The sequence below is a fragment of the Trichosurus vulpecula genome, chromosome 3, assembly GCF_011100635.1.
Source record: "Trichosurus vulpecula isolate mTriVul1 chromosome 3, mTriVul1.pri, whole genome shotgun sequence".
NCBI classification, from domain to species: Eukaryota; Metazoa; Chordata; class Mammalia; order Diprotodontia; family Phalangeridae; genus Trichosurus; species Trichosurus vulpecula.
The window spans coordinates 74038261-74110349 of record NC_050575.1 but is presented as its reverse complement, the minus strand read 5'-3'; the positions used below and the strand labels follow the sequence as shown (position 1 = coordinate 74110349).

The 72089-nt window shown below is 36.8% G+C and overlaps 1 protein-coding gene and 1 pseudogene across 1 annotated transcript; one reads left to right on the top strand and one right to left on the bottom strand.

The window, feature by feature from the left end:
- Window positions 1–22173: 22173 nt before the first annotated feature.
- LOC118844813 (AP-1 complex subunit sigma-3-like) lies at window positions 22174–22638 on the top strand. The gene has a single exon (XM_036752802.1). It carries the CDS (start codon window positions 22174–22176, stop codon window positions 22636–22638), a length of 465 nt encoding a protein of 154 aa, XP_036608697.1.
- Window positions 22639–41554: 18916 nt separating this feature from the next.
- Window positions 41555–42880, bottom strand: LOC118842103 (annotated as a pseudogene).
- Between the last annotated feature and the right edge of the window lie 29209 nt (window positions 42881–72089).

Below are 72089 nucleotides of genomic sequence, written 5' to 3'. Positions count from 1 at the left end.
AGTCCTTATAAGACTTTTCCCAGGATAAATTTTCTTACATCTAACAAGCTCTGAACTCTATTTGTATTCCTTTCTAAATCCATTGCAGGCCTATGATTTGTATCTCCTGTGAATTCACTGATGAGAAATAAGAGATGACTTTACCCTGAATGATTTTCTATGTATATTGTATTAATGAGGTATATCCTTTAGTATGGATTCTCTAATGTTTAGTAATGGAAAAGCGTGCATTAAAAACTTTACCACATTCTATTCACCAAAATACTTTCTCTCCAGTGTGGCTTATCAGATGTACAGAAAGACAGAAACTGGATTTGACAGCCTTTCCACATTGATTACATTCATAAGATTTCACTCCAGTGCGACTTCTGATGTCGAGCAAGATCAGAGGTACATCTAAAAGCCTTTCCACACTGATTACATTCATAGAGTTCCTCTCCGTTATAGATTTTCTGATGTTTATTAAAATTGGATGTCTGTGTGAAAGCCTTTCCACACTGATCACATTCATAAGGCTTCTCTCCAGTGTGTTGTTCTTTTTTAATCAGATTAACCAAAGGTTTGTTTTATTGATTTTCTAATAAAACTAGCTCTTAGTTTTATTTATAAGTCAATTAATTTTCTTAATTTCAATTCAAATGGTCTCTCTTTGATATTCAGAATTTCTAATTTGATGTTTAATTGGTAATCTTTAATTTGTTCCTTTTCAAGCTATTTTAGTTGCATGCCCAATTCATTTATTGCCTCTTTCTCTATTTTATTTATGTAAGCATTTAGAGATATAAATTTCACCCGAGAATTGCTTTGGCTGCATCCCATAAGTTTTGATATTTTATCTCATTATTATCATTTTCTTGGATGAAGGTATTGATTGTTTTTATGATTTGTTGTTTGACCCACTCATTCCTTAGAATTAAATTATTTAGTTTCCAATTAATTTTAGTCTGTCTTTTCATGGCCCTTTATCACATAATTTTTATTGCATCATGATTTGAAAAGGATGCATTTGATATTTTTTGCTTTTTTGCACTGTTTTGTGAGGATTTTATGCCCTAATAGATGGTCAGTTTTTGTGTAGGTGCCATGTACCACTATCCCCATTCAGTTTTCTCCAGAGGTCTACCATATCTAACTTTTCTTAAATTCTATTAATCTCCTTAACATTTTTTCTTGTTTATTTTTGATTAGATGTCTCTATTTCTGAGAGAGGGAATGGAAATGCCATCCTACCTTGTAGATACATATTTAGCATTGATATTATTTCATTGTTTATGGTAACTTTCCTCCCTTATCTCTTTTAATTAGGTCTATTTTGCTTTTGCTCTGTCTGAGATCAGGATTGCTCCTTCTGATTTTTTTTTTTACTTCAGCTCTAGTATAATATATTCTGCTCTAGCCTTTTACCTTTGCTCTGTTTGTATCTCTATTCTTTAAGTGTGTTTCTTTTGATCAATATATTGCAGGATTATGGCTTTTAATCCCTCTACTATCCACTTCTGTTTTAGGGGAGAATTCATCCCATTCCGATTCACAGTTATGATTACTGAGCCTTTCTCTCCATCCTCTTCCTCCTGCCATTTATATTTTTTTCTCTCCTTTCACCCTTTCTCTCCTCACCAATGTTTTGTTTCTGACCACCACCTCCCTCAATATGCCTTCCCTTCTATCAGCCCCCTTCCTGTCTCTTTCCCTTTTCCCCTACAACTTCCACCCTCCCTTCTGTCCACCCTGCCCTTTTTCCCCCTTTCTCCTCCAACTTCCCTATAGAGTAAGATAAATTTATAGATTGAAATGAGTGTGTATATGTAAGGCAATAATAACAATATAGATGATAATTGTCAAAATGCCTATGTGGTTCTGTATTGCAAAGTATACAAGACTGTCCACATAGAAGGTGGAAGTAAACCATTTATTCAGACACCAGAGAATCATATCCATGAGTCATCTATCAAGTCCATCAGAGCAGTAAAACATTCAATACATAGTATCACAAAATGGAGCTTTGCTATCCCAAAACCTCTCAGACTCCCTGCTAGGGTCTTCCCAAAAACAGACTCACAGTGCAGGTGTCACAGACTGTTCAACTATCAGAGGCCAACTTGTGTAACCTCAGCTCTAATTAACAGCCACAACAGCTTTCTCTCTCACTCAGCATTTCCTGTGACACAACTTCCTTTTCCTCTCAGGAAGCTCCTCCCACCACATGTGACTTAGGCTACCTGTGATGTAAGCAGTTCACATGGTCTATTAATGTGTGGAAAAGATCTTCAAATCTAAATTGCCATTACATTCTGCCCCAAGATCTCTCCTATCCATTACATAGGGCAATGGGAATTTTGGGATAACTGGTGTTGACAGAACTTTACACAACAATATAACAAGCATAACACAAGACAAGCATACAAAACAATATCATCATTTCCACCTCAAATGATTGGGGCTCAAAATCTTGGGGAATGGGGCAAAGGTCTCATCCTTCAAAGCTTCTTCCTGCTAAAATTGGTTGTAGAGCTGTCCCTGCCCCAAGAGCTAAAGAGTCTTATTTGAGAGGTCAGTTCTTGAGCAAGCTGGCAACTGGAACTTGATTGATGACACATCCAGGGATGACACATCACAGTCAAGGACAGGTCCAGAGATGACACATCACAGTCAGGGACAGGTCCAGAGGTGATATCCGAACACTGATATCAGAGGGTGACATCTGGCTTAAGTGATCAGGCATCTGCAGGTGGATGGTACTAAGCCTTCAGGAAACAAATCTCACAAATGAATTTAACAGTCAAAAAAAAGAATTATTTTCTCTTGGGTAAACCACTGTTACAGTATTGTCTTTCCCATGTACTATAATTTTTGCAGCCTTTGGAACATCATCAGGATTTCGTTTTATCCATATTTAGCTCCCAATTTTATTCTATCAGTAGAACCAAATCCATCCTTTCCTCTGATAGTTATTTTGGAAAGAGGATCAGTTTTCACAAGAGGTATTGTTTCACAAGGAATAATAATTAATAGAACTATTCTGTCATTTATACACAACTGTATAGGTTCTTCACCTAAATTCTGGAGTGTTGAAATAATTTCTCCTTGATAACTAGCATCTATCACTCCAGCCAATACACGTATTCCCTGAGCTGCTAATCCTGGTTTAGGTAATATTCACCCCAAAAGATTCTTAGGGATTCTTATAATGTCCCAGTAGAGATTTTGCTTATCTCTTTTTTATCCAACCTAAACTTGCTTATTCTATGTAAATCATATCCTGTCAAAACAGGTATTCCTGGATATGGTGGTGGGACATCTTGCCTCACAGTCCAATTCTCAATATTTTGGATCTTATGTGTTTGCTGTTTTTTAATTTGCAGATTCGGGGTCATCATTCTGGCTAGAGGTGTACTTCCTCCTAATGGTCTATTATTCAAATCACATAAAGAGATGAACAAAGTATCCTCCTAATGTTGATACAAATTATTAGAACTTAACTTTCTTTACTGTTCTTTCAACAATCCATTCATTCTTTCTATCAATCCCAATGCTTGTGGATAATATGGAATATGATATATCCACTCTATATTGTTCAATACACAATATCTTTTTATCTCATTACCTTTGAAATGTGGCCCATTGCCACTTTGAATCTGCATCATTGGGGTTCCATAATATAGACTTACAATATCTAAAGTTTTACAGGTATTTTTCTGGGGTTGCATTCTTATGAGGACAAGCCAATAGTACATCTGAATAAGTCTCAACACAAGTATGTATAAATTTGCATCCTTTATGTTGGGGTAGTGGTCCAATATAACCTGTCTGCCAAACCTGGACTGGAACTTTTCCCCTTGCTATTTCTCCAGTTACTATCCTGTGAATAGTTTGTTCTTTTTCCAATTGACATATATGACATTCCTCTGCTACTTGCTTTAACAATGAATAAGAGATACTAATACCTCAATCTTGTGCCCACCAGTGTGTGGCCTGGACCCCTAAATGGCTGGCCATTTGGTGGACCCATTTTGTTAGTACTGGATTATCAGTTGGGGTCAGAGTAGGTACAATGCATTCAGTAGCAATATTTGCTAGCCAATCGGCATGTGCATTGTACTCATGTTCTGGCACAGTGGGGGCCAAGTGAGGGTCTACATGAAAAATTGACAAATTCATAACCAAAGACACGTCCCACATATCTTCCCATAGTTCTTTGCCTCAAACTTATTTACCATGATTTTCCCAATTTTGATTTTTCCACATTGGCATCCATATAGCTAACCCATTAGCTACTGCCCACAAATCAATGACTATATGACACTGCGCTCCTTTCTCTGTTTTAATATCTTGATGTACTGCCATAAGTTCAGCATATTGACTACTTCCACCTATCTCAGTACTTTCCAAAGTTCTCTTAATACATAGGCTATAAGCTACTGCTTTCCAATATCTTTTATGGCCCAAATATTTTGCTGTCCCATCAGTAAACCATGCATGGTTCTTCTATTCTTCAGTCAATCCATCATATCCATCATTCCATTTTACCAAGGATTGTACCAACTGTTGCTTTGGTTCACAGGTTTTGTTGTTTCCATCAATGTCTATATTTGCCACAGATTCATGCAGAGCAGAAACTCCACTCTTGCCTGTTTTCAATCTATTCTAAATATACCTTTTCCATTTATTTATGCTAGCCCTTTGTGCATGTCCAATTCTGTGAGATTCTGGGGTACTCACTAGCCAAGTCATAATTGGAATTCCAGGCCTTAGTATCACTTCATGGCCCAGAGTCAGTTGTTCAGTCTCTACCAAAGCCCAATATGTAGCTAACAACTGCTTTTCCAAAGGTTTATATTGTAATCCAGATGAAGATTGTATCCTTGACCAAAATCTTAAGGGTACATTTCAGCTTTGTTGTTTCTGCCATAAACTCCAATTCACATAATCCTCCTGTACAGTCACTTGTAATTCCACTGGTCCACTTTGCATAGGCCATAAATCCAGAGCCAATTTAATAGCAGCTTTGGCTTCTTCAAAAGCTTTACTTTGTTCATGTACCCAATCAAATTTGTGTTTTTTCCTGGTAACTTTATATAAGGGTTTCACAATCTGTCCAAGATGTGGAATGTGGTGTCTTCAATATCCAAACAGTCCTATGAACTTTTGTGCCTCCTTCTTATTGGTGGGAATAGGAAAATCTTGAATCTTCTGTCAAGCTTGCAGAAGAATTTCTCATAGTCCTTTATTCCATTGTATACCCCAAACCTTTACAATTTGGGCTGGTCCTTGAATATTTGCAGGGTTCATTTCCCATCCTTTGCTTCAAATATGCTCAATTAAAAATATCAAAATATTCTCCACTTCTTTTATATTTTCTTACTGTATCATACTATCATCTATGTAGTGGGTAAGCTGTACACCAGGTAACTTTAATTCATCTAAACATTCAGCCACAATCCTATGACAAATAGCTGGGCTATGGCGATATCCTGTAAAAGTATATTGTCAGCCCTGCCACATGAAAGCAAACTAGTCCCATTGTTGGGAGTCTCTTGGGATCATAATGAAAGCATTGGCCAAATCAGTAACTGTGGTGCAAGTCTCATCATATTTCTGGATCCTTTGTATTAAGGTAACAATATCTGGAATAGCTGCATACAAGGGAAGAGTCACTTTATTCATTCGTCTATAATACACTGTCATTATCCACATTCCATCTTACTTTTGTACTGGCCGTACAGGATTATTCCATTGAGTGGTTGACTTGTGTTAGCTCAGCTTTAACGGTTACAACAGCAGTTATCAGCCATAACAGCTTTCTCTCTCTCTCAGCATTTCCTGTGGCACAACTTCCTTTTCCTCTCAGAAAGCTCCTTCAACTACATGTGTCTTAGGCTTCCTGTGATGTAAGCTGGTCACATGGCCTATTAATGGGTGAGAAAGATCTTCAAAACTAAATTGCTATTACAGTATGTTATTCTCTCTTTGAGCCACATCCAATAAGAGTAAGGTTCAAACAACACTCATTCCCCTCACCTTTTTCCCTTTAATATAACAGGTCTTTTTTCACCTCTTCATGTGACATAATTTACCCTAAATGCCTCCTCTTTTTTCTTCTCCTAGTACAATCCTTTTGTTTACCTCTTTTTTTCTTTTATATCACTTCAAAATTAACTAATACCTGTACTGTCTATCTACGTACACTCATTCTAGCTGCAAGTATCATCTTCCCACATGGGGAAGTAAACAGTGTAACTTTATTGAATTACATCTTTTATTTTGTTTTGTTTTCTTTCCTTTTTAATTTTTTATGCTTCTCTTGTGTCATATTTGAAGATTGAATTTTCTCTTCTGCTTTGTTCTTTTCACCAAGAATGATTTTGCTGATTATTTGTTTCTTGATTGTAATCCAAGTTCCTTTGCCTTTTAGAATTTAATATTCTAAGCCTTGCCACCCTTTAATGTAGAGACGGCTAAATCCTGTGTAATCCTGACTGTGGTTCCTTGATATTTGAATTGTTTCTTTTTGACTGTTTGAAGTATTTTCTCCTTTACCTGATAGTTATGAAATTTGGTTACAATATTCCTTGGAGTTTTCATTTTGGGATGTCTTTCAGTAGTTGATTGTTGGATTCTTTCAATGACTATTTTACCTTTTGGTTCTAGGATAACAGAACAGATTTCCTTGACAATTTCTTGAAAGATACTGTCCAGGATCCTGTTTTGATCATGGTTTTCAGGTAGTACAATACTTTTTAAATTATCTTTCTTGGGTCTGTTTTCCAGGTCAGTTGTTTTTTTCTGACGCAGTATTTTACATTGTCTTCTATTTTTCCATTCTTTTGATTTTGTTTGACTGATACTTGATGTCTCACAGAGTCTTTGGCTTCCATTGCCCAATTCTAATTTTCAAGAAATTATTTTCTCCAGTTACTTTTTGTACCTCCTTTTCCACTCAACCAATTCTACTTTTTAAGGAGTTATCTCCTTCAGTGGATTTTTCCCCCATTTGCTTATTTATATTTTTAAAGGAATTGTTTTCTACAGTCAATTTTTGCCCTTCCTCTTCCAAGGTGTTGACTGTGTCTTGCATATCTCTCATTTCTTTTCCAAAATTTTTATACCTCTATTATCTGACTTTTGAAATCCTTTTGGAGCTGTTCCAAGAAAGCTTTTTGGGCTTGGGACCAATTCATTTTCTTCTTTGAAGTTTTACTTGTGGGCATTATAACATTGTTGTCCTCTTCTTAGTTCGTGGTTTTGTATCTTCCTGTCACCATAGAAGGTCTCTATGGCCAAGGTTGTTTTTTTTTCACTTTTGTTCTTATTTTTTGCATTTTCTGTGGCTTTTAAATTAAACACCACTCCTGGGGCACAGGGAACACCATCCCAAGTTTCTTGTGCTGGGAACCAGGGACATGGTCACTGGCTTTGTGTGCCAGGACTTAAGCACTAGGGGCTTTCTCACTGCCCTTGGTTGGCCTAGTTATGGCTGTTGTGGCCTGGTTTCTGGGTCAGGAAATTTGCCTGCTGTTCTGGGGCTGGAGGCCTCACATCTAGCCCTCTGTGTCATTTGTCTGCTGAGCCAAGACTGAGAATTGTCAGTTGTTGATCTCTGCTATGGCTAAGAGTCTCCTACTGGCTTTCCCAGACACCATCTGTGCTGACCTATGCTCCCCTTTTGCCCAAATGAGAGAAACCTTTACTGAAGTCTTTATAAGATATCTTAATTATTGTACTCTTTCTTTACATAGGTTCTATCACTCAAGAATCCATTTAGAGGCTTGATTTAATGTTGTTTCTGAGGGAAACTGGGGAGAACTCAGGCAACTTCCTGGTTTCCTTACACCATCTTGGCTCTGCCCCATTATGACTCTCTTTTTTCAAAAAAAAAATTGTTGCTTGGAAAACAAAAAAAAGATGGATATAAATTATTTTTATACCAGCACCTTTTACCATATACTACATTGTGTAAAAAATTATACCTGAATATCAAAACTCCCTCTATTGAGAGGAAGGGGAGGGAGGGAGGGAGGGAGAGAGAGAGAGAGACAGAGACAGAGACAGAGACAGAGAGAGATTGAATACTTTTCAGAAATATGACTGGAGGAAAATTCTTAATCAAAAAAGTTATGGGAGAAGTCATAAAATGTAAAACAGACAATATTTTACTACATGCATAAAAAAATCACTGAAGATGGAATAAGAAGAGAATTGATAGAGGGGGAAATGTTTTCATCAAATACCATCAAGAAAAGTATGATATACAATATAAACAAAATTGACAAACTTGAGCCAGTTTCCAGTAGATAAATGGACAAAGACTCTAAACACTGCATTCAAAGGAAGAATTTCATATCAAATATAGTCACATGAAAACATTCTCCAAATACCTAATAATAAGAGAAATGCAAACTAACTTTAAGAATTCAACAAAAAGAGGAGAGTTGGCCAATTTTCCTTTGAGAAATTGAATAAATCTTATGCTTATGACTATAAACTCTTTGAAACAAAGGACAAACTTTTTAATGCTAATAATCTTCATAATACTTTAAGCTTGGAAGACTTAGAAAGCTACAGTTGCTGAAAAAATATGTATGATCACTAAAATTGCGATGGACAAGAGTATGTTGGATATTGACAAACCACAGCATATTTTAAACAACGAATTATGTAGAAGTTACATAAGAGAGTGGGCTGAGCCAAGATAGTAGAGTAAAAGCAGGGACTTTCTTGAGATCTCCCCCAAATGCCTCCATATTAATGTAAAAAAATAACTCTTAAAAAATTCTAGAGCCACAGACCCTACAAAACAACACAATGAAAAAAAAAATCTACAGCCCAGGACAACCTGAAAGGTTGATGGGAATTTCTATAGCATGGTGCTGGGAGTGGAGGTCAGCTCAATACGGGTGTCAGAGAAACAGACTGGGCCAGAATAGATGGGGTGGAGCAAGCCTCAGGGTACTTAATAACTGTCAGCTGTGGCAGTTTCCAGACTTCTCAACCCACAAATACCAAAGACAAATTAAAATGTCAGTGGGAAAACTCTTTTAGAAATGAGTAATAGAAGAGCATGTTCCGGCCCCTGCCATGGGGTGGTGGAAGTGGCTGCAGCAATGATGGCAGCAGCAGCAGTTGCTTCCAAAATTCCAGGCCCACAGACAGTGCGGAGTGGGGGGACAAGTGGCTTATCAGAGCAGTGGTGCAGGAATTTCTTTGCTGTTGTTGAGTCAAAATTCTCTTCCTTTTCCCTGCTTGGATCCAGGTTAAAGCCCTCAGTGGTAGTCTTGGGTGGAGGAGGAGCGCTGGTGTGGAAGAGCTCGTGATGGCTGTGGAGAGGGAGTCCTCCTCACAGTTCCAAGGCAGAAAAGAGTGCTTGAGGTCTCTCATAGATGACAGCACAGGCCAGGAGAGGAGTAAACACCTCTCCTTGGATCATATCACATTATGAGAACTGAAAATTTATAGATACCTAAAAGTAGCTCTGAAAACAGCTGCTCTAAACCCCTGAAACTTGGGGCAGAGCACTCTCCACTCTGGAAGGAGAGTCCTACTTTGACAAAGAGCTCAAAAGTCAAGTAATTGGCTGGTATGATTAAAAAAATTATCTTGAAACATTGGCAATTGAGAAAGAATAGTTCAATGAATGATAAAGATTTATTTAATACTTACTATATGTCATACACTGCCTATGTGCTAAGCTCTGGCTATACAAATATAATCACATAAGACAGTACTAGCTCTCAAGGAGTTTGTATTCTAATAAAAGAAGACAACATGTAAAGGTAGCCAGGAAGTGAAAGTGGGGTGGTGGGGTATTTCTTGCACCATGCTTTGGAAATGAAATGGAATCCTGATTCTGGCAAGATAAGGAGAAAGCTTACCTATTGCTAATTCGTGGTCCCAGTGGCAAAGACTAAGCTTCTAAAGTGATAGATCAGAAAAAAAAAAAAACACAGGGCAAGTAGCCGGAGGTGGATTGCATGGTTTGGAAATGGCTGGGAAGTGATATGGAAAAAATCTTCTCTAATGAGCACCAGATGGTGAATAATAGGACTCTTGACCTGGCTCTGACACTACATTCCTCTGGAACCTTTATTTAATCATTTAGTACGTCATACCTCCAAAATTCAGGGGTTTGATTTGCTGATAAAGTCTCTCTATCTCTGTGGTTCAATAATAACTGGAAGCACTGAAAGTTCATACTTTTCTAGTTCATAGAACCAGCCTGAATCATTTTTGGGACATTTAGCCCATGCTGTTCCAATGTGTTCTAACAGTCTTGGGACTTGAAGCTTTCACATTAAAAAAAAAATTAGGATGACCAGGACATATCTGAGGCACTTCATGAACCTCTCCACATGAGGGCAGTGAGAAGCTGTCACCAAACTAGGTGAACAACAAAGCCATTCAATACAAATAGACCAATTCTGTAACTAGGGCACAGATTGGAACTCAGTGTGATGATAATGTGATTGAAGATCTTTCCCATCCATTCAACAGGCCTCAGTTGGGGCCAGTTAAGACAAGCAGGCCCATACCTTTGTGATGCTAATCTGTGATTAAAAATCTTTCCCACACTCTTTTGCCAATTGGGTATGAAGCCTTTGGGACCTATAAAGAACATATATATATCCAGAAGGTAGCCATTGAGAACTGAGAATTCAGAAATCAGAAGAGAAGCCAGACTTCAGAGTTCAGCCCAAGGAGAAGGAGTAAGAACTCTGAGTCCACAGAGCTGCAGAAGAGAGTGCTGAGGGGAGAGTGGAGACCAGAGAGTTGCACACCAGAGGACTGAGGGGGTAGAGGGCACAGGCATGCAAACAGTTAGAATTCATGAGTGATTGTTTACAGGAAGGCCCGACCAGAGGTGGGGGGGAAGGTTACAGGATGACTTGGCTCTTTGCTGTAATACTGTATTTTAATCTCCTTGTTGCTACATTGAGGTGGGCTTACTGGTTCTGGGATACAATTAACGCTATATCGAATTGGAATTACTGTTCTGGGATTTGATTCTTTGGTACCTAAAAATGTGATTCTTCCTCTACCTTTTACCTAGAGAGTTTTTCATACTTTGCAATTCTGAACCATACAGGCATGTTCATGGTCATCCTCGAGGTCCTGAATCTTGCCTTACTGATACATTTGGCAACTAGGATGGGATCACAGGGTATAAAATCTCTATTTAGAAGCAGAAAGGCTTAAGAGGACGAGATGAATATCCCAGGGTCTGAGGAATTATGTTATTCCTCCCTAGCAAAGGAATGGGATAAAGAAGCTGGACTTTGTGAAAGCCAGGAACCAAGAGGGGAGATCCTAGGGATTTGGAAAAAATGTTTGCAAGAGATTGAAATTCAGCCAGGGGAAGAATTGTCAACAGCACAATCTAGGTGAAGCTGAATAGTGTTGTCAGCCCACCAGCTGATATATGAAAGATTGAAACTAAGAGAAAGAAATGGTGACACTTTTATGCCACAACAAGAAGGGGAATCTCAGGTAGCAGGAGAACAAGTTATTACTTAGGAATTTACTGACTCAAATGAGAATTTTGCCATTAATGTGTCTAGGAAAAACAGGAAGCTAAAGAGGTCAAAAGAGCACCTCAACTCAGCCCAGGTGGAGTCTGACTGCCAGCCTTGTTCTTGTCTTGGCAGCAGGGGAAGAGAATGGGGAGAAAATAAAACAATTTCAGAAGCTGAGGCATGAAATGCTACTGTGATGCACGATGTTTCTCACACAGAGAATGAGAGATTGTTACATACTTAGACAGAAGTGAGTCCCACACTGCAAAGGAAGAAGGAAATCCAAGATGATAATTCAGTTATGAGGGAAGTTTTGGAAGATTTTTCACAGCAAAAAAATCATAGACATTTTGAGTATATTCACCCAAAGAATGGGACAATTGTTAATATCTTTGATAGTGAGAATCAGTGATCAAGGGGCAACGGGAATATCTGTTTATAATGTGGATTGTATGAGGTTCATAGGTATCATCCAGAATCCTTTTTTTCAGCAAGCTTTTAGGGATTATCATCTGTAAGGAGATGGCAACGATACTTCTAGTCTGTTAGTTTTAGTAGCGGAGGGATGTGATAAAAAAATACCCTGATTCTATGTAGTTCACCGGGAATAAACCTTGGTATTCAGTTAGAGACCGTATCAGCAAGTTCAGGGAGGAAGTAACAAAGATTACTATTATGACAGGAAATCACAGAAACATGCTATGATTCTCCTTTGGGAGTCTCTCATAGAAATTTAATAGTTAAGACAGCTCCTCCTACTTATAAACATGTGATGTTGACTCTTCTACTTGGGGAAGTGGGGAAGCCTTTTTCAGAGGTGATAGATTTGATTTCACCTTAAATGACTTTGGAGACTGGGGAAGAGATGGATCTCCTCGAGGCAGGAGAGTGAATAGCCAGCAGATTCGGTGTCAAAATAAAGTGATGAGAAAAGAAATTTTCACTGTTCTATTGAGAGCAGGGGTAGATTTTGAAATGATAGATGGTATTCCAATGAACTGTACAGAATGTACTGAGATAATGGGCTTGATAACAGATGGAATAGAGAAGTAAGAATTGCCCCTATAAATGCTATAGATCCTGAATCCTCATACCCAAGTGAGTCCACATCTTTGGGAAGACTAGGAAATTGACTGAGCCCCAGTCTGAATTAAAGAAATATGCAGGCTGGGTTACAGACCCCACATTGATCTGACCATATATTGGAAAAATGGTTCAAGTATGGTAACTAGGGCTTTAATAGACACTGGGGAAGAGGTCACCCTTATCTATGGATATCCTGACAATTTCAGGCATAGAACTCCTATTACCATCACAGGATTAGGAGGGGCTGAAATATCAGCCAGATAAGTTAAAGTGATGATGAAAATTGGATGATTGCCCAAGAAAGAATATACTGTGGTTATTTTGCCCATTCCTGAACACATCATTGGAATAGAAATATTGAAGGGTATGACCTTGAATATATCTGAAGGGAAATACCAATTTACTGTGAGAAAAATAGGAGTTAATGCAATTTTAGTGGGAAAAATAAAGATGGATCCAATTACTTTGCCTGAACCTTCTGAAGTAGTTACTTTGAGGTAGTATCATGTGCCAGTTGGGCAAGATGAAATTTCTAATACTATAAAAGAATATGTTGAAGTAGGAGTGTTAGTCCTTACAACTACTCGAAGAAACACCCTGTCTGGCTAGTTTGAAAGTCAGATGGTATGTGGTGGACGAAGGTGGACTATAGACAGTTGAACAAAGTAACTCCTCCCCTGTACGCTGCTGTTCCAATCCAGAAACATGAGGGTACTTGGTATGAAGTTATTGATTTGGCCAATGCATTCTTTAGGATTCCAATAGACTCCAAGCAATGGCACCAGTTTGCTTTCACTTGGCAGAGCTGACAGTGTATGTTTACATGCCTGGCACAAGGATATCTTCATAGCCCAACTATTTGCCACAGGGTTGTAGCTGAACATTTAGGTGAATTAAGGTTACCTGATATATGGCTTACCCACTACATATATGACATCATGATATAGGAGAAAATGTAAAAGAGGTGTAGAAGAGTTTGACACTATTAATTCACCATATGAAAAGCAAAGGATGGGAAATTAATCCTGCAAAGCTTCAAGGGCCAGCTCAAACTGTAAAATTTTGGGGGATACAGTGGAGTAAAAGACTGAGAGAAATTCTCTCACAAGCTCAACAAAAAATCCAGGATTTTCTCACTCCTACTAATAAGAGAGAGGTCCAAAAGTTCATAAGGCTATTTGGTTATTGCAGATACTGCATCCCCACTTGGGACAGATTTTGAAAACTTTGTATGAAGTTACCAGGAAGAAATATGAATTTGACTGGGGACTTGAACAAAGTAGAGCTTTTGAAGAAACAAAGGCTGTTATACAATTAGCCCTAGATTTATGGCCTATGCAAAATGGACCAGTGGAATTACAAGTGATGGTACAAGATGACTATGTAAATTGGAGTTTATGGCAAAAACAACAAAGCCAAAATGTACCTTTAATATTTTGGTCTAAGAAACTAACTTCATCTGAGATGCAGTATAGACCTTTTGAGAAGCAGTTGTTAGTTGCATATTGGGCTTTGGTAGAAACTGAGCAACTGATTCTGGGCCATGGCATGGAATTCTGATTGTGACTTGGATAATGAGTCCCCCAGCATCTCACAGAATTGGACATGCACAAGAGGTGAGCATAATCAAATGGAAGTGGCATATTCAGAATAGATCCAGAGGAGGTAAAAGTGGATTTTCTGCTCTGCATGAATCTGCAGCAAACATTGACACTGAGGGGAATGAAAAACCCCTTGAACCAAAGCAACAGTTGGCACAATCCTTGGTGAAATGGAATGATGGATATGATGGACTAACTGAGGAACAGAAGAAACATGCTTGGCTTACTGATGGGACAGCAAAATATTTGGGACACAAGAGACATTAGAAAGCAGTAGCCTATAACCCATGTACTAGATGAACTTTGGAAAGTACTGGGTTAGGTGGAAGCAGTCAATGTGCTGGACTGATGGCAGTACATCAAGCCATCAAAACAGAGAAAGGAGGACAGTGTCACATATTTACTGATTCATGGGCAGTAGCTAATGGGTTAGCTACATGGATACGTATGTGGAAAAATCAGAACTGGGAGATTCATGGCAAACATGTTTTGGGTAAAAAATTATGGGAAGATATATGGACCATGTTTCTGGTTATGAATTTGTGAGTTTTTTGTGTTGATGCTCACATGACTCTCACCACACCAGAACGTGAGTAGAATGTACATGCAAATCAGTTAGCGAAGACTGCTAATGAATGTATCGTCCCTACTCTGACCCCAACTAATGATCCAGTATTAACAAAATGGGTCCGCCAAACAGCCGGCCATTTAGAGGTCCAGGCCACACATTGGAGAGCAAAGGATCAAGGTATTAGTATCTCTCACTCATTGTTGAAGCAAATAACAGAGGAGTGTTGTATATGCCAATTGAAAAAAAAAAAAAAAACTATTCCCAGGACAGTAACTGGAGAAACAGCAAGGGAAGTTCCAGTCCAATTCTGGCAGATAGATTATATCAGACCACTACCCCAAGACAAAGGATGTGAATATATATATATATATATATATATATGTATATACGTATATTTGTATATATGTATGTATACACACATGTATATATATGTGTATATGTGTGTGTGTGTGTGTGTGTGTGTATACACACATGTGGTGACACTTATTCAGATGTGCTAGTGGCTTGTCCTTATAAGAATGAAATTCAGAAGAACACCTGTAAAACCCTAGATGTTGTAAGTCTATATTATGAAACCCCAATGCACATTCAAAGTGACAATGGTGACATTTCAAGGGTAATTAAATAAAGAGATATTGTGTATTGAATAATATAGAGTGGTTATATCATTTTCCATGTTACCCACAAGCATCTAGGTTAATTGAAAGAATGAGTGGATTGTTGAAAGAGGAGTTGAGAAAGTTAAGCTCTTATAATTCATACCAACATTGGAAGGATAATTTGTTTACTTCCCCACATAACTTGAATAATAGCCCCTTAGGAGGAAATGTACCTCTAGCCAGAGTGATGACTGCAAATCTGCAGATTAGAAAACAGCAAACAAAGATGGCAGCTGCAAAGCAGGGACTAGCATGAGCTCCCTGCCGAGTCCCTCCAAAAACCTATAAAAATGGCTCTGAACCAATTCCGGAACTGCAAAACCCACAAAACAGCAGAGGGAAGCAGGGTACCAGCCCAGGACAGCCTGGATGGTCTCTGCAGAGCAGAGCCCAGCGTGAGCAGCATGGACCAACCAGAACAGGAGCTGGGCGGAGCATGCCCTAGTGCCCTGAATCAGTGAGCTGCGGCAGTTACCAGACTTCCCAATCCACAAATACCAAAGACAGTGGAGAAGGTTAGTGGGAAAAGCTGCAGGAGTGGAAGGAGTTCGAGGTTCAGCCACCGCCCCTGGGGTAGTGGAGGTGGAGCAGCTACAGAAGTTCAGCTGCAGTTGCTTCTGGCCTCAGGCCCACCTGGTGGGAGGAATTAAGTGGCGGATCAGAGCAGGAGTGAAGAGACTGCTGAAGATCTAAGTCCAGTCTGGGTTGGGGGTTCTTGGGGAAGGAGGAGTGCTGGCATGGCAGAGCTGGTGCATCCCCCCAGGTGAGGAACATAGTTCTCTAAACTCTACAAGCAGTCATACCCCACTGAAAAACTCAAGGGTCAAGTTAGTTGGCTTGGAATATGGCCAGGCAGCAAAAACGCACCCAGATTCATTCTCAGACTTTGGATTCTTTCTTTGGTGACAAAGAAGATCAAAACATACAAACAGAAGAAGACAGCAAAGTCAAAGATCCTACATCAAAAGCCTCCAAGAAAAACATGAACTGGACCCACAGGAAAGAAGAGGGAAGAAGATAAAGAAAAGGGGAGGGATGATGGAGGGGAGGGTAGATGGGGGTGGAGGTAATCAAAAACAAACACTTTCAAAAGAGGACAGGGTCAAGGGGGATAATTCAATAAAGGGGGATGAGTTAGGAAGGAGCAAAATATAGTTAGTCTTTCACAACATGAGTACTGTGGAAGGGTGTAATATATAACGATACACATGTGGCCTATGTTGAATCGCTTGACTTCTTAGGGAGGGTGGGTGGGAAGGGAAGAGGGGAGAGAATTTGGAACTCAAAGTTTTAAAAATAGATGTTCAAAAACAAAAAAAAATTTTTGCATGCAACTAGAAAATAAGATACACAGACAATGGGGCATAGAAATTTATCTTGCCCTACAAGAATGGAAGGGAATAGGGGATGGGAGGGGAGTGGGGTGACAGAAGCGAGGGCTGACTGGGGAACAGGTCAACCAGAATATATGCCATCTTGGAGTGGGGGGGAGGGTAGAAATGGGGAGAAAATTTGTAATTCAAACTCTTGTGAAAATCAATGCTGAAAACTAAATATATCAAATAAATTTTAAAAAAAGACAGATAGCTCAAGGATGGAGAGGTCAAGAAGAGAATGGAAGAGGTCATGCATGGAAAGAGTACCTGGTACATAGTGACTTCTTAACAAATGTGTAATGCTTGACTGTAATGGAGCCTAAGTCTGGAGGGCAATATGTATGTTGGTCTGAAAGTATAAAAATGCTTTCTCTTTCTTGCTAACTGTAAATGTGCTCTTGCTATACATATATTCATATACACATATACATATATTCACACATATGCATATATACATTATAATTATAAGTATCTTCTCTATACATACAGGTGTATGTAGCACCTTATGGATGTTGTATGCAATATATATGATGTGAAATGTTATATTTTAATTGTATTATATTATAAATATAAATATAAATATTTATATTATAAATATAACATAATATGTATAATTGTAAATATTCTTTGTATATATGGAGCATATTACCATGATATATTCTATATAACATATATAATGTTATAATATACACATGTATGCATATACCCATATACATGTGACATGTATTTATAAATATAATGTATGTGCACACCTGTATATATAATGTGTGAAACTGAGTCCAAAATAAAGAAGTATTTGTATATTTTCAAAAAAAAAAACAAAAAAAAACTAGCAAACATTTGAGAACTAATATACTGAATTTTGGATTGTGAGGGAAGATGTCCTACCACCATGTCCAGGAACACCTGGTTCGACAGGATATGATATACATTGTATAAAGAACTTTAGGTTGAATAGAGAAGAGATTAGAAAAAAAAACACTACTGAGATATGTATGAGAATACCTAAAAAATCACTTTGGGTGGATATTACCTAAACCAGGATCAGCAGCTCAAGGAATACACTTATTGGTTGGAGTGATAGATTCCAATTATCAAAGAGAAATTGTTGTGACACTCCAGAATTTGGATGAAGAACCTGTGCCATTTTGTAGAAATGATAGAATAGTTGAAGTGATCATTATTCCTCATAAAAAATACCTGTTGTGAAAACTGACCCTCCTTCCAAAATAACTAGTAGAGGAACGGAAAGGTTTGGTTCTATTCATAGAGTAAAATTGTGAACTAAGGTATGGGTAAAACAGAAGCTAGATAATGTTCCAAAGGCTGCAGAAAGCATAGCGCATGGGAAGGACAATACTGTAACAGTTGTTTATTCAGGAGAAGATAATTACCAAATTGTGCCCTTGACTCACATAGTTTACCAGGAATAGGACTATGATAGTGGGCTCATGGACTCCAGAAGCATGGTTAATGCCAATAAATGCCACAAGTCACTCAGAGAGGTTGCTATGTTATGTTATTAACAAGTGGAAGTTTATATCTAGAGGAAAAAAGTAGTCTGAACAATCCTAGTCTCTATCTAGGATGAGATCCTCCTGGCTTTGTTTTCCCATTATGTTCCCTTGTACATCTGGGGAAGGTCTGTTTGGACAATCTTAGTCTCTATCTAGGATGGGATCCTCCTGGATTAGTTTCCTCATTGTTATCCTTTGGAAAAGAAACATTTCCCATCTGAGTTTGAATATGGGGTTGAATTAACATTGCATAGTTGGAGTCTCACTAAAAATGGAGATGACCTTTTCTGAAGGATAATAGCCCACATTTGCTCACTCTTTCTGGCCTTTGTTTTGTTTAATCTTTTTGCTAGTTCTGTCTCCTCCTGGATTAAATACCCTCTGCCTGCAGAACACTTATTGCTTAAGCAGGACATCACCCACTGCCCAGGACTGGGCTGGAATCAATCTAGTTTGGGGTGCTAGCTTGCTAAAGAACTGAACTTTTGAATAAGACTCTTAACCTCTTGGGACAGGGACAGCTCTACAACCAATTTCAGCAGGACAGAGCTGTGGAAGATGAGACTTTCACCACTTACCCAATGATTTTGAGCCCCATTCAGTTGAAGAGGGAATGATGATATTGTTCTGTATACTTAATTTTGTATTATCCTTGTTGTATTATCATACTGTTATGGTATTTTATCACCAGTTTCCCATTGACCTATGTAATGGATACAGAGTTCTAGGGACCAACAGTGAGCCCTGTGGCACCTCTGGTAATGCGATTGTTATGTTGAGTGTTTTGTAAATGGGATATGTTTATTTTGAGGGGATTTTGTTGTACTTAAGAAATGTTAATGCCCATTCAAATACAAATAGTCTATGTAATGGATGTGAAAGATCTTGGGGCCAAAGTAATAATAACGTGATTGAAGATCTTTCCCACCCATTCAATAGGCCTCAGGTGGGGCCAGTTAATACAGGCAGGCCCATACCTTTGTGATGCTAATCAGTGATTAAAGATCTTTCCCACACTCTTTTGCCAATTGGGTATGAAGCTTTTGGGCCCTATAAAAAACATATATATCCAGAAGGTAGCCACTGAGAACTGAGAATTTAGAAATCAGAAGAGAAGCCAGCCTTCAGAGTTCAGCCCAAGGAGAAGAAGTTAGAAGTATGAGTCCACAGAACTTCAGGAGAGAGTGCTGAGGGGAGAGGGTAGACAAGAGGAGTGAGGGGGTAGAGGGCACAGGCAAGCAAACAGTTAGGATTCATGAATGATTGTTTACAGGAAGGCCTTAGCAGAGGAGGGAAGGTTACAGGATGACTTGGTTCTGTGCTGTAATGCTGTATTTTAATCTCCTTGTTGCTACATTGAGGTGGGCTTACTGGTTCTGGAATACAATTACTGCTAAATCGAATTGGAATTACTCATTCTGGGATTTGATCCTTTGGTGCTTAAAAAAGTGTTATACTTCCTCTGCCTTCTACCCAGAGAGTTTTTCATACTTTGGAATTCTGAACCGTGCAGGCATGTTCATGGTCATCCTCGAGGTCCTGAATCTTGCCTTACTGCTACACTGAGATGCAGTGATATTCAGACAATGGAATGAGGAGAGAGTTCTTGGAGATGTTCAGGAAGAAGTGCTGTCTCTGGTCACTTTATTTCACTTTTCTTCATTCATTCTATGTACCCCTACACTAGGTCAGTTCAATGAAAAATTTTAGGTGGAAGTTGAATTAAAATGATCTCGCTCCCCAGAATGGGTCCCCAGTTCTGATATCACAGGCAATAAAATGGATGAGAAAATCAGGTATATCATGGGGCATGGATGATTTCATGGGAGGTGGAGTGATATAATGTGTAAAGAGCCAGTGCTTCAGTCAAGAAGATTTGGCTTTAAGGCCTAACTTTATTCCAATACTGGTCATGAGTATGGGCAAATCAGTTTATATTCCAATGCCCCCAGGCAACTCTCTTAAAATCTTTGTTGCAGAACTGTTGTTGATTTTCTTTGGTGGGAGGAATTCCCTCATAGGAGTTTTCACAACACTACCAATATTTTTGATTTTTTAATTTCTTTCCTGTCTCCAGGCTTGATCCACTGTACCACTTAATTATTTTTAGTCCCTTTCTTCAATTCTTCTTTCCTTTCTTCCTTCCTTTGTTCCTTCCTTCCTTCTTTCCTTCCTTCTTTCCTTCCTTCCTTCCTTCTTTCCTTCCTTCTTTCCTTCCTTTCTTCCTTCCTTCCTTCCTCCCTGCCTTCTTTCTGTCTGTTTTCTTTCTTTATTACTGAATTGAATTGAATTACCCAAATATTCATATGGATTATTTGTTCCTGACCTGTGGTAGTGCCTTCCAAGCTCATATTGGTTTGATCAGCCACAACTGGATACACTGTAACTTGACTGTAACATAGTGATGTCATTTTGGTCCTTTTTGAGAACAAAGGACAACAACCACAACATCCAAAGCCTTACAGAAAGAAAATCACAGAAAGAAAGGCATTTTCACATTCAACATTAAATAAAGATGAATCTTCCTATAGAAATAAGAAAATAATTTAATTTCCCATGATCAACAGAAATCATCGTTCTTTTGTTATTTGTGATTTCATGAAGCTCAAATAACTTCACAGTGTGACCTTTCAATAATTGATGACACCCTTATACTAGTAGATTACTGTCTAAGTCAATATAAATTTATTTTATTTTTTTGTTTTTTGTTTTTTTATTTAATATATTTAGTTTTCAGCATTGATTTTCATAAGAGTTTGAATTACAAGTTTTCTCCCCATTTCTACCCTCCCCCCCACTCCAAGATGGTGTATATGCTGGTTAGCCTTGTTCCCCAGTCAGCCCTCCCTTCTGTCACCCCACTCCCCTCCCATCCCCTTTTCCCTTTCTTTCTTGAAGGGCAAGATAAATTTCTATGCCCCATTGCCTGTGTATCTTATTTTCTAGTTGCATGCAAAAACCTTTTATTTGTTTGTTTTTTAAACATCTGTTTTTAAAACTTTGAGTTCCAAATTCTCTCCCCTCTTCCCTTCCCACCCACCCTCCCTAAGAAGTCAAGCAATTCAACATAGGCCAAATGCGTATCATTGTGTATAACCCTTCCACAATACTCATGTTTTGAAAAACTAACTATATTTTGCTCGTTCCCAACCCATCTCCCTTTATTGAATTTTCTCCCTTGACCCTGTCCCCTTTTGAAAGTGCTTGTTTTTGATTACCTCCACCCCCATCTGCCCTCCCCTCCATCATCCCTCCCCTTTTTTTATCTTCTTCCCTCTTCTTTCCTGTGGGGTAAGATACCAAATTGGGTATGTATGGTATTCCCTCCTTAGGCCAAATCTGATGAGAGCAAGATTCACTCATTCCCCCCTCACCCGCCCTCTGCCCTCCTCCCACAGAATTGCTTCCTCTTGCAACCTTTATGTGAGATAATCCACCCCATTCTATCTCTCCCTATCTCCCTCTCTCAATATGTTCCTCTCTCATCCCTTAAGTTAATTTTATTTCTTTTAGATATCTTCCTTTCATCTTCAACTCACCCTGTGTCCACTCTCTCTCTCTCTCTGTCTAAATATATATATATATATATATATATATATATTTAGACAGAGAGAGAGAGAGAGTATATATATATACACATAGATATATACATACATACACATTCACTTATATATATATATATATATATATGTATGTATGAATAAACATATATACATATATGCATATTCCCTTCAGCTACCCTAATACTGAGATCTCATGAATCATACACCCAGACCCGCTTCTGGCCCTTTCTGTCTGGCAATTCGGCCGGCCGACCCCGGCAGGGAGGTGGGCGGCGGCCTTGGTCCCTGCCAACATGATCCATTTCATATTGCTGTTCAGTCGACAAGGGAAATTAAGGCTGCAGAAATGGTATACCACACTCCCTGATAAAGAGAGAAAAAAGATCACCCGAGAAATCGTACAGATGATTCTATCTTGTGGTCAAAGGAAAAGCAGTTTTGTTGACTGGAAGGATCTAAAACTTGTTTATAAAAGATATGCCAGCTTATATTTTTGTTGTGCGGTAGAAAATCAGGACAATGAATTGTTGATGCTGGAGATTGTACATCATTACGTGGAATTACTAGACAAGTATTTTGGAAATGTCTGTGAGCTGGATATTATATTTAATTTTGAAAAGGCTTATTTTATCCTTGATGAGTTTATAATTGGTGGAGAAATCCAGGAAACCTCAAAGAAAACGGCTGTCAAGGCTATAGAAGACTCCGATATGTTACAGGAGACAATGGAAGAATACATGAGCAAGCCTGCATTTTAACTTAAAAATCTTCTTGACAACCCAATGATGCTGCATGTCAAAACTCCAGCTGGATGGGGTTCTTTTCTGATGTGCCAGAACCTTATGCCAAAAATAACGTAAATGGATTGTGTGTGAAACTTCTTGGATACTGTGGGATACTGTGTTCAACTAGCAAGACTTAAAACTTTAGCATATTTGTAATAGGTGCATATCTGTATTATTCTCTGTACGTGGATTCTCTTGACTGGAACTTAAAATAACCATCATTCAAAAGATTGCACATTTTGTTTATACAATGATTTTACCAGCAAAGTAATAATTTTAAAATATTTTTGAGAAACAATCTATGCTATATTTTCTATAGTATTCTCAAAGTACAAGTTGGTAACTATTTTGTAAAAGTTTTTATGAATGTACTACCTATCTTGGACTAAAATAATACTTTTGTCTAACTACATAGTTCTTTTTTTATTACAATTTCATGTATGTCAAAGTAATATAAAAGGTCAGTTATTAGAGAACTGTAGGCATATTATATATATATATATATATATATATATATATATATATATATATAATGTGTATCTGTGGGTATATACATATACATGTATCCCCCATATATATATAAAAATATATATGTGTGCATGTGTGTATACACACACACACACACACATATATATATGTATATATATATATATATATATATATATATATATATATATATATGCATAAGGCTTCAACAAATCTTGAGCCCCTCATAGCAGGCTTGACTGTCTTATCTTGAATTTCTTGTTCAGGCTTGACTTTGAGGAAATAACAGCATTGACAAAAACACAACTACCTATCATTTAAAACAAAAATGAAATCTTCAGGAGCAGCTGTCTAGGATGAAATTGTTCCAGTAAAATTTTGGCAGTCAGAATTATAAAATACATGAAGCATCCCAATTTGTATATAACTTTTTTTTTACAACTCAAATGATTTGAGTGACAGTGTCTATGACTTCCTTTGAGAGATGTGATAAAATGATTGAATTGGCTTCCCTAATGCATGCAGTATAATACCTTGGGATTCCAGTCAATTCTTGCTGTTGACTGTGGTCTCAACACTTCTCTCTTTGGATGCACAGAGAATTCATGTTCATCGAAATGAGACATCTTTATACTCAAGGGTATGAAAGCCTCCAGTTAGTAAATATTTTGTAAATTTCAGTCATCATTTTCTAACATCTTAGGATTTTTCTGCATTTTAGTTTGCACCAAGTGTTTTCCTTAATACCTGGACAGTGTTAGTCTGGAGGTCTAAGTTCACTCATATTGCAGTGATTAGAGGGACAATCATGGTCAGTTTTCCTGGGAGATGAATCTGCCTACTATGTGGGTGTCTTTAGGAAATTTTTGGATGGGATGACTTCTAAAGGAATTTATTAACACTAAAAAGTACTTTTCTACTGTCTTAGTAGACATGTGCACACATTTATTACACAAATTCCTGGTTGATAGGACAAATACATAGTAGGTAAGGCGAATTAATACATTTCAAGTCCCCCCCCCATTGACGCCATTTATAAACATTATACACAGCATCAGAAATTCTTGCTGATTTTCATATTTCCTTGAGTAATCACTTACCCTCAATCAACAAATCAAGCTGAGATTTTGCTTGATCTGTTTTTCATCACGTGGTGTACTTGGAGCATTCACAGTCCAGTTTTATAATTAAAAATCATCATCCAGGACTTCATTACCTAAAGAAAATAAAGATGAAATTTTGCAAAATAAAATAAAATAAAATAAAATACAACACCCATTCCTATTAAAAACACTAAAAAGAATGAGAATAAATGGAGACTTCCTTAAAATTACAATAGCATCCACCTAAAACCATCAGCCAGCATTACATGTAATACGGATAAGCTAGATGCATTTGTCATAAGACCAGGGGTGAAACAAAGATGTCCACTATCACCCCTATTTTCAACTGGGCACTAGAAATGTTAGCTGTAGCAATAAGAGAAGAAAAAAAGAACCGATTAAAATAAGCAAATAAGAAACTAACTTATCATTCTTTGCAGAAGATATGATGATTTACTTAGAGAATCCTACAGAGTCAAGTAAAAAACTACTTCAAATAAAAAGTAACATTAATAAAGTTGCAGGATATAAAATAAACCCACACAAATCCTTGCCATTCCTATATATTACTAACAAAGTCCAAAAGCAAGAGATGGAAGGAGAAATTCCATTTAACTGTAGACAGTATAAAATATTTGGGAGTCTACCTACCAAGACAAACCCGACAAGTATATAAACACAATTACAAAGCACTTTTCACAAAAATAAAGTAAGATCTAAATAAATGGAAAAATATTAGTTGTTCATGGTCAGGCCAATCTAATATAATAAAAATGACAACTTTACCTAAATTAATTTACTTATTCAGTGCCATACCAATCAAATTACAAAAAATATTTTACAGAGCTGGATGAAACAATAACAAAATTAATCTGGAAGAAGAAGAGGTACAGAATATGTAGGGAATTAATGAAAAGAAATGCTAGGGAAGGTGGCCTAGTCATACTAGATATTAAACTATATTATAAAGCAGCAGTCATCAAAATTACTTGGCACTGGCTAAGAAACAGAGTGGTGGATCAATTGAATAAGTTAGGTACTCAAGATGCAGTAGTCAATGACTATAGCAATCTACTCTTTGATAAAGCCAAAGAATCCAGCTTCTGGGTTAAGAATTCACTATTTCACAAAAACTGCTGGGGAAATTGGAAAACATTATGGCAGATGTTGGGCATAGACCAATATCTTACACTGTTTACCAAAATAAAGTCAAAATGGTTCATGATTTAGAAATAAAGGAAGATACTACAGACAATTTGGGAAAGCACGGTATTGTTTACCTTTCAGATTTATGGAGAAGGGAAGAATTCATGACCCAACAAGAGATAGAGAGCATTACAAAATGCAAAATGGATAATTTTGATTATGTTAAATTGAAATGTTTTTGTACAAACAAACCCAATGCAACAAAGATGAGGAGGGAAGCAGAAAATTGGGAAAGAGTCTTTATAACCAGTGTCTCTGATATAGGCCTCATATCTGAAATATCCAAAATATTAAGCCAAATTTATAGGAATACAAGTAATTCCCCAAATGATAAACGGTCAAAGGATATGAACAGGCACTTTTCAGAGAAAGAAATTAAAGCTCTCTATAGTCCTATGAAGAAATGCTCTAAATCCCTATTGATTAGAGAAATGCAAATCAAAACATCTCTTAGGTACCACATCTCTCCTGTAAAATTGACTAACATCACAAAACAGGAAAATGACAAATGCTAAAGAGGATGTGGAAAAATTGGAACATCGTTGCATTGTTGGTGGAGTTGTGAACTGATCCAGCCATTCATTCTGGAGAGCAATTTGGAACCACACTCAAAGGCCTATAAAAATGTGCATACATTTGACCCAGCAATACCACTTCTAGGGCTGTATCCCAAAGAGATCACACAAGTGGGAAATGGACCAGTGTGTACAAAAATATTTATAGCACCTTTTTTGGTGGCAAAGAATCAGAAATCAAGTGGATGCCCACCAACTGGGGAATGGCTAAACAAGTTGTAGTATATTAATGTTTTGTTATGGAATACCATTGAGCTATAAGAAATGAGGAGAAGACAGACTTCATTACAACCTGGGAAGACTAATGTGAACTGATGTTGAGTGAGGGGAGATCATTATAAATGATTAAAGACATGGTATCTGTAAGGACCAACTTTGATAGACTTGGCTCCTCTCATCAATGCAAGGTTCAAAGCCAGCTCAAAAAGACTCATGATGGAAAAATCTATGCACATCCTGAGAAAGAATTATGGAATCTGAATGCAAATTGAGACAAACTATTTGCTCTGTTTCTTTTCCCTTCCATTTTGGTTTCATTTCTTCTTTGTTATGATTCATTCCATTGGTTACAATTCTTCTTTAAACCTAGACCATTATGCAAATAAGTTCAGTGTGAAGGTATATGTAGAACCTACATTGGATTACATGCCATCTTGGGGGAGAGGGGGAAGGAGACAGAGGGAGAGAAAATTTGGAACCCAAAAACTTGTGTAACTGAGTATTGTAAACTAAAAATAAAAAATAAATTTATTAAAAAATAGAAATGATTAGCAGGACATTTTCAGAAAAACAAGCAAAGACTTGACTAAACTAATGCAAAGTGAGGTGAACAGAAACAGAAGAACATTGTACACAGCAACAGAAATATTGGATGATGATCAACTGTGAATTTCTAAGTTCTTCTCATCGATAAAATGATCCAACACAATTGCAAAGGACTCATGATGAAAAATGATATCCACCTCCAGAGAAAGAACTGATGACATCCAAATATAGATTGAAGCATACTTTTTTAAATTAAAACAATCTGGTTTTTTTTTCCTTTTTTGTCTGTGTTTTCTTTTGCATCATGGCTAATATGGAAATATCTTTTTGCATGGGTTTGCATATATATTTTATATTAAATTGCTTGCTTTCCCAGGAAGATGTGAGGAGAGAAAGGGAGGAAGAGAATTTGGAGCTTAAAATTGCCTAAGTTGTTTTTTTTAACATGTAATTGAAAAACATTTAATGAGATAAACAAAATTGGGGGGGGGGGAGAAAAACTTTCGTGACTCTCTGTCACCACATCTACGTCCCTTGCTTAAAAAGCATTTGGATACTATCTATTCCTAAAAACAATTATTAGAATATTCCTTGACATCAGGCTTTTTTTCATTTTAAAATTTTATTTACTGAAATAATATTCAAACACATTTTCTAACTTGTCGCTGGGGAGTACCTCTGGAAGAGAAGTTAATATGACAGACCAAGGTGCTGCAAGGGGATAGTGTGCATTTGGATCTCTGTCTGTGACCTAGTATTCTCAAGGCTTGAGCACTCAGTAAACACTTGAATTTTATTTCCTGTTAACCAGTGGTTGATCATGTGACTTTCAACAACGACTCTTTAGTGTTTCCTCCTCTGGAAAAGGGAGATCATTTCTCTTATTTTACCTTCTTACAGGACTGGGGTGTGAGGATAGATATATTGTTAATTTAATCATTACAAAATAGTTTGGAAATTTCTTTAGGCATTAAGGAAGTAGTGGGTGACTATACTTCAGTGAGGAGATAGCTAAAAATAAGATAGCCTACAGGATCTATTTTCATATGTACCCTGCTGTGCTCCTGTGGTTCTTTCATTATGTTTGCCTTGGTGTTTCTTACCATAAAAAGGAAAAAGGAATTGAAAGAAATAGTACATTAATGGAGGATTCAGCTTGCGGCCTCATGTATGCCTGATTTTGAGGGCTTAGTACACATAAGACCTCATCTACTTAGCAACATTAGAGCTTTCACATTTCCCCTCCTTACTATAGATATGACAACTCATTCTATATTATATGAAATGAAACCAAAACTTGTTAACTTGAAATTTCTTTCTTGAATCTACAACCTTAATTTTCTGGACCCTAAGTGAGAGAGAAAAGATATGGGAGAAGATCCAAGAGCTATGAGAGTTAAGAAGTACAAATGAGCCTTCAGATTCTCCAATACTTAAATCTTATATAGACATTTAAGGTTTGTAAATCACTTTACAAAAATTCCATTTTATCCTCAAAATAAGCTTTGGAAGTAGGTATTGTTATTGTCTCTCTTTTTGTAGCTGAGAAAACTGAGGCTGACAGAGGTTAAGCGGGTAGCTAGGGTGTCTGAGGCCATATTTGAACTTGTCTTCCAGATTCCAAGTTCAACACTTTATCCTTTGCCACTTAACAGCTACATAATAGGATATCAATTCATAGCATAATAAATTTGAAACAATAAGAAGATTTAGAAAGTCTCTAAACACCATAATTTCAAACGAACAATCAAAAAAAAAAACAAACAACTGAGACTCAAAGAGGTTATTAGAAATTCAGAACGTCATACAGGTAATCAGAGCCAGAAGGAAGATTTGGACCTAATTTAAATACTCTAACTCCATAAGAACAGTGTCCTTTCCACTATGCCATGATGCCTCAATCCTTTTAATTTACCACAAGGAAGGAAACAGGAAGAAAGATTATTGGCAGAACTATTTCTATCTATATCCTTAGTCATTGGCAGATGCAAGAAAACTCAGGTCTTCAGTCTCATAGTGCAATGTAGTATCATGTTTGTTTCTTTGTTCTTTGACCCTTCTTTTTCAAGAAGTCTGTTGTAAATATTCATATTTATCTAGTGTCTACTCTGTGACTATGCTGATTACTGAAACATCTTTATATCGAATCAGTCCCAGCCACCCAATCACGCTTCACTGCCATCTTCCTCCCATGCCTCCATTAATAGACCTCCTCCCCACCCTTCCACCTTTTGCTAAGAACAAAAAAAAACAACACTACCATTATTTTTTCAAAAAGTATGTCAAGGATTGCCCATAATTCTTATGTCACCCTGATTAGAATGAAAGTTCCTTGAGTTCAAGACTGTTATTTGTATCCCTAGAATTGAGACCATATTTGGCACACAATATGATGTTTCAATCATGGTCATTAGTTGATCAAATTGCAGATTGCTATGACCTACATGGTATAGCTGAGTTTTTGGTACTGGGATATGCCAGGCTACTTTGTAACTTAAAAGCACCATTGTTGTATCAATAGTCAATGGGAAATACTTTGCAAATCTCTAGATCACCCTCAGTTGTATGCTGGTAAATATTTAACAAAAAGCTCTCAAAAATGTGCATATAACATACTTTAAAATTTAATCTGAATAATTAACATTTTCTCTATCATTTTCTTATGTCTACAAATAAATGATACAATAAATCAAGAATGCATTTATAATATTTTCCAGTTACCAATGTATCAGTGATCACACTGAAAATTTAACATTGGGCTTTTAAAATAAAATTAAAAATTTTTTTAATCAAGCAAAATCTTCCTTCTCACCCTATTTGAGTACACAAGAAAAACCAAAGGCAAACCTCTATAATCAATCAAAAAAAAACATTTACACATTGCTCAAGTATAAAAGAAATTTGTCTCATTCTTCATTCTGAGTCCTTCACCGCTCTATGTAGAAGTAGCTACCATATTTTATTATTAGTCCTCTGGAATCTTGGTTGGTCATTATATAGATAAGAGGTTAGCATCATAGTTTTCTATCACATTTCTATAACACAACTCTTTCTTCTGTTGCCAAATTTATGGGCATTTCTTCAAATTCCCATTCGTTGTCAATTAAAAAGTGGTAAAATGTTTTAGAATTTATTTTCTTTGGGGACTAATATTTCATTTAATTTACTCTCTCTTTTATCCACCCATTCCATTTTCTTTCCTACATATTTCTCTGTTGAACAAAATGTACTTCTCTACCCAGTTGTGGGGTGTGTGTGTGTGTGTGTGTGTGTGTGTGTGTGTGCATGTGTACACAAGTGCATGCTTTTTCTTCCTTTTTTGCCTAGGTCACATTAAAGTAAGGTTCAAGTGAAAGTTGTGTCCCTCTACAATCTCCTCCTTGTTTGTATAGAAATCTACTTGTATACCTTAATTATGTAAAATAATTTCTCTAACTTTTCTTTTCCTTCCCCCAAAATATGTTCATCTTTCCCTCACTTTCCATTCTTTTTTTAAGATCATCAAGATTAGGGTGGAGCCAAAATGGCGGCTGGAAAGCAGGGACCAGCGTGAGCTCCTGGCCGAGTCCCTCCAAAAACCTATAAAAAATGGCTCTGAACCAATTCTAGAACTGCAGAACCCATAAAACAGCAGAAGGAAGCAGGGCTCCAGCCCAGGACATTCTGGATGGTCTCTGGGTGAGGTCTATCCCACATGGAGCTGGGAGCTGGGAGCTGGGAGCTGGGAGAGGAGCTGAGCAGAGCCCAGTGAGCAGTGCGGGCCATGCAGACCAGGAGCCAGGTGGAATGTGCCCTACCACCCTGAATCAGTGAGCTGCAACACTCACCAGACTTCTCAACCCACAAACACCAAAGACAGCAAAGAAGGCTAGTGGGAAAAGCTGCGGGAGTGGAAGGAGTTCATAGTTCGGCTTCCAGCCCTGGGGGCAGCGGAGGTGGGGCAGCTACAGCTGCTGTTGCTTCTGGCCCAGGCCCACCTGGTGGGAGGAATTAAGTGGCAGATCAGAGCAGGAGTGCACAGCCTGCTGAAGATCTAAGCCCAGTCCAGGTTGGGGGGTCTTGGGGAAGGAGTAGTGCTGGTGTGACAGAGCTGGCACATCCCCCACAAACGTGGAACATAGAACTCTTTAGTCTACAAGCAGTCATACCCCACTGAAAAACTCAAGGGTTAAGTTACTTTGTTGGGAATATGGCCAGGGAGCAAAAATGCACCCAGATTCAGTCTCAGACTTTGGATTCTTTCTTTGGTAACAAAGAAGATCAACAGACAGAAGAACTCAAAGAGCCTACAACAGAAACCTCCAAGAAAAACACGAGCTGGTCCCAGGCCATGGAAGAGCTCCAAAAGGATTTGGAAAAGCAAGTTAGAAAAGGAGAGGAAAAATTGGGAAGAGAAATGAGAAGGATGTGAAAGAACCATGAAAAACAAGTCAATGACTTGCTAAAGGAGACTCCCCAAAATACAGAAAAATACACTGAAGAAAACAACACCTTAAAAAATAGACTAACTGAAATGGCAAAAGAGCTCCAAAAAGCCAATGAGGAGAAGAATGCCTTGAAAGGCAGAATTAGCCAAATGGAAAAGGAGGTCCAAAAGACCACTGAAGAAAATACTACTTTAAAAATTAGATTGGAGCAAGTGGAACTGAGTGACCTCATGAGAAATCAAGATATTATAAAACAGAACCAAAGGAATGAAAAAATGAAAGACAATGTGAAATATTTCAATGGAAAAACCACTGACCTGGAAAATAGATCCAGGAGAGATCATTTAAAAATTATTGGACTACCTGAAAGCCATGATCAAAAAAAGAGCCTAGATATCATCTTTCAAGAAATTATCAAGGAGAACTGCCCTGATATTCTAGAGCCACAGGGCAAAATAGAAATTGAAAGAATCCATCGATTGCCTCCTCAAATAGATCCCAAAAAGAAATCTCCTAGGAATATTGTCCCCAAATTCCAGAGCTCCCAGATCAAGGAGAAAATACTGCAAGCAGCCAGAAAGAAACAATTTGAGTATTGTGGAAACCCAATCAGAATAACCCAAGATCTGGCAGCTTCTACATTAAGAGATCGAAGGGCTTGGAATACGATATTCCGGAGGTCAATGGAGCTAGGATTAAAACCTAGAATCACCTACCCAGCAAAACTGAGTATCATGCTCCAAGGCAAAATATGGATTTTCAATAAAATAGAGGACTTTCAAGCTTTCTCAGTGAAAAGACCAGAACTGAATAGAAAATTTGACTTTCAAACACAAGAATCAAGAGAAGCATGAAAAGGTAATCAAGAAACAGAAATTGCAAGGGACTTACTAAAGGTGAACTGTTTTGTTTACATTCCTACATGGAAAGATGACATGTATGATTCATGAGATCTCAGTATTAGGGTAGCTGAAGGGAATATGCATATATATATATACATATATATATACATATACACACATGTTTATGTATATATATAAGTAAATGTATATGTATGTATATATCTATGTATATATATATATATATATATATATATATATATATGTATATCAAAGTGAGAGAGAGAGCAGACACAGGGTGAGTTGAAGATGAAGGGAAGATATCTAAAAGAAATAAAATCAAATTAAGGGATGAGAGAGGAACATACTAAGAGAGGGAGATAGGGAGAGATAGAATGGGGTGGATTATCTTGCATAAAGGTGGCAAGAGGAAGCAGTTCTGTAGGAGGAGGGGAGAGGGCAGGTGAGGGGGGAATGAATGAATCTTGCTCTCATCAGATTTGGCCTGAGGAGAAAATACCATACATACCCAATTGGGTATCTTACCCCACAGGAAAGAACAGGGAGGAAGATAAAAAAATAAAAGGGGGGATGATGGAGGGGAGGGCAGATGAGGGTGGAGGTAATCAAAAACAAACACTTTCAAAAAGGGACAGGGTCAAGGGAGAAATTACAATAAAGCGGGATGGGTTGGGAAGGAGCAAAATACAGTTAGTCTTTCACAACATGAATATTGTGGAAGGGTTATACATAATGATACACATGTGGCCTATGTTGAATTGCTTGACTTCTTAGGGAGGGTGGGTGGAAAGGGAAGAGGGGAGATAATTTGGAACTCAAAGTTTTAAAAACAGATGTTCAAAAACAAAAGAAATAGTTTTTGCATGCAACTAGAAAATAAGATACACAGGCAATGGGGCGTAGAAATTTATCTTGCCCTTCAAGAAAGGAAGGCAAAAGGGGATGCGAGGGGAGTGGGGTGATAGAGGGGAGGGCTGACTGGGAAACAGGGCAACCAGAATATATGCCATCTTGGAGTGGGGGGGAGGGTAGAAATGGGGAGAACCCATGCTGTAGTGCAGCCAGAGGTGGAGAGGAGACTTCCAGCAGCCAGACCACCTCTCCCCAATACCTCACAATACCAGAGGCCACTACAGACAAAGCCAGTGAACACTCCCACAGTCCCCAGTACAATAAGTTTGGGACATAGCCCCTGAGCCCCAGAAGCAGAGATACACTTTAGAAGCCAGAGGACAAAAAAACACCAGGAAAAAAACAAACCAGAAAACAAAAGACTATTGATTCCTGTAATGGAGACAGGGAAGACCAAAATACCAATTCCAAAGAGGATGGCACTGACACTATATCCACATCGGAAACCTCAAAAGGGAGTGTGAACTGGTCCCCAGGCCAAAAAGCATTCTTGTAAGAACTCAAGGAGGTAAAAGAAAAAGAAAAGAAAAAAAAATTGGAAAAAAATTCCCTGATGAGAACAAATCTTTAAAAAGTAAAGTTGGTTAAATGGTTAAGGAGGCTCAGAAAATATAAATGGAGAGAATGTCTCATTGAAAAATAAAATTAACCAAATGGAAAAGAAGATACAGAATCTAAATGAAGAAAACAATACTTCAAAAATTAGAATTGGGCAAGTAGAAGCTAATAACTCTACGGGGCATCAAGAATCCATCAAACAAAATCTAAAGAATGAAAAAAATAGAAGAAAATGTGAAATATCTGATTGTTAAAACAACTGACCTGGAAAATAGATCCAGGAAAGGTTGTCTAAAAATTATTGGTCTACCTGAAAGCCATGATGAAAAAAGGAGCCTGGACAGTATCTTCCAAGAAATTTTCAAGGAAAAATTCCCCAAGGTCTTAGAACCAGAGGGTGAAACAGTCGTCAAAAGAATCCACCAATCACACCCTGGAAGAGATTCCAAATTGAAAACTCCAAGGAATATTGTAGCCAGATTCCAGAATGGTCAGGTCAAGGAGGAAATACTACAAGCAGCCAAAAAGTATTCAAATATCATGGAATTATATTCAGGATCATGCAGGATCTTGCAGCTTCTACAATAAAAGAAATGAGGAATTGGAATATGATATCCAAAAATGTAAAGAAGCTTGGATTACAACCAAGAATCAACTACCCAGCAAAACTGAGCATAACTTTTCAGGCAAGGATATGGATTTTCAATGAAATAAGGGAATTCTGCCCTTCCTGATGAAAAGGCCGGAGCTCAATGGAAAATTTGATCTCCAAATAAAAAACTCAAGAGAGACATAAGGAGGTAAACAGGGGGGAAGAACTATGTCATTCAATAAAGAAAATTGTTCACAACCTTATATGGGATTACATTGTTTTATATATGTTATATATATATATATATATATATATATATATATATATATATATATATATATATATATATGTGTGTGTGTGTGTGTGTGTGTGTGTGTGTGTGTGTGTGTATATATATATATATATATATGTCATGAGAATGGTACAGTTATTATGACAACTGAAAGGGATATATATATATATCATATATATATATATATATATAGACTGAGGTTTTTAGCATAAAGTAATTGATGTGATGATAAGAACATAATGAAGGGGTACAAAAGGATTGTTTTGGGAGAAGAGGTAAGGAGGAGGTAGAAAAGGTAAATTATGCCACATGAAGAGGCACAAAATCATAGAGGGAAAGAAGGGAGGGAGAAAGGCAGTGTCTGAGCTTTACTCTCATTGGATTTGGTTCAAGCAGGGAATAACAGTCTGAAAAGTAGAGAAATCAGATTTGTCCTATAGGCAGTGGGGGGGGGGGGCAGGAAAAAGAATATGGGTGGGGGTAGATAGAAGGGAGGGAAGAAGTAGCAAGTGGAAAAGGGTAAGACAAGGGAGGGGTGTCATTAGGGAGGGAAAATTGAGGAAGATGATGGTCAAAAGCAAAACTCCTTTGAGGAGGGGAAAACAGAAGAGATAAATGAAAGCATAAATGAGGAGGGGATAGGATGTAGAAAAAGACACAGACTGTAATCATAACTGTGAAAGTGATTGGGATGAACTCTCCCATGAAACAGAGGCAGATAGGAGAATGGATTAAAAACCATAATCCTACAATATGTTGCTTTCAAGAAACACATTTGAAACAGGGAGGTACACACAGGGTAAAGGTAAAAGGCTGGAGTAGACTATATTATACTTTAGCTAAAGTAAGAAAAAGCAGTGGTAGGAATCCTAATTTCAGGCAAAGCAAAAGCAAAGATAGATCTAATTAAAACAGATAAGGAAGGAAACTATATCCTGCTAAAAGGCACCATAGACAATGAAGCAATGTCAGTACTTAACACATGTGCAACAAGAAGTACACCATATAAATTATTAGAGGAGAAATTAAGGGAGTTATAGTAAGAAATAGACAGCAAAACTATACTAGTGGGGGACCTTAACCTCCCTGTCTTTGAACTTGATAAATCTAACAACAAAATAAACAAGAAAGAAGTTAAGGAGGTGAATAGAATTTCAGAAAAGTTGGATATGATAGACATCTGGAAAAAACTGTATGGGGATAAAAAGGAATATGCCTCTTTCTCAGTGGTACATGGCATATAAACAAAAATTGACCATGTACTAGGGCATAAAAACCTCACAATCCAGTGCAGAAAGGCAGACAGAGTCAATGCATCCTTTTCAGATGATTTTGCAATTAAAGTTATTTGTAATAAAGAACCATGGAAAGATAAAAAAATAAATTATAAACTAAATAATCCAATCCTAAAGAAAGAGTGGATCAAAGAACAAATCATAGAAACAATTAATAACTTCATTCAAGAGAACAACAATAATGAGACAACATACCAAAACTTATGGGATGCAGCAAAAGCAGTTCTTAGGAGAATTTTTATATCTCTAAATGCTTACATCTTACACCATTTACCAAAATAAAGTCAAAATGGGTTCATGATTTAGGAATAAAGGCTGATACTATAAACAATTTGAGAGAGCAAGGAACAGTTTACCTGTCATATTTATGGAGAAGGGAAGAATCTATGAATAAACAAGAGATAGAGAGCATTATAAAATGCAAAATGAATAATTTTGATTATGTTAAATTGAAAAGATTTTGTGCAAACAAAACCAATGCAACAAAGATGAGGAGGAAACAGAAAATTGGGAAAGACTTTTTTGTGGCCAATATCTCTGATAAAGGTCTCATCTCTAAAATATATGGGGAACTGAGTTAAATTCATAAGAATACAAGTCATTCCCCAATTTATAAAAGGTCTAAAGATATGAACAAGAAGTTTCAAGAGGAAGAAATTAAAGATATCTATAGTCATATTTTAAAATGCTCTGAATCACTACTATTGATTAGAGAAATGCAAATCAAAACACCTCATAGGTACCACGTCTCCTGTTAGATTGGCTAACATGACAAACAGGAAAATCACAAATGCTGGAGAGGATATGGGAAAATTGAAATACTGTTTCATTTTTGGTGGAGTTGTGAACTGATCCAGCCATTCTGGAGCACAATTAGTAACTTTGCCCAAAGGGCTATAAAAGTGTGCATATCCTTTGACCCAGCAATACCACTTATAGGGCTGTATCCCAATGTGGGAAAGGGACCTGTATGTATAAAAAATATTTATAGTGGCTTTTTTGTGGTGGCAAAGAATTGGAAATCATGGAGTACACATCAATTGGGGAATGAATAACAAATTGTGGTATATGAATGCAATGGGATGTTATTGTGCTATAAGAAATGAGGAGCCGGCAGACTTCAAAATAACCTAGAAAGACTTATATGAACTGATGATGAGGGGAGCAGAACTAGGAGAGCATTTGCACAATTACAGACACACGGTGTCTTTAATGACTAGGTTTGATACTTGTCTTTTCTCTTCTCACCAATGCAAGGTTCAAAGACAGCTCCAAAAGACTCATAATGGAAAAATCTGTGCACATCCAAAGCAAGAATTGTGCAGTATGAACACAGATTGAATCAAACTATTTGTTCTTTCTTTTTCCTTCTTTTTTTGTTTCCTTTCTTCTTTCTCATGATTCATTCCATTGGTTATAATTCTTCTTTACAACTTGACTATTATTAAATAAGTTTAAAATAAAAAATTATTCAACTATTATTAAGTAAGTTAATTTATTATTAAAATAAGTTTAATGAAAAGGGATATGTAGAATCTATATTGGATTATGTGCTGTTTTGGGGGGAGGAAGGAGGAGAGGGAGAGGGAGAAAATTTGAACTCAAAAACTTGTGTAACTGAGTGTCATAAATTAAAAATAATAAAAAATAAATTAAAAATTAAAACCCACAAAAAATTGTACTTACTAAAATAATACAGTTGAAGAAACTGATATTCTGTCAAGCAAAGATTCTTGCCCTGTTTTGCATTTGTAGTGAGAGGTACAATTTGAACCCATGTCTAGTGAGTCAAAATTCAACATTTTTCCTACTATACCATCTTCCCTTTATTTGGGTTTGGAAAGTCCTGCTAGCAAGAAAAATGCTCTTTTTCAATCATGTAATTTACCCCATGAAAATTGGTCAGGTGCTTTCAGGAGAAACGTATGCATTTTGGGATCACTACAATTTTATAAACAAGCAATTCATAGTTTCATTGTCATGAAGAAAATGCCATTTTCAAACAAAATAAATAGTTTCTCAGAGTAGTTTAGGGTGAAGAAAATATATTTCATTTTAAGTGTTGTAGCAGCAACCACACTGGCATAGCCTGGATGCCTGCTAGCACAGGTTCTTAGATCAGTTTTACTAGGAAAGACTGCTCAAAAAGGTTTCAGTAATTTTCTTTTAATTACATTCACTAGTTCAGGGAAAGGGTCAGCACACTGAATTCAGAGAAAATATGGAGAAGAGAAATTAGCTTGAAAACCAACAGACAGGACTTTTAACTGCCTGAACCAAATCAGTATTGCTATACACTTTACATACACCACTTGATCTAGAGTGCCTTTCCCTCTGAGCAGTTGGGGGTCTGAACATATTGTTACTCAAAGTCTCGACCAGGGAATCACAACACCCTTCTCAGAAGTGAACCCCCAAAGCAAAACCTCTCATCTCAGAATATATACTCTTTCCGCTAATAGGCTCAGAGCCAGAAGGCATCACAACCCTTGTGACTCAGTGTCTAATCAGAAATTTGCAAAAGGTGTGAGCCTTCCTACAAGTAAGCCTCCCCTAAGCAACTCTTCCCATAATGAAATTCATGTGAGGCCTATTAACAAGCAGGGAAGATCTTATACACCATTAACATTACAATTGTCAAAAACATAATCTCCAAATATTTTTGTTTTTTAAATAATGACAAACCTGTTCTATTTAAACTGAAAACGATTCCATCCCATTAATATTGGTGAAACTTAAACAATTAATTTTAATAAAATACTTTGACAGCTTTCAAGGGAAGCTGTGATTTGGAAAGTATAATTGTTTTCCTTAATGTAATAACTTTTTATGGGGGAAAGCATTTTAATTAATTCATAATTTTAGTAGTTGTTTTGAATATATTTTTATATCATTCTTTGATGCAAATATCTGGAGAGTTGAATGAATAAATAATTGTATCCTCAAACATGAAAAAATGCATAGTAAATTATTTTTTTCAAGGTTAGACAAAATTGGAGACAAATATTTAGAGTCCAATTCTAAAATGACAGGTCACAATATGAGAACATACATAAAATCTAAATTTGACATACTCCCATCCATATTGTCTAAACCTATTTCACAGATTCTTTTCCCAAGATGACTAAAATGTCATCTCTTTAACAGAGTATTATTAGGGCATGTCACAAAACCACTACTGATATGATAATACAAAATTTGTGCTTTTACTTTATTTTAGTACTCAATTACAATACATTATTAGATTTGGTAACATTTATTCTGGGTTTTCATCCTTCATTCTTCAGTTTTTTCTTCTCCCATTGCCTTCTTTCCTTCCTTCCTTGTTTACTTCCATCTTTCCTTCCTTCCTTTTTTCCTTCTCTTCCCCTCACCTCCTTCTCCCTCTTTCTTTCTGTCTTTCTCTCAGATTATCATTCTATAGGGAAAAGCACCTTCTATTAAATTGAAAAAAAATAACTTTTGGTCACAGTATTCTAAAGACATTAGTACATGTATGCTAGTTGGAATTTTAAACAGCTAGAGATGTTTTGACTAGATATTTGTAACAAAGGTAGGAATTTAAAAGAAAAATAAATGAATCTTCCATCTTCACCTAGCTCTTTTGTTCATGTTTTTAAATATTTTCTACATTCCAATCAGAGATCAATATAGAAACCAAGGAGAAGCTCTTTAAACTAACAAGCACACAATGCCTATTAGTTTTGTTTTGGTTGTACATTCTAAAAATTTAGGGTTTGACAGAGTTTAAAAGAAATGTTCTGATCTCAAGATAGATAGATAATTTGTATATAGGACTTTGAATTAGCATCAGAGAAAGGGGTCAGGAATTAACAATATAAAATGGTTTTCAGCCTTTGGCTGCCTGGATAAATATGATTACTCTTATCAGTCTGAAATGAACTAAAGTTGTTTTAGTTCTTCTTTGCTGGGGAGAGATTTACTAGCTGATAAAGCACAACAGATGACAGAGAGTGACAAATGGTCCGTAAGTGATTGAAGATTATAAAGTTGTAGCAGAGAACAGCTCAGTGACTACAAGATCATCAGGGATGTGAAACACAGAATTGCTATGTCAAACCCAGTAGAGAGGATATAAAACATTAGATAGTATCATGATATCACTGCTAATGACATCATCAGAGGTAGTTCTGCGTCATAAAACATTCAAGTTTTTACTGCCATATAGATGCCTTTGCTGAATATCTCTATGCATATGGTCTTCATGCTCTAGTCACATGTGTTCTCTATGTGTGACATGTCTCCTGGTCATGTGATAAACTGTGGAATAGTATACCCTGTGTCTGTGTGGACTTAAGGATCTTTTCCTATGCCTTAACTTTGTTTGATTTGATGTATTTTGCTTTGTATTAACACATCCTTTAAACACATCAATGTACAAACATTGGCAGCAGTTGATAAGTTGTGTTTTGAATAGGTACTAATACAGAAAATGCTTCAGTTTGAGGGTAGCCTTTCAGAAGATCCATGTAAAAGCAGAGATAATCAGTATAAAGCTATTTCTTTTTAAAATAATATGAATATTGTTGTTTCACTTACTTTTTTCAGTATTAATATTTATTGAGTTGTGCAGGATTGTATGTGCTATCTATGAACTTATGTGACCAGAATGGCATTTGTTTTTTTGGGTGGCTCAGTTTATCTCATTGGGCCTTGCTGGGTGCTGGGCCTGCTGCTCCTCTTCCGGGACAGGAAGCCCAGAGACCCATGCCTGGGAGCAGAGAACTTCCTGTGTGACCTCTTCCAGGGCAGGAAGCCCAGAGACCATGCCTTGGAGAAGAGAACGTCCTGTGTGATGAGTCATGGGGCTGGCTGAGGGGGAGGTGTTAACTCCAGAGCCATGCCCTATTGGGTGTTAACCTAGTCTAAGGATGTGAACCTCCCAGGGTACTAGGGGGAGGGGCCAACTCAAGAACCAATTAGCCCTGGTCATTCAGGTTGCGACTGATGATGTCAAAAACTGTATAAGAGGGGAGAAGACGGCTTGAAGATTCTCTTTCCTTTTCCGGTTGGCGAGGGAGCAGGGGCGAGCATGACTCTGGGCCAGCCTTGCTCTCGGGCTGAGCCCAGATGTTGGTAACTATGAATTGTATTGGGTCTGTCTGTTGATATTTGTAATTTGTTTGTATTTTGTTCTGAAGTTCGGTGTGCTGGTTTTGTTTTCCCCTGAACTAAATGAATGTTCTGAACTTTGGGGTGCTGGCTTTTTCCCCTGAAGTAAGTGAATGAATCTGTATTTGGTCTGTCTGTTGATGCTTGTCTGTATGCTCCCCTGAACTAACTGAATGCTGGATTAAAGTAAGCTGGTCAAACCCTTCACCATGCTTTCCTTGTTTAAGCAGGTAAAAAGAACCTGTGCTTTCCCGGCATACCGGCAGCCTCATGGGTGCTGGCTGTGGGGGGATCTTACGCCCCCACAGAAGCTGCTAGCTGGATTGTTAAAACAACTTATGAAAGAATGTACAAAGTTTTATCAAAAAGACATGTTCTGTCTTCAAATAACTTTTAAGTTAAGACAACTATGGGAACACATAAAAAAAAAAAAAGAACATCAAATACAGAGATGCTTTTCCAAATCTTAGAATGATATTGTAGAAAAGGTAATGGACTGGGATTCTGAAGAACTGGGTTCTGATCTTCATTCTGTCACCTTATGACCTGGGCAGGTTACTCCACACCCCTCTAATTTTCAATATCCCCATGTATAATACAAGGACATTGAAGGCAATGATTGTTAAAAAGTCTCTTTCAGCTCCAAGATTATGTGATTCTCAAAAATCAGCAGATCTCTCAAATGTTATTTCATAGCAGTCCCTATTTGCATCTTTTTCTCAGGCACAAATGGTATGGATCCAGGTTTGCTATGTTTGATATGACTCATTTCCTTCCCCTGATGAGCTTCTTTCATGATGCGCTGCTCCTTAATTTGGCTATAGATGTTCTTAGGTGAATGATGATGTCGAGATATTTGACTTATATGAGGATGGTGTTTAAACTTCTTCTTCAACTTCTGGTTATAATTTCAGGCTGCCTTCTCTCGTGAGGTAAGTACACCCAGTTTTTCAGAAGTATTGGGTTTCCGGAGTCAAATGTTCATTTCATCAGACCCACACAAAATGTATTTGTTATCAGATGTCCATTTCACAGAGATAACACGCTGCATTCTATGGGTGTGATATACTTCTCTGCTGTAAATTCTGTCTATGGGGAAGATTCGAGTGGATTTGTCAAAACTAGCCCACACAAATTCTTTCACAGTAGGCGAGTAATCCACATCAAGGACTGCAGATACATGATCCACATGTACCTTCACAGGTTCATCAAGAGAACACATATCAAATGTATATAAGTTATAATCTTCATTTGCTGCAGTGAAAATAAAAGCTTCCATTGGGTTCCAACAAATTGTATTTGTCCTCATATCCAAGATGACCTTCTTCAAAGAAGTGACTTGCCTAACATCATATAACACTATATTTCTGTCAGAAGCATGACTTCCCAAGATATTGGTCTCAATTGGGTTAAATTGAACACTGTTTGTACTGTCCCCAAGTCATTGAACAAATAGGACTGGTTCTTTGTTCATCCCAGATATCCACCTGCTGCCCACATGTAGCAAAAACATTTTTTTCCAATGATGATCAATTCCTGTATATACCTTCTTTCCTAATATTGTATGTAAAGGCTCCTCCTCTTCTCCATATTCTAATCCATCCATTTTCCACTGCTTCACAGTCTTGTCATCATCAACAATAAAAAAGAAGTTCCACAGAAGTGGGTACACATTCCTCATACAAAACCTTCATGTGCTTGCAATGTACATATACATTCTCATTTAGTCAAATTCCAAATTCTAACCTCTCCATCACAGGCTCCAGAAAGCACAGTAGACAAGCTCTTTGGATGCCATACAATTTACTCCATCTCTATGGCCTTCCAGGGAAGCAAGGAATGTTTTTGCAATTACTCATTCTAGTTTGATAGCATTTAGAACTCTTGTGCATTCGTGTCAAACTTCAAAAGGATGCAATGCAGGATCATAGTTTCTTGGAACTCTCTGCAAGTCCAGCTTGGTTTCCTGGATGCAATGGTCTGGGGTTTGGCTCAACATTTTCACCTTCATCATGTTGGCTGCATCCCACTCCCACCACCAAATTCCCACTTCCTTTTTCTATTAAGGTTTTTTCCTAAATATTAATTTTCCTAAGAGGTTCCTCCAATGCAAATATGCCAAGGCAACTCATTGTATCTTTAGCTCTTCCATCTCTGAGTCTTGTAGTGTGGCTCCTTGAAAGTTGGGTGTCTGCAAGATGCTGCATCCTCAAAGTGAGTGGGAAAACTTGTTCCACATTTAAAAAAAATTCCCAAATTCCTAATGGATTGATTCTTCAACGCTTTTCACCCTGAATTAATATTTTTTTTATATTGAGTCCCAGGTACTATGCTAAGTGCTGAGAATGAAAATTACAAGCAAGGAAGGCAATACTTGCCAGCAAGAAAATTGCATGCTATAAGGGAAGGCAATACATAAATGTAAATTGAAAGAGAGAGATGGGTATCCACATGGAAACAAAATTTGGAAATATCTGAAAGTAACATTGAGGCATTCTTCTATGCAAGAGTACATGAAGGTTCATCTACCAAAACCCAGGGTCCCAGGGTCAGAATCCTACTTCCAGAAGAATATGGATGTGGATGATTGCCCTAATTCTGGTGCTTTGCTAACTGCTTTCTCCTTGTCTCCACGGTGATGTATTCTTAATGTTTTCCCAGGGCCCATATGGACCAGAGGAAATTTTACATGAGTACCAAGCATAGTATTATATAGGGGCCCATTCAAAGGCACAATGAATGATCTTAGGAACCATACTCTTTCAAATGCAGTGTGTATTTTGGGTCACATTCTCCTAATATCAACTCAGAGTAGCAAGTTAGGTCTCCAGTAGTCCACTGGATACATCTTCCATTAATAATATGCAATGCCAATTAACAAATTAATACTGGTTATCTTTTATAGTGTATTTTATTTATAATCAAAATGATTATTGCAACTCATTCTCCCATCCTCAACCCAGGGATTATTTTCTGGCCTGTGAGTGGTTGTTTTGTACCTTCAAAGAGTCCCAACCAAGTTTTCCTCTTTCTCAATGTGGCAAAGCCAAAGAACGAGTTACTTCTGTCCTTGCAGAAGACAATATTTTTCCAGCTTTTGATCCACTTCCAGTCTTCTTGACTTATGTCTTGCCAATGGATTCTGAGGACTTTGGAGGGGAGAGTGAAGCTGATGACTTTGCACAGCTCTGCCTCACTTAAATCCAATTCGCTTGCAAGACATAACCCTCCTGATGTCATTGGCTCTCTTCAAAAATTAAGGACAAACAACAGTCATGAATAGTAGTAGCTGGGGACCAAACTGGCTAGTTTTAGTTGGACAATGCTGCAATTTCTCTTCCTCCTCTTCCTCCTCCTCCTCCTTCTCCTTCTCCTTCTCCTCCTCCTCCTCCTCCTCCTCCTCCTCCTTCTCCTCCTCCTCCTCCTCCTCCTCCTCCTCCTCTTCCTCCTCCTTCTTCTTCTTCTTCTTTGTCGTCGTCGTTGTTTTCATCTTATTCTGGGAAAATTAACTTTTTGTCTCCTGTAATTTCATTTATGATTTCTTGACATAGCTCTGAAAAAAACAGGCTTTGAAAAAGCCCATTGTGATTCAAATGGAGCTACTTGACTTTGCCTTTAAATCTAAATCACTCTGATTTTCACTGATTGTCTAATAATTAGTGCCAGCCTAAGCCTTGCTTGCTCATTATTTGGGTTTTGATGGCTCAAAGTGAGGACAAATAGCAATTGTTTTCTGTCCTGGCCAGAAATTTGAAGGCCTTCCCCATCCAGATTGATTCTTTTGGGAAAGCAAACTAGGCTAATTTTGTGGCAATTCTAAGCTAGACTTCATTCACTGAATGGGTATTGCCTCAGACAGAGTCCTGGAAAAGATCTTACCTTAAAAAGGCCAAGGTCTTCACTACACCACTACACTCTGATGACTCTGGAGGAGAGAGTAAGGCTGATGACTTTGCACAGCTCTTTGTCACTTAAAAACAATTCACTTGCAAGTAAAGACAGCACTCTCTTGATACCATTGGTCTTCTTCGATAACAAAGGATGAACAACAAACAAACCTCTTTTTCTGCTGCTCATATCCTTGATACTTCTTCACTGACCCAGAGGTCTAGAGCAGTACTTGTTTTGTTCTCCATAAGGAAAAGGAGGGTTTGTCCATTCAAGTCTTTTTTATGAATATTTAGTTCTAGCTCATTGGTCAATTGAAATGAATTTCATCACCATGCATTAAACCAAAAGAAAACTGTTAGAAAATGCATTCACCTACTCAAAAGCAAGCTGCCTCACCAAACTTCCATGTGGATATGCAGGAGAAAGAAAATATTGTTCATGCTCTAAGGAATTGTGCCTCATTAACTAGTTCACTTATTACATGAGAAAATTGTTATATCCTATGCAATTAATAGAACATATTGTTTTCTCTTTCTTAGTGTCAGGACCCTGTTGAAGTTTGGTGAAATTATCAGTACCTTAGAGATACTTGGAACTGGCCCTGCAAATTTGTAATGAAAACTTTCACCCGTTTGCCTGATAATTAAGTATGAAAACTGATGTATTTTAATTTCCTCACTGGCATAAAACACCTCTTTAATTAGTATCTTAGCATGTGTTACACATTTGCAAAGAAAACAGCTGAAACATGTTGATGTACTAGAAAATGGAGATAAATGATGTCACCTTTAAGGAATACATTCTTCCATGCAAGGGTATAACTAAGAGATTGATGGACTCAGTTTCTTCCCAAATAATCAGGTTTTAAACAAGATCTGGATCACATCAAAAGTGAAGACTATAATTAAAGCTCTGGACCATGATTTTTCCTGACTTGTGAGTATCTTTGTTATTAAGAATGCTATGGAAAATAAGCTACAGGAATGCATTTTGAAGCTCAATTATATTGGAAAGCAAAGTTTTTTTTAAACTACACAAGTAGGAGCAGAAATATGTATTCTTTATGAAGAAATAAAACCAATATTCCCATTTCTGAACATATCAAAATTTTGATGAGTTTATTGTATGTTAATCATTTATTGAAATTTGATTACTAACAATACAAATCATTAAAAACAGGCTTAAGTGATCAGTTATAATGTATTAAACACTATAATTTCTAGTGATTTTAATACCTCCTTCATTATGTTTAATGCAAAATATTACACACTAATATAAATAAAGCATATTACATAAAGTTCATACTAATTTATAATTTTCTCCTAACTTGAAGTGTGAAGTGTGTTCCATAGACTTGAGAGCAGTTTTATCTCTGAGGGGCTGATGCTAAAGATTAAATTCCTCTTTCTTTGGTTCATTGCTTCCATTGAGAAATTATCTAAATATACTCATTCTATAGCCTGTTTCCAAGTTTTCCCAAGTATAGTGAAGGAAAGAAAGAAGGAACAAAGGAAGGAAGGAAGGAAAGGAGGGAGGGAGAGAGAGAAGGAGAGAGGAGAGAGAGATTGAGAGAAGGGTGAAATATTAAGCATATTAAATGATTAGGCATCATGCTAGGTGCAGGAGTACAAATGAAAAAGTGAGCTGAAACCTGCCCTGAAGGAGCTTACGTTTATATAGAGGGCTATAACACAATAACACAGAAGGTGTTGGTAATGGTCATTAAAAGGAATTTTGGATAGGACATCTACAGGGTTTGTAAGTGGAACCAATTTTCATTCCTATTCTTGTAGTGATCATATTATTTATCTAATTGCTATAACCTGAGTAAGAGCAAGAGGTGAGGAATAGAGTGGTGTGTGTATGTGTGTGAAAATGGCAAAATTACTGGATGTGTCCTGGTTTCCTGATAGATGGTTGGGTAGAATGTGAAACATGACTCTGACTGGCTAGATTTAGCAGTGTAAGTGATTTTCTGTCACTCCGCAGTTTCAATAAAGGTAGGTTTATCTCAGGATTGAAAACAGGGTTTCCAACTCTTGCCCAGGCACTCACTCGATTAACTGAACATTAGGTATAGGATGTTGGCCTTTATTTCATAGAATATAAGCAACTTGAGAGTAGGGATTATTTATTTTTTATAATTATATCACAAGCACCTAGAACTTGGCACATTACAGGCACTTAATAATTTCTTATTGATCAATTGATTTCCATCTTTCAGAAAGTACATAAGAAACAATTGATTCCATTAATAAATACAGAAACAAAATATTTAAATAGATGATTATACTCTTCCCAAGAAGATAAATACTGTTTGAAAGGTTGCTAGACAAGAATCACCCTTTCCACACTCCCTGAGAAGTTCAGGGCAATGAAGGGGCTGGCATGATCCAGATCTTTTATCCCATGGCATAACTTTAGTTACTGGGAAATTCTTTGCTTGTGATGCTTGTGCTTTTCTAAGAAAAATGGTGTTCAAGAAATTTTTGCTGCTACACTGGTGCACAAACTCTAAAATTTTGGGAGTCAAAAATTTAAGCAAACTAATGATGTATCCTCCAGTGCTCAAAAAATCCATCTTAAAAGTCATTTGCAAACATTTGTCTACCTTGACCATACACTTATACAAGACCTCCGTCAATGCCTTGTCTGCAGGGGAACAAGAATTCCATTCTCAGGTCTCTGACCTGTTCTCAGAAAATGAAACAGTTGGCTAGAAGGCATTAAGAAGTTGTTGCAACAATTCAACTAGAAGCTGTTGTGGGGGTTAAAGACCAACACAAGTCCAACAGCAAGAATGCTGCCAGCACAGGTTCTTTTGATCTACTTTACTAAGGAAAGTAGCATTAAGGGGTTAACGATACTACTTTAATCCAACATATACATATAAACTCACTTATTTCAGGAGGAAAAGGCAGCAACCTGAACTTTAGAGCAAATACAAACAAGTTACAAACATACACAATATGAACAAACCAGATCACAATTCATGGTTACCAAGGATCCATCAACATCTGGGTTGACAAGCTGGGAGGCTCTTAGACAGGCTGACCAGAGTTCCATGCCAAAACTCCTCCAGAAGTGAGAGCCTCAAGCAAATAGCTCTGGATAATATGAAATTGAATCAGTATTAAACCTAATAAATAAAAGTGTAGTAATGAATTGCAAAAACATCACTTCTAATGATTTTTTCACTTTAAAAACATAATTTCCAGTTGCTATATAGACATGAACTCTTGACTATGTCACTAGAGTTGTATTCACTTAAACTGGCATAAAATATTTAAATATTCTATTTCTTCTTATAATATATAAGGCTATAATATAGCCTTCAAGCAAAAGTCTTAGCTCTTGTTTATTGGCCTATAGAATGTGAAATCTAAGTCTGATGATCTCATCTTTGGCGCTGCAGACTTCTCCAAGTAAATCTGATTTTTCTCCCTGGTACTAGAGAATAACTTACATCATCCAAAGCCCTGACTTTATCTCACATAGAAATTTTATTTTTATGCAAAGCAAATGTTAAGAACTCTCTTAATCAATGATCAGCATTCTACTCTTGCTGAGACTGAGCATTTCAATCACACACATTGCAGTGTGAGAGGCATTTGCATTCAAATACAAAATACTTTGACAAGTTCTAATTTGTGTTTCTGATCATGAGTATAATTTTCCATTACCCTTATTAAAATATGCAAGACAAGTACTGATATTCACTTAAATTTAGTCTATTCACACACAAAAAGTTAAATATTGCCCTTTGTCCTTCTGATAATCTCTTTGTTGTTCACTTGATTCACACTGGGTGTGCTCAATTTTTCTCCATTCTAAATTATTTGATTTGGGAAAGATTGTGCATCTAAGATCAATTCCTATTATTGAGGTCCATTAAGCAGAATATGTGATATATTTAATCAGGAATGATATTAACTAAAACACTACTCTCTGAAGCAAGGAAGAAGATAGAAAATATTCATTGTGGAATATCTGATGAGTCTATGGTAAGGAACATCCATATAGGGAATGAATTTTGAGCTGTGCTCTGGTCTTTTCAATGGGGAATTTAAAGTTAGGTTGGGAAAGGAATCTGCAAATATTCTTTTTAGCACAAACATGATTCAAACTGTAGGATGAATTAATATGCACCTATTCTCTGTTACAATTCTCCAGCCTTGAAGGACTTCCTATAACATATTTCAACTCAGATAACAAATATTTTAAAGACAATATGCAAATTGTTATGGAGGAAAATGGAACAGCCACATTCTAATGGAGTTCAGAGAAGATTTTTGGGATTTTTATTTGTTGTTGTTGCTTCAGGGGAGATGAGATGTATAAACAAGAAACTATAAAACAAAGCAATGTGGTAATCCAGTATCAGAGATACAATATTACACATGAGGAAAGAGAACTCATTCCCACAACAGTCACCAGGAGACACTTTACAGAGGGTAGGGAACTTGAGTTTGACTCTTGAGTATGTCAAATTTGGGAAAGGACATTACAGGAGAAAGGACGAAATTGAGCTGAAGCATGTAACTTATTCTGTATTTATTTTGCTTATATTTTATCTTTGTTTACCATTATTACTGTTACTTATCTCCCCTCCTACAACTCACAATAAAATAAAACATTATTGAATGAAGTGGAGAATGTAGTTCATTGTCTTTATATCTTCAGTGCCTTGTGCAGTGTTTGGCATATGGTATAAGCTTAATAAACATTTCTTTAATGAATGAATTGGTATAGGAAATTATAGGGTATGCTTGAGAACAGCTATTTCTTTCCAAACCTAGTTTGGTTAGATCATAGATCATATGAAGTGTTGTAGTAAAAAATAAAGATAGAAAGGAAGATTATGGCCAAATAATTGAAGGCTTTAATAATAGTATAAGCAGCTAACATTTATGTGCTATATAATGCTTTAAAGTTTACAAGACTTTAAGTATGTAATTTTTACACAGTCATAGAATTATCGAAGGAAAGGACTTTAGAGACCATCTAGTCCAACCCTCTCACTTCATAAATGAAAAAAATTGAGGAGGCTAAATGACTTGCAAAAGTTCCAGGTAGAATTATGAATGAGGTCTGAACATAGGTCTTCTGATTCCAGAGCTGTGGTTCTTTTCATTTTACTCTGCAAGATAGTTGCTATAATTGTCTGCATATCACAGATAAGAAAAATGAAGCTGAAAAAGGTTGAGGAAAAGTATATAAATTGGACATAAAAATGTTGTAGAGCTGATAAGTGAAACTAAATATTGGTTCTTTGGAAAGGATAACAAAGTTGCTAAATTAGCTAACCTAATTGAAAAGAAGAGATAAGATAAATTCATTAAACAAACAGATAAATCAACAAACAGAAAAAATTTAAAATACTTATTAAAATCTGCTATATAAATTTATATTAAAAAACTAAGAACACGAAAGAAATACAGGGTTATTTTTTAAATGTGATATACTCAAAGCAATATCATAAAAAGAAAACAAGATCCTAAACAATCTTATTTCTGAAAAAGGAAATCAAGCTAATCTTAAAAGGAATCATGAAGGGGATGGGTATACCGTGGGATCTAGAGAAGGTGCATTTATAGGAAAATTTTATCAATCTTTTATTGAACAATTAATACCTATATTATACAAATTGGTGTCAAAAATGAAAAAGTACTGTATCAAACTACTTTGGTCATTCAACTATAATTGTAATGACTGAAATTGTGAAGGATAAAGAAAAAGAAGAGAAATATAGACCAATATCATCAGTGAATATCAGTTCAAAAATTTTAAATAATATCTTAACAAAATGTTTACAGAAATTTATATTTAAAGTGCTTAGAATAATCAAGAAGTATTGATACTGGGAATTCAAGGATAGTTCAATATTATAAAAGCAATGAGCATAATTAATTATATTATTAAAAAATCTGAAACAAAATGCTTATATTAATTGATGGAGGAAAAGTATCTAGAAAAATTCAATACTAATTTGTGCTAAACATATACAAAGTTTTGTCACACCCCATTTTTAAGTACCCAAAACTATATATTTAAAACCAAATACAATGGAGAAATAATATTTTCCCCAACAAATAAAGGAGTAAAGGAATAAAACTTATTTTATATACTTCTATAAATTTGATTAATAACAATAAGAGAAGAGAAATAAATCAATTTTATCAGTGTATGTAAAAAGGAGACAAGCCATTTCTATGTAATAACAACATGATAGAATTCAATAAGGATAGGAGTCTCTTACAAGTGTTCAAAAATCAGCTTTACAATTAAAGTCTTGGAGAATTTTGGTTAGACAAAAATTTGTCTAAAAAACAAAAACCAAACCTGTGATTTTGTGGTATAGTTGTAATGGATTTATTCTCTTCTTCTTTGGGAGAACTTATGCATCTATCGTATTATTTCTACTAATTGATAATATTTGTCTTGATCATTTCTCCAAATTTAGTTCCTGAATGTGCCAGAACTAGAGGAGGTTATATTCTATGCTAAAATCAATAGGAAGTCACTAGAATTGATTAATTAGGGAATCACATGATCAGATACTTAAAGAAAACTACTTTGAGGACAGTGTGTAGGATGGTCTAGAGTCTTGTGAATCCTAACATGGGGAGACCAAATTGTCATCTGTGGAAAATATCTAATTAAGAGTGATTACTCTGAGTGAATAAAAAGGTCTCTGATCTGAGAGATGTTGTGAAGATAGAAAATGGTAGGATTTATTAACTGATTGGATATGTGGGATGAAGAAAAGGTAGAATTGTGAAAGATTGTGATAAGATCAGGGAATATTTGAGTTTACTAGAGAAATAGAGCATAGTTGGATGATAGTTAAATTTGATGAGTGATCATCTTTATATGTTTTTGAGATGGAGTGAAAGATACAATATTTAAAGAAACTGAAGAATTGGAAGGTTAGGAATTTTGGTGGAGCATCTATGTTGAAATTAAAGTTCCCTAGCATAAGGGCAGGAGATGAAGAGGAGAGAAAACTTGTGAGCTAGGTGAAAAATTCCTTGTAAAACAAGGGAGTATGACCTAGGGTGCACCATGATACAGCTACTATAATTTAGGTTGGGTGTAAAACTTTGTTTAAATTGATTTCAAAGGAGGAAAATGTCCTGAGTGAAGGAGATAAAGGGAGAGCCTGGAACTGACTGTGGGGGGGAACAAGGTGTATTGCTGATCCCTCCCACCCCATACCAATGTGAAGGAGAATTGTGATTAGGAGGTAAAACCTTTGCTGATGAATGCAGCTAGTAATGCAGAGTTGAGAATTAGAGGACAAAATGATGGGAGGAGTGTGACAGAACAGTGGCAAGGTTGAAGGGTAGTTTTGCTTTGTTTTGTTTTTCAGATAAGCATTTACATTATATCTTTGTTGCCTTTTATTTTCACTACATGATTGGCACATGTTATTTTCAAGTCATATTATACTTATTTTAGATGCTGGTTGCACTAATCATTGCACACAAGTAATATGCTGTAGTCTACTCACAGCAATTATATCTATCTATTTGTATTCGTTATTTCTTATAACAAAAAGTAAGTATGGATATAACTCAATTCAAATCCTTCCATAGTGTAACAGCTTGTTAGTTTGGACAAGGATTTCACCTTTAGAACAGGCATAAAGATAGGTATAAGTACTTAACTGGTTGAGGGAAGTCTCTGGAAAATCCTGTTTACATAGGCAGAGCAGCGACTTTTTAGCAAATGATATTCTTAATGACTTTCCCAGAATTGTAGAGCCAGTATGTTTCAGAGGCGTGACTCAAACTCATGTCTTCCTGGTTTCAAGGATGGATCTTCATCTACTACAATACACACTTTCATATGTAGAATATCAACAGTTAAATCAAGATTTGTTGCCGATGAAAATTGGTTTCATCCTTAGAAACTTTTATCTTCTTTCTGAAACTCCACTTTTGTCAATGTTGAAGCTATAGACAGCCACCCAGGACTTAATACCATTTAACATTTTTAATCTGTTCCATGTACTTCCTTGGTCAAAGTGTCCATTACCAAGTTGCTAATCAATGATGAAATTCTATATATGTAACCACAGCATTAGATGTCAGAAGTTGGTTCTTAGGTGATAGTAACTTACTGTTGCTCCTCCTGTACACAAAGCCCTCCTATCTTTGTAGAAACATAACAGAGTTTTCAATCAGCTGGTATAATCTTTATGAATCTAGGATCCCTTCAGCATTATGATAAGGAACTTTAGAAAGCCTTTGGTTGGGGATGCTCCTGTATTTAGAATTAACCCCCATGTACTTTGGTGCTAGCATATCTCCAGAGACCACTAATCAATCATCATTTATCTATGAAGTACCTATGATGTGCCAGGAAATGGGCTAGGAACCCAGAGGAGGCACTTAAATGTCCATTGTGTCTTATTAAATCAAATGCTAGTGGAAGTATTGTATTTTCCCCATGTAACTATGTGTCTGTTTCTCATATCATTGTTTTCAGGTGACACCATCCTTTAGACTTTAGAAAAGGGTAAGCAGTGGGAAGGTCCTATAAGTGTGAGTGGAAACAGGGAGAATAGAAAGGGGAAAAATCTTCAAATTAAAAGATTCATTCCAGCATGAAAACTGCTTATAGCTTGCACTGACATGATACTCTCTTTAAATTCTATGGGCTGTCATTCATATAATGTCTTATCCTGAAGCTGGGGCAATTTAAGACTTGAAATCCTTAACTCCTTTTTGACTCATTTTTTAAAAAAATTTTTTCTTTACCAAATCTAGAGTTCAAAAGAACCCACTCTTTTCCTCTTTGCTCCTATTTTCACATCCTACCTTCTAACTTTCTGCTGAAACAGATCTCCCTCTTTTTTCTCCTAGCAATGATAAAGCATCATATGAAAGTGTGAAAGATTGAATAGTTGCTTCATGAGATACTTAGTTACATGTATCAGTACAGAAGTCCTCATTTTAAAGTGCATTTTGAATTTTAAGAAAGACTATTTTAATATATTTAATTTATTTTAATGTAATTTTTATTTAGTGAATACAAATAGGAAAAATAAGAAAAGAAATTTTTGGCCTGGCAGTAGAAATATTAATTTGAAATTATTTCTTCTTTTAAAATATTAACTAATAAAGGTGATTTTATTTGGGAAAATTAAATCTTTGCTCACCATAGGAAGATAAACATTAAGGAAATTCTCCAGAATTAATTTTAAAAGTTTTATAAATATAAAAATTGTAATAAATTAAATCTGATCTAGCCTATTAGAAGTGTTTTCTTCTGCTTAAAGATGGCTTAATTAGATTGAAAGAAAAAAATGAGTACATCAAAATCAAATAAAGCTTAATACAATAAAGGAACATCAGGTTAAAATAATAATGAAAAATAAAATGTGTGTGGAAGTGGGAAACTTATCTTCATTAATTAAACTTTCATTTAAAAACAATATCCAATTCTCTCCCTCACCGATCAGTCACAATAAGCTCATATCACACTATTATATTATGTAACATTCCTGTACAGAATATGTAGAAAATATTAAAAACAAAACAAAAAATCAATCAAAATTTATTAGAAGTTTTCTAACACAATTCTCCCAATATTTCTCTCCTGTATCTATGCTTTCAAGATACTATCTCTCTATCATATTTATCCCATACCCCAGCTAATTAGACCTATAAAAATGGGTACTTTGATAAACTGAGATAATTGGTTTTCAAGATAAATTTCTATAAGTTTTCAGTTTGGAAGGATATAAGTGTGCTTACTTCTTAATTTTTAACTCATTTTATTACTATTTATTCAGAAACATTACAGTGAGTGAAAGGAACAAAGCAGAGGATAAATTAATGATTATTTCCCACCTTTACAATGTTTTGAACTGAATTCATCATGAATACTATTATTATTTAGGAATTATTTGCTGGACAGGACCAGATACAAACACAGCCAAAACAATGCTGTGATTCTTTAATTAAGTTCTGGTTGGTTTTTTTTTTCCCACAATCTTCAGCACTGATAAGGACAACAATATTATTTTATAAGCCAGCTCTGACAATTGATTTTCTAGGTGTCTAAAGGTTACATCTAATGATGCTACTGGCCAGGTCTTGTGACTGTTGAAAAACAATGTGTGTGTGTGTGTGTGTGTGTGTGTGTGTGTGTGTGTGTACGTGTGCATGCACACATACACATATATTGGGATTAAGATGGAGCGGAAAATATAGGAAAATATATTTGGCATTCTTTAAACACTGTCAGGATTAATCTACATAAATCACAGTATCATAAAATTTCATGGGAGGAAAGGACTTTATGGAAAATCAGAGCCAGTCTCTTTACAAAGGAGAAAGCTGAATTGCAAAATTTAAGTGACTTGCCCAGGATCATTAGTTAATCCTATTATTGACAAAACTGGGGAAAAGGAAGAGAAAGGTAATTAAGCATTTGGATAATGTCTACTGTAAGCAAGATACTGTGCTAAGTGCTTCACAAATATTATCTCATTTAATCATTACAACAACAATTCATGGTAGGTGCTGTTTATAACCTCATTTTACAATTGAGGAAACTGCAGTAAACATAGGTTAAATGATTTGCCTTGAGTTACATAGTTAGTATCCGAGGCCAGATTTGAACTCAATTCTTTTTGATTCCAGATGCAGGGCTCTGTTGGGGGTGAAACAAGTTTTCCGATGCCAAGTCCTTTGTTCTATCTGTGATAACATATTTCCTTGAGAGACATGGAATTCATTTTAAATTTCCTTTCTTCAATAGACAAGTAAAATCAGAAATGACCCATTTCATAAAAATCACAAAATTATCTTTATAATCCATCAAGAAACATGGTTACATGACTATTATATGGCAGGAACTGTGCTAAGTGAAGGGAGTAAAAATGGCCAAAAAACAATCCCTACCTTAAAGAGGCTCACAATCTAGTGGGAAGACAACATGCAAACAACTATGCACAAGCAAGCCATAAACCAATTAATTAGGGAGTAATAAACAGAGGGAGGAAACTAAAATTAAGGGAAATTAGGAAAGACTTCATACAGAGGTGGGATTTAAGTTAGAAACAAGCCAAACAAGCCAGAGTGGGGAATGAGGAAAAGCATTCTAGGCATATGTAATGATAATGCAAATGGGAATATCTTTCCCATCCATTAATAGGCCCAGATGACCTGCTTGGGTCACATGGAAGCCTGAGTCACATGAACTTGTGGTGGGAGGAGCTTGCTAAACAGGTGGAGCAGGAAGGGGTGGAGCAAGAAGTTAGCTGTTGTTGCAGCATGGTGTAACACTAATTAAGTTGGGACATTTTTTTTTTTTTTTACTGTTTTATCTTTTTTTTTTTCCTTTATTTATTTTTAGTTTACCACACACGGTTCTACATAGTTTTGAGTTCCAGTTTTTCTCCCCTCCCTCCCCCCTCCCTCCCCAAGACGGCATGAAGTCTCATATAACTGTCATGTAAAACTTTGCATTGAATTAATTTATGCTCTAGTCAAGTCGTGGAGAAGAATTTTGACCAATGGAATGAATCATGAGAAAGAAGAAACAGAACCAAAAAAAAAAAAACAAACAAAAAAAAAACCCCAAAACCAAAAACAAAAGAGAAGCAGAAAAGGCGAGCATGTAGTGTGCCTCAGTCTGTATTCAAACTTCGCAGTTCTTTCTCTGAATGAAGATAGCATTCTCCATCGTGAGTCCCCTGGAGTTGTCCTTGCCCCTTTAGGTTGCTGAGAGAAGCGCAGTATGTCAGGGTTGGTCCTCACGGAATCCACATATCTGTGGCTGTGCACAACGTTCTCCTGGCTCTGCTCCGCTCACTCAGCATTATGTCGTGTAGGTTTTTCCAGGTTGTTGTGAAGTCTGCATCATCCCCATTTCTTATGGCACAATAGTATTCCATCACCTTCATATACCACAGCTTGTTCAGCCATTCCCCAATTGATGGGCATCCCTTTGCTTTCCAATTCTTGGCTACCACAAAGAGAGCTGCTATAAATATTCTTGTACATATGGGTCCTTTTCCCGCTTGCGTGATTTCTTTGGGATACAACCCTAGAAGTGGTATTACTGGGTCAAAGGGTATGAACATTTCTATAGCCCTTTGGGCATAGTTCCACACCGCCCTCCAAAATGGCTGGATCAGCTCGCAACTCCACCAGCAATGCACCAATGTTCCAATTTCCCCACATCCTTTCCAGCATTTATCATTCTCCTGATTTGTTATTTTAGCCAATCTGACAGGAGAGATGTGGTATCTAAGAGTTGTTTTGATTTGCATTTCTCTAATCAGCAGCGATCCAGAGCATTTTTCCATATGCCTGTAGATAGCTTTAATTTCTTCCTCTGAAAACTGCCTGTTCATATCCTTTGACCATTTCTCAATTGGGGAATGGCTTGTATTCCTATATATTTGGCTTAGCTCCCTGTATATTTTAGAGATGAGGCCTTTATCAGAGATACTAGTTGCAAAGATTTTCTCCCAATTTTCTGCTTCCCTCCTAATTCTTGTTGCATTGGCTTTTTTTGTACAAAAACATTTCAATTTGACATAATCAAAATTATCCATTTTGCATTTTGTAATGCTCTCTATCTCTTGTTGGGTCATGAATTCTTTATTTTTCCACAAATCTGATAAGTAAACTATTCCTTGCTTTCCCAAATTACTTAGAGTATCAACTTTTACTCCTAAATCATGAACCCATTTTGACTTTATTTTGGTATATGGTGTAAGATATTGGTCTATGCCCAGTTTTTGCCCTACCATTTTCCAATTTTCCCAACAGTTTTTGTGAAATAGTGAATTATTAGCCCAGAAACTGGCTTCTTTGGGTTTATCAAAGAGTAGATTGCTAAACTTGTTGATTTCACCTACTTGTGTACCTATCCTATTCCACTGATCCACACCCCTGTTTCTTAACCAGTACCAGGCAGTTTTGATGACTGCTGCTGTGTAGTACAGTTTAATATCTGGTGTGGCTAAAGCACCATCCCTAGCATGTCTTTTCATTAATATCCTAGATACTCTAGACCTCTTGTTTTTCCAAATGAATTTTGTTATTATTTTGTCCAGCTCAGTAAAAAAAAATTTTGGTAGTTCGATTGGTATGGCACTGAATAGATAGATTAATTTAGGTAGAATTGTCATTTTTATTATATTAGCTCGGCCTAACCATGAGCAACTGATGTTTCTCCATTTATTTAGATCTGATTTTATTTGCGTGAAAAGTGTTTCATAGTTATGTTCATATAGGCCCTGGGTTTGTCTTGGCAAATAGACTCCCAAATATTTTATAGTGCCTTCAGTAACTTTGAATGGAATTTCTCTTTCTATCTCTTGCTGTTGGGCTTTGTCAGTAATGTATAGGAATGCTGAGGATTTATGTGGGTTTATTTTATATCCTGCAACTTTGCTAAAGTTGTTTATTATTTCAAGTAGTTTTTTACTTGATTCTCTAGGATTCTCTAGATAAATCATCATATCATCTGCAAAAAGTGATAATTTAGTTTCTTCTTTTCCTATTCTAATTCCTTCAATTTCTTTTTCTTCTCTTATTGCTATAGCTAATGTTTCTAGAACCAAATTGAATAATAGGGGTGATAATGGACATCCTTGTTTCACCCCTGATCTTATTGGGAATGCATCTAGTTTATCCCCATTACAAATAATGCTTGTTGATGGTTTTAGGTAGATGCTATTTATAATTTTGAGGAAGGTTCCCCTTATTCCTATGCTTTCTAGTGTTTTTAATAGGAATGGGTGTTGTACTTTGTCAAAGGCTTTTTCTGCGTCTATTGAGATGATCATATGGTTTCTGCTAGTTTTGTTGTTGATATGGTCAATTATGCTAATAGTTTTCCTAATATTGAACCAGCCTTGCATTCCTGGAATAAATCCTACCTGGTCATGGTGTATTATTCTCGTAATGAGTTGCTGCAATCTTTTTGCTAATATTTTATTTAAAATTTTTGCATCAATATTCATTAGAGAAATTGGTCTATAATTTTCTTTCTCTGTTTTAACTCTACCTGGTTTAGGTATTAGTACCATATTTGTGTCATAAAAAGAATTTGGTAGGACTCCTTCTTCCCCTATTTTCCCAAATAGTCTGCAAAGTATTGGAATTAGTTGTTCTTTAAATGTTTGATAGAATTCACATGTAAAACCATCTGGCCCTGGAGATTTTTTCCTAGGGAGTTCGTTGATGGCCTGCTCAATTTCTTTTTCTGATATGGGGTCATTAAGAAATTTCACTTCCTTCTCTGTTAGTCTGGGCAGTTTATGTTTTTGTAGATATTCATCCATATCTCTAAGGTTGTCAAATTTATGGGCATACAGTTGGGCGAAATAATTCCCAATTATTGTTTTGATTTCCTCTTCATTAGAGGTGACCTCACCCTTTTCATTTTTTATACTGGTAATTTGATTTTCTTCTTTCTTTTTTTTTTATCAAATTGGCCAAAGGTTTGTCAATTTTATTGGTTTTTTCATAAAACCAGCTCTTTGTTTTATTTATTAATTCAATAGTTTTCTTGGTTTCAATTTTATTAATCTCTCCTTTGATTTTCAGTATTTCTAATTTGGTATTTAATTGGGGGTTTTCAATTTGCTCTTTTTCTAGCTTTTTCAGCTGTATGCCCAGATCATTGATCTCCTCTTTCCCTATTTTATTCATGTAGGCATTTAGAGATATAAAACTTCCCCTAAGAACTGCTTTTGCTGCATCCCATAAGTTTTGGTATGTTGTTTCATTATTGTCATTCTCTTGAATGAAATTATTGATTGTTTCTCTGATTTGATCTTTGGCCCACTCACTCTTTAGAATTAAATTATTTAGTTTCCAATTAGTTTTTAGCTTATTTTTCCATGGTGCTTTATTAAAAATGATTCTTATTGCATCATGATCTGAAAAGGATGCATTGACTACTTCTGCTTTTCTGCACTGGATTGTGAGGTTTTTATGCCCTAGTACATGGTCAATTTTTGAGTATGTGCCATGTACTTTTGAGAAGAAAGCATATTCCTTTTTATCCCTGTTCAGTTTTCTCCAGAGGTCTATCATATGTGCCTTTTCTAAAATTCTGTTTACCTCCTTAACTTTTTTCTTATTTATTTTGAGGTTAGATTTATCAAGTTCAGAAAGGGGGAGGTTGAGGTCTCCCAATATTATAGTTTTGCTGTCTATTTCTTCCTGTAACTCCCTTAACCTCTCCTCTAAGAATTTGTATGCCTTACCACTTGGTGCATATATGTTAAGCAATGATATTGCTTCATTGTTTATGGTGCCTTTTAGCAGGATATAATGTCCTTCCTTATCTCTTCTAATTAGATCTATCTTTACTTTTGCTTTGTCTGAGATTAGGATTGCTACACCTGCTTTTTTTACTTTAGCTGAGGCACAATATATTTTACTCCAGCCTTTTACCTTAACCCTATGTGTATCCCCCTGTTTCAGATGTGTTTCTTGTAAACAGCATATTGTAGGATTATGGTTTTTAATCCATTCTGCTATCTGCTTCTGTTTTGTGAGAATGTTCATCCCCTGCACATTCAGGGTTTTGATTTCTATCTGTGTCTTTTTCTCCATCCTAATTCCCCCTGTTTATGCTTTTATTTCTCCCTTTCCCCTTCTCCTCCCCAACAAAGTTTTGCTTTTGACTGCCGCTTTCCTCAGTTAACCCTCCCTCTTTATTCCCCTCCCTTATCTAACCGTTACCCACTTGCTACTTCTCCTCTTCCTTCTGCCCTCCCCCCTCCCTTTTTCCCCCCTTTCCCTCCCACTTCCCGTAGGACAAGTTAGATTTCTAAACTTATCAGAGTATGTTATTCCCTTCTTGAACTAGATCAGATGACAGTAAAGCTCAAATACTGCTCTTCTCCCTCCCTTCTTTCCCTCTACTATAATATGTTTTTTTGCCACTTCCTTTGGTGTAATTTACCCTTTTCTACAACCTTCTTACCACTTCCCTCATAGCCCTCCCTTTATATCTCTTATTTATATTTTATATCTTTACATCAGTTAATTTATACAGGCATTCACAACCTATGTATATCCCTTTCATTTGTCACAATAGTTGTACCATTCACAAGAATGACTTATATATGTATATGTATATATATATATACATAAAAAACATACATAAGATGATATAATCCCACATAAAGATGTAAACAACCTAAGCTTATTGGTTAATGAAGTTTGTGGGGTTTTTCCCCCGGTTACCTTTTTATGTCTCTCTTGAGGTTTGTATTTGGAGATCAAATTTTCCATTGAGTTCTGGCCTTTTCATCAGGAAGGTCTGGAATTCCCTTATTTCATTGAATGTCCATCACCTTGCCTGGAAAATTATGCTTAGTTTTGCTGGGTAGTTGATCCTTGGTTGTAGTCCCAGCTCCTTTGCCCTTCGGAATATCATATTCCAATTTCTCCTGTCTTTTAATGTGGAAGCTGAGAGATCCTGCGTGATCCTGACTGTAGTTCCACGATATTTGAATTGCTTCTTTTTGGCTGCTTGCAGTATTTTCTCCTTAAGTTTATAGCTCTGAAATTTGGCTATAATATTTCTTGGTGTTTTCAGTTTGGAATCTCTTTCAGGGGGTGATCGGTGAATTCTTTCAATGACTATTTTGCCCTCTGGTTCTAGGACCTCTGGGCAGTTGTCTTTGATAATTTCTTCGAAGATACTGTCAAGGCTCCTTTTTTCATCGTGGATTTCCGGTAGACCAATAACTCTCAAATTGTCTCTCCTGGATCTATTTTCCAGGTCAGTTGTTTTGCCAATCAGATATTTCACATTTTTTTCTATTTTTTCATTCTTTACATTTTGTTTTATTACTTCTTGATGCCTCATAGATTCATTAGCTTCCACTTGCTCAAGTCTAATTTTAAATGAGTTAGTGTTTACATTTTGCTTTTGAGCCTCCATTTTCAATTGGTTGATTTCACCTCTCCGGGTGTCCTTTTCTCTCTCTAGATTCTGAATCTCCACAGCCATTTCGCCAATCTTATTCTTTAGGGACTTGATTTCGTCAGTGGATTTTTTCTCCCTTTTTTCCATTTTTTCCATATTTTCTTTTAGCTCCCTAATTTGGTTTTTAAAATCCTCTTTTAGCTCTTCCAGCAGTGCTTTTTGGGCTGGAGACCAGATCATATTAGCTTTTGAGGTATCTGATGTATCTACCATGTCATTGCTATCTTCTTCTACGTCGATATTTTGATCCTGCCTGTCTCCATAAAAAGAATCTATTGTCCTCGGTTTTTTTGTGTTCTTCTTCATGTTGTATTGCCTTTTGCTGGCATTAGAACGAATGAGTCTCAGGGCTTTCTGTCCCAGCTTTCTTATTCTGGGGGTTGTGAGTCTAAAATTATAACCTTCAGTTTCCTGAGGTGTGGGGGAGGGGTCTGGCTCCCTGGCGTCTCACTCCCTGTGGGTGCTCTCCAGCCCTTGCTTTTCAGCAATGGTCTCAGCTGTTTGTTGTTTGAGCTGATGACTGGCGCTTCCCCTGTTTTAGAATAATAAATTAATTAAGTGTCTTTGACTGAGCCTTAATAGGTGCTAAGCCCATGTGGGCATGAAGCCCCCAGAGCCCTAAGTGGAGTTGTTAAGACCAGAGGCAATAGAATGTTCCTAAGTTCTGGTCTCTCAGATGACATTTGATGATGTCCAAAGACTGCATAAAAAGAGAGAACAGAGTTGTTTGCTAGAGGCTCTCACTCCAGGAGGAGTTTTGGCATGGGACTATGGGCAGCCCCTCCAAGAGCCAGATGTTGATGGTTTCTTGGTAACTATTAATTGTGATTTGGTCTGTTTATATTGCGTATGTTTGTAACTTGTTTGTATTTGCTCTGAAGTTCCGTTTGCTGGCTTTACCTCCCAAACAAAGTGAGGTTGTATGTATATGCTGGAATAAAGCAGGATTGTTAATCCCTTAATGCTACTTTCCTTAGTAAATCATAGCAAAAGAACCTGTGCTGGCAGCATTGTTTTTGTTGGGCTTGCGTTGGTTTTTCATCAGCCCCCTGCCTTGCCACAACAGCTACTAGCCAAATTGTTGCAACAAAATGGCATAGTCGGCTAGGATCTGCAGATTAAAAGGCAAGTATAGTGTTTTGGAGTACTGAGATGGTGGTTGAATGTTTCCCAGTTATTGGATTGCTGTTTGTACTTGGGGTGGCTATTGGTCTATGGAGCCCCAGGAACAACCATGGCCTGAAGGAAAAGAGTCCAGTGGCAATGATTGGAGTGGTTCCTGAGAGCCCAGAGCAAGGTCCCTGAGAAATAATCCTTCCTTCCCTCTCCACATTGTACTAGCACTCCAGAGTAGACAGGCTGGAGCAAAGGCTATGGGAGAACAAGCCCAGGCTTGGGGCAGGGTTGGATGGCTGTAGTGAGCACTTGAGTTGATAAGCCTGGCTCTGGAAGACTGTGCTGAAAGAGTGAATGCCTTGAGATTGTATCGCATGCGGCATTTTGAAACAGGAGTAGAGAACTGCCTTAGTATAGACTTCAGAGAAAAAGCAGAGAATGGCCTTCATTCAGATTTGCTTGGGGAGAGAGAGAGGAGGCGGGGAGAGCAGAAGCTAGCATGGGCAATAGAGAGTCATTTTGCCTAGGGGAGCTCGGTTTGTGGGAAGGTCCAATGGAGGGAAGGCTTGGGGATGTTGGTGCTCCCCATATTGCTAATGTGTGTAGATTTCTTTGTTGCTATGAAGGATTTGGCTTTCTGGTATTTGAATAAATGTTTTGGCTCTGCCTTCAATGAAGGGAGTGTTTTATATTTTGTGATTCAGAACTATGCCAGCATATTCATAGCCACCATGGGCTGTGTGAGTATTACATTGGCACTACAGCAAAAAAAAAAAAAAAAAGTATTGGCCTTAAGGTTGGTCAAGTGAGAGGTCAGAGGCTTGTACGCATGTGCATACTTTTTGAGAAGGCAGTCTAGGGTATTAAAGAGGCCAAACCCACTTGAACCAGTTCAAGCTTATCTAGGGTCTGGTCTTGGTCAAGAATCCAGGCCTACTGATTTGCATAATTTGCATATGTTAAAGAGGGGAAGTAGGGGAAGTAAAAGAATATAGTTTAATCCTAAACTAAGACAAGGAAAATCTAATTAACTTCACTTTTGCTTCTGTATCCTTATTTTCCTATTTATATAAACTGTATAACCTAAGAAAACTATGTAAAAAACAAAGATTGTAAACTAACCATGACTCTAGCAGGAGTGGAGGGAATGGTTACCCCTGCTCCTGCAGCTGTATCAGTGTGAGTGTTCCCATGAGCACTACACCCACTCTCTCGAGGAGTGTAATAAAATGCCTTCCTCTGCCCCACCCCCCCCCAAAAGTATTAAACAACTAGATTTGGAACCTTGAGTGTTTTCTGTGAGGAATGGCATGGAGAACAGTGTCACTGTATTGAAGAGTATGTGTGAATGACAATTATGAGAAAACATACACAAATTTGGGGGATGCAGTTGAAGTAGCACTTGGGGGAAATTTCTATCTCTGGTGCTTACATTGATAAAAGAGGAAAAGGACAATAATGAATTAGGTATGCATGAAAAAAAAACTGGAAAGAACCAAAAAGTACCTCTCCCAATTAAACATTGAAATAGAAATCCTAAATATCAAATTAGAGATTAATAAAATGTAAAGTAAAATTTTAATTAGTGGCTAAACTAGGTGATTTAAAAATTAATCTACAAGAAAGATAAACCTTTGGCTAATCTGATAATAAAAAAAAATCAAATTGCCAGTATCAAGAAAGGGGAAAAAAGATAAATTCAAGACCAAAGAATAGGAAATAAAAACAACTATTAGGAGCTATTTTGCCCAACTATATTCCAATAAAACTGATAACCTAAATGAAATATATATATATATATACATATATATATACATATATATACATACATACATATACATATATATACATATATATGTATATGTATATACATATTTCTCAGATTAACAGGACAGGAAATATAATATTCAAAGAACAAAAGGAAGAAAAAGCATTTGAAATACAACCCTCATTCCTGTTAAAAAAAATAGGAAACAAAGGAATAAATGAAGCTTTCTTTGAAGTGATAAACCGTATTTACCTTAAACCAAGAGCAATCATTATCTATAGTTTCTTTAATCTGGAAACCTTTTCTTTTTATTTGTTTTAGAAGCCTTTTCAAAAACATATGGACTTCAGCACAGATGTCCATTATTATCATTACTCATCAAAATTATACCTAGAAATTCTAATTATAGCAATAAGTCAAGAAAAATAAGTTGAAGGAAAGGCAAATGATAAAACAATCCCTTTTTTATGCAGATCATGAGATGACTTACTTAGAAAACCTTAGAGAATCAATTAAAATACTAATTTAAACAATTAACAACTTTAATAAAGTTGAAGTATATACAAGAACACATACAAATTATCCACGTGTCTATATATTACCAGCAAAACCCAACAGAAAGAGATAGGAAGAGCAAATCTATTTAAAATAACTACACACAGTATATAACACTTGGGAGTCTATGTAAAAAGCCACACACAGGAACTATGTAAATACAATTATAAAACACACTTCATTCAAATATTCCAAACAATGGGATAATATTAATTAATATTGCTAATGGCTAGACTGATCCAATATAATAAAAATGATAACACAACCTAAATTAATTTACTTATTCATGCCATACCAATTAAACTACTAAAGAATTACTTTATATAGCCAGAAAATGAATAACAAATTCACCCAGAGGAACAAAAGTCAAGAATATCAAAGTATTCAATGAAAGAAAAGGAAAGTGAGCCTAGAAGTACAACATCTCAAACTATCCTACCAAACTGTGTTCAACAAAACAATTAGGTACTGTGTAAGAAATAGTTTGATCACTGGAACAGATGAAGTACATAATATTTCAGAAGCACATGAGCCCAGTAACCTAATGTTCGAAAAACCCAGTGGTTCTAGCTATTAGGGCAATAGTTCACTATTTGTAAGAAGTTTTTGAAAATGGAGAAACAGTCTGGCAGAAACTTGGCAGAGACCAGCATCTCACATCAAATACTAAGGTAAGCTGAAAATTAATAGATCATTTAGACAAAACAGGTGGTATCATAGACAAATAAATGCACAGATGGCTGGGGAAACTACTCATAAGACCTATTTATTAAGGAAGATTTCACGACCAAACAATAGATAAAAAGGTTCACATGAGGTAAAATGGATAATTTTGATTACCTATTTTTTAAAATCTGCACAAAAAAACAAAGAAGAAAAGTAGAAAATGGGGAAATTTTTCCAGGAAGTTGTTCTGAAAAAGGTCCCATTTCTAAAATTATGGGAACTGTGTCAAATCTATAAGAATAAAAACCATTCCCCAAATGATAAATGGTCAAAAAATAGGGATAAGCAGTTTTCAGAAGAAGGCATAAGGTATACATAGCTATATAAAAATGCTCTTAATCACTAATAATTAGAGAAATGAAAATTTAAAAGAGTGGTCACTATCCATTAGATTAGCTAAGATGACCAAAAAATTGACAAATTTCCATGGGGTGGATTTGTGAAATAGTCCAAAAATTCTGTAAAGAAATTTGGAACTATGCCCAAAAAGCTATAAAGCTATGCATACCCTTTGATATGGCAAAACTGCTACTTATATGACAAAAAGAGCAAAGAAAGAAAGATGAAAATTGCATCTCTCTCTCTCTCTCTCTCTCTCTCTCTATATATATATATATATATATTATATATGCATATATGTATGTATGTATGTATGTATATGTACATACATGTATATATAAACATGTAGCACTCTTTTGATGGCAAAGAATTAGAAGTTATGATATATGAATATAATGGAATGTTATTGTGCTATAAGAAATGATGAAATCATTTCAGAAAAACTTGGAAAAGCAGTATGAGCTGAAGCAATGTGAAGTGATTAGAACCAAGAGAACAATCTACACAGTAACAGCAATGTTGTAAAGGTAATCAACTTTAAAAATATTTAGTAACTCTGATAAGCACAGAAACCCAAAATAGTTCTAAAGGACTCATGATGAAACATGTTATTCACCTCTCAATAGGATAATAGAGGGGAACACCTATTGGAGGAGATGGGATATAATGGGATCCATTGTGCAAGTAGAGGCATAGGCAATAGCAAAGAAAAGCACAACTTCTTCACATGACACAGCAGTGAAGGAAAAGATAATGGTAGAAGACATCTGGGTCAAGTATATTAAGGAGAAATGGAGAAGAGGGAACTTTCTGTGATGGACCTCATGTTTTTTTTTTTTTCTGGTAAAATGTGAGGTAAGGTACTCAGAGAAAAGGGTTGGGGAAGGAAGAAAGAATGAAACTAATTGGAAGATCTGCTGTGGTAAGTGGGATATTAAGTTAATCAGGGAGGTGTAAAAGGGATTGCTAAGCAGCAATAAGGGCTTAGTTGATGCAATGCAGTAGACCCAATTTGTAGTGGACCCAATCTGGTGACTTTGTAAAAAATGGGGAATTTTTTTCCAGCAATTTGCTCTGAGAAAGGTCTCATTTCTAAAAATATATGGGAACTGTGTCAAATCTATAAGAATAAAAAACATTCCCCAAATGATAAATGGTCAAAATACAAGTAGAAGTATGTATAGTAAATACAAAGATCACAAGTAATTAAATATAAAAGTTCAATGCAGTTAAAAGCAAGGTATTTCAGAGTACATTCATACTTAGGGGGAATCACAAAAAGATGGATAGAGACAAAAATGTTTGAACTGCATCTTGAAGGAAAGGAGGCCTTCTGTGAGGGAGAGGTGAATAGGGGTTGCACTTCAGACTCAGGGAGAAGCCAATGCAAATACACAAAGGAAGCTGATGGGGTCTTGTGTAATGAACATAGAAGCCAGCTCGATGTGGGGCAGAGCCAAAATGGCAGCTGGAAAGTAGGGACTGACCTAACGATCTCCCCCAGGACCCTCTAAACACCTATAAAAATGGCTATGAACAAATGCTAGAACTGCAGAACCCAGGATATAGCAGAGGGAAGAAGGACTCCAGCCAAGGACAGCCTGGATGGTCACGGGGTGAGGTCTATCACAGGGACCTGGGAGTAGAGCAGAGCCCATCATGGGCTGCCCCCCGACTAACCAGACAGGAGCTGGGCTGAACAGGCCATAGTGCCCTGAATCAGTGAGCTGTGGCAGTTACCAGACTTCTTGACCTGCAAACACCAAAAACAACAGAGAAGGTCAGTGGGAAAAAAACTGCAGGAACAGAGTGAAAGGAGTTCGTGGTTCGGCCACCACCCCAGGGCAGCACAGGTGGTGCAGCTCTGAGGATGACAGCTGCAGTTGCTTCTGGCCCCAGGCCCACCAGATGGGAGGAATTAAGTGGCAGATCACAACAGGAGTGCAGAGCCTGCTTAGATTTGAGTTGCAGTCCAGGCTGGCAGTTCTTGGGGGAAGAGGAGGACTGGTGTGGCAGAGTTTGCTGTGTAGAAATAGCTCTGAAAACAACAGCACAACCCCTCAAGCTTGGGACAAAGTACTCTATACTCTACAAGTAGTCATACCCTGACAAAAAATTCAAGGGTCAAGTAGTTGGCTGGGAACATGGCCAGGCAGTGAAAACAGTCTCAGATTCAGACTCAGACTTTGGAATCTTTCTTTGGTGACAAAGAAGACCAAAACATACAGCCAGAAGAAGTCAACAAAGTCAAAGACCCTACATCAAAAGCCTCCAAGAAAAACATGAACTGGTTCCAGGCCATGGAAGAGCTCAAAAAGGATTTGGGAAAGCAAGTTAGAGAAGTAGAGGAAAAATTGGGAAGAGAAATGGGAGTAATGTGAGAAAACCATGAAAAACAAGTCATTGACTTGCTAAAGGAGACCCAAATATACTGAAGAAAATAACACCTTAAAATATAGACTAACTCAAATGGAAAAAGAGCTCCAAGAAGCCAATGAGGAGAAGAATGCCTTGAAAGGCAGAATTACCCAAATGGAAAAGGAGGCCCAGAAGACCAGTGAAGAAAATACTGCCTCAAAAATTAGATTGGAGCAAGTGGAAGCTAGTGACTTTGTGAGAAATCAAGATATTATAAAACAGAGCCAAAGGAATGAAAAAAATGGAAGTCAATATGAAATATCTCATTGGAAAAACCACTGACCTGGAAAATAGATCCAGGAGAGATAATTTAAAACATTATTGGACTACCTGAAAGCCATCATCAGAAAAAGAGCCTAGATATCATTTTTTAAGAAATTATCAAGGAGAACTGCCCTGATATTCTAGAGCCAGAGGGTAAACTAGAAATTGAAAGAATCCAACAATCACCTCCTAAAATAGATCCCAAAAAGAAAACTCCTAGGAATATTGTTGCCAAATTCTGGAGTTCCCAAATAAAGGAGAAAATACTGCAAGCAGCCAGAAAGAAACAATTTGAGTATTGTGGAAACACAATCAGGATAACAGAAGATCTAGCAGTTCCTAAATTAAGGTATTGAAGGGTTTGGAATATGATATTCTGGAGGTCAATGGAGCTAGGATTAAAACCAAGAATCACCTACCCAGCAAAACTGAGTATCAGGCTCCAAGGAAATATACAGATTTTCAGTAACATAGAGGACTTTCAAGATTTCTCAGTGAAAAGACCAGAGCTGAACAGAAAATTTGACTTTCAAACACAAGAATCAAGAGAAGCATGAAAAGGTAAACAAGAAAGAGAAACCATAAAGGACTTACTAAATTTAAACTGTTTTGTTTACACTCCTACATGGAAAGATGATGTGTGTAATTCATGAGACTTCAGTATTAGGGTAGCTGAAGGTAATATATATATATATACGTACATACATACATACATACATACATACCTACATACATACTATACATATAGACAGAGGGCACAGGAGCACAGGGTGAGTTGAATATGACGGGATGATATCTAAAAAAAAGTAAAATTAAGGGATGAGAGAGGAATATGCTGAGAGAGCAAGAAAGGGAGAGATAGAATGGGGTAAATTATTTCGCATAAAAGTGGTAAGAAAAAGCAGTTCTGTAGGGAGGGAAGAGGGGGCAGGTGAGGTAGAATGAGTGAGTTGTGCTCTCATAGGATTTGACCTGAGGAGGGAATAGCATACACACTCAATTGGTTATCTTACCCCCCCCCCCCAGGAAAGAAGGAGGAAGGGCATCAAAAAGGGGCATGATAGAAGAGAGGCCAGAAAGGGGGAGGAGGTAATCAAAAGCAACCACATTCGAAAAGGGATAGGGTCAAGGGAGAAAACTGAACAAAGTTGGATAGGATAGGCAGAAGCAAAATATAGTTAGTCTTTCACAACATGAGTATTGTGGAAGGGTTTTACATAATGATGCACATGTGGCCTATGTTGAATTGCTTGCCTTCTTAGGGAGGGTGGGTGGCGAGGGAAGAAGGGAGAGAATTTGAAACTCAACGTTTTAAAAGCAGATGTTGTAAAAAAAAGTTTTTGCATGAAACTAGGACATAAGATATACAGGCAATGGGGCATTGAAATCTATCTTGCCCTACAAGAAAATAAGGGAAAAGTGGAAGGGGGGAGTGGGGTGACAGAAGGGAGGGCTGACTGGGGAACAGGGAAATGAGAATATATGCCATCTTGGAGTGGGGGGAGGGTAGAAATGGGGAGAAAATTTGTAATTCAAACTCTTGTGAAAATCAGTGCTGTAAACTAAAAATATTAAATAAATTAAAAAAAAACTAAAGGAAAAGAAGTCAGCTCGACTAGATTTCAGGTTGGGAGAGAGGGAGGTATGATTAATGAGACTAGAAAGATGGACACATGAAATGCTAAAAAAGCTAAACATATCAATTTATAGTTTATGTGATAAGTAATAGGAAACCACTAGAGTAAATTTTGTAGGGGAGAGACATAGTCAAGTCTGTGATTAAGGATTATCAGTTTAGCAACAGTATATATGATATACTAGAGTGGGGAAAGACTTGAAGTAGAGAGACCATCATAACACTATTGAAGAAATCTAGGTGATAAGTAGTAAAAACCTGAACTAAGATGGTAGCTAAGAGGGTGAACAGAGAGAAAGAGTTAAATGTGCTTCAGGCATGGGGAAGGTGTGGCTTCAAGGAAACATGTGGTGTTCTAGATGCTTAAATGTGGCCTTTTGACTGAATCCAAACTTCATAGAACAAATCCCCTTAATAAAAAGATCTCTTCTATAAAATTTGGACTCAGTCGAAAGGCCCAACTAAAGACCTAGAAGGTCACATGTCACTGCAAGTCCCCAGGTTCCCCACCCTTGCTAGATTCTTAGGCAGATAATGATGAGATTTAGCAACTCTTTGGATATATGCATTGAGGGATACTGAGGCTTTGAGGTTAATTCTGTAACAGCACTGAAGGAATAGTGACTTGGCATGGTGCCTTTGGCAAAAAATAGGGAAATTAAGAAGAAGACATAGTTTTGGAGGATGCAGACACAGAATAATGAGATCAGTTTGGGGCATGTTGACTTTGAGATGTCTCTGTGACATCCACTTTTAAATGTCTACTAGTCATATGGTGATGAGGGATTAAAATGAAGGGGGAATAGACATTGGTGCTGAATAGTATATTAATATAATAATAATGATAGTGATTATAGCTAACATTTATAAAGTACCTACTTGGTGCCAAGCACAAAACGAAATGCTTTACTAAGCATTTCAAATCAATACTGAGAGGTAAGTGTCATTATTATCTTTATCTTACAGTTGAGGAAACTCAGGCCAACAGAGGTTAAATGACTTACTGAAGGTCACACAGCTAGAAACTGAGGTGATATTTGAATTCAGGTCTTCTTGGCTCTAGGCCGTACTTTCAAGTCATTGTGCCACCTAGCTGCCATTTGTGTGTCTTTGTGTGCGATGACAATTAAACTCAAGGTAGCTGATGTGAAATTACTGTGAGCGAGAGCAGCAAGAGAAGAGACCCTAAGGCATAACTTTAAGTTAAAGGATACATGGATGATGATTCAGCAAAAAAAAAAAAAAAGAGAAGAAGCAATTAAAGAGTTAAGCAAGGAACTAGAAAGTAATAGTGTCATGCAAACCTAGAGAGTAGAGAATATTCAGAAGGAGAGGATGATCTACAATGTCTAACCTAGCAAATAAATTTGACAAGCATGAGAACTGAGAAAAGACTAGTGGACTTGTCAATTAAGAAATCATTGGTCCCTTTGGAAAGAGTGGTTTCTGTCATGTTACGAGGTCAGAAGACAGATTGCACTATATTCTTCCCCTGCTCAAGAAACCTCAAAAAAATCTTTGGTGTCA

What these genes read in the sequence shown, in the direction of transcription:
- LOC118844813 (XM_036752802.1), top strand. Translation starts at nt 22,174, where the DNA reads ATGATCCATTTCATATTGCTGTTCAGTCGACAAGGGAAATTAAGGCTG.